General features: G+C 38.1%; 3 protein-coding genes and 1 non-coding gene across 5 annotated transcripts in view; 3 read left to right on the top strand and 1 right to left on the bottom strand.

Annotated features, from left to right (window-relative positions):
• The window catches only part of LOC141344178 (uncharacterized), a 5,059-nt gene extending 724 nt beyond the window's left edge, over positions 1–4,335 (bottom strand). Inside the window, exons 1-2 of the mRNA XM_073848967.1 lie at positions 3,992–4,335; positions 1–3,778 (exon numbers count right to left, since the gene is read on the bottom strand). The exon at positions 1–3,778 is cut by the window's left edge and continues 724 nt beyond it. Coding sequence (XP_073705068.1) covers positions 1–3,758 — 3,758 coding nt within the window. The 5' untranslated portion in view covers positions 3,759–3,778; positions 3,992–4,335. The remainder of the gene's footprint in view (positions 3,779–3,991) is intronic.
• Positions 4,336–7,514: 3,179 nt separating this feature from the next.
• Positions 7,515–54,498, top strand: eif4g1a (eukaryotic translation initiation factor 4 gamma, 1a). 2 transcript variants are annotated; one of them, XM_073849815.1, is made up of 34 exons: positions 7,515–7,934; positions 16,766–16,845; positions 18,533–18,651; positions 23,183–23,266; positions 23,442–23,474; positions 25,243–25,263; positions 25,742–25,921; positions 26,003–26,087; positions 29,593–29,703; positions 30,054–30,205; positions 30,281–30,373; positions 31,313–31,391; positions 33,575–34,324; positions 34,404–34,492; positions 34,593–34,779; positions 36,153–36,286; positions 36,366–36,485; positions 36,587–36,991; positions 37,952–38,098; positions 38,194–38,430; positions 38,594–38,698; positions 38,855–39,124; positions 39,253–39,361; positions 40,261–40,372; positions 40,499–40,776; positions 40,862–40,986; positions 41,082–41,254; positions 48,898–49,023; positions 49,274–49,355; positions 49,445–49,543; positions 49,795–49,929; positions 50,060–50,141; positions 50,255–50,395; positions 53,059–54,498. In XM_073849815.1, exons 3-34 carry the CDS (start codon positions 18,577–18,579, stop codon positions 53,238–53,240), a joined length of 5,001 nt encoding a protein of 1,666 aa, XP_073705916.1. In that variant the 5' UTR covers positions 7,515–7,934; positions 16,766–16,845; positions 18,533–18,576; the 3' UTR covers positions 53,241–54,498. The 2 variants fall into 2 exon arrangements, with proteins under 2 accessions (XP_073705916.1, XP_073705918.1); XM_073849817.1 differs by lacking the exon at positions 29,593–29,703.
• Positions 37,032–37,106, top strand: LOC141345047 (small nucleolar RNA SNORD66). Its single transcript, XR_012356913.1, has one exon. It is a non-coding gene; the product is annotated as a small nucleolar RNA SNORD66 (small nucleolar RNA).
• A 4,395-nt stretch (positions 54,499–58,893) lies between the features above and the next one.
• Positions 58,894–71,955, top strand: fam131aa (family with sequence similarity 131 member Aa). The gene is made up of 5 exons (XM_073849556.1): positions 58,894–59,127; positions 64,086–64,173; positions 64,274–64,459; positions 66,508–66,645; positions 69,058–71,955. The coding sequence occupies exons 1-5, from the start codon at positions 59,074–59,076 to the stop codon at positions 69,504–69,506; spliced, it is 915 nt and encodes a 304-aa protein (XP_073705657.1). The 5' UTR covers positions 58,894–59,073; the 3' UTR covers positions 69,507–71,955.
• The last annotated feature ends 134 nt before the right edge of the window (positions 71,956–72,089 follow it).

The raw sequence follows: 72,089 nt of genomic DNA on the forward strand, positions 1-72,089 counted from the left end.
ATGGCGAGGGCTTCCTTTTCCACGGCCGCGTATTTCTTCTCGGCCTGGGACAGCTTACGGCTGATGTACATGACAGGATGCTCTTCTCCCTCCTGGACCTGGGAGAGCACGGCTCCCAACCCCGTGTCAGAGGCATCCGTCTGGAGCAAGAAGGGACAGCCGAAGTCTGGAGCTCTCAGGACGGGTTCCGTGGTCAAGGCTTCCTTAATGCGTGTAAAGGCCCGCTCCGCGTAATCATTCCAGTGGACCCGTTCTGGCTGTCCCTTCCTGGTCAGGTCCGTCAGGGGGGCAGCTATAGAGGAGAAACTGGGGATAAAACACCGGTAATAGCCCGCCAACCCCAAGAAGGCACGTACCTGGGTCTTGTTGGTGGGCCGGGGGGTGTCCAGGACGGCCTTTACTTTGTTTTCCTGTGGTCGTATGAGTCCTCTCCCGACCGTGAACCCCAGGTAGCGTGCTTCGTTGTAGGCTAGGTGACACTTGCGGGGGTTGGCGGTCAGTCCAGCCCGACGGAGCTCAGACAGCACCCTGCGGAGCCGCTCCAGGTGGTCCTCCCATGCCTCCGAGTGGATGACTACGTCGTCAAGGTACGCCGCCGCGTATGTCTGATGGGGGCGAAGGACGACATCCATGAGGCGTTGAAATGTTGCGGGTGCCCCGTGCAAGCCGAAGGGAAGGGTCCGGTATTGCCAGTGGCCAGACGGAGTGGAGAAGGCTGTTTTTGGTCGGGCTTCGGAAGAAAGGGGGACTTGCCAATAGCCCTTTGTCAGGTCGAGTGTTGTGATATACCGGGCCCTTCCCAGGCGCTCTAGGAGTTCGTCCACTCGGGGCATGGGGTAGCTGTCGAAGGCAGAGACTTCATTGAGGCGCCGGTAGTCATTACAGAAGCGCAGGGTGCCGTCTGGCTTCGGGACGAGGACGATCGGGCTGGACCAAGGGCTCCGGGATGGCTCAATTACCCCCAGTTTGAGCATTTTTTGGACCTCCTGCTCTATAGCCTGCCGGCGGGCCTCTGGGACTCGATAGGGCCGTTGCCGGACGACGACGCCTGGAGGAGTGTGGATGTCATGGGAGAGGACGTTAGTCTGGCCGGGGGTGTCGGAGAAGACGTCTTGGAACTGACCGACCAGGTGCCGCAGCTCCGTCTTCTGGGCGGCCGAGAGGTTAGGGTTGGCGTCCACAACCGCGGGCTCTTGGACGGCTAGGGCGGCCACTTGGTCTCGGTCCCCGACCCATTTCTTCAGCAAATTGACATGATATAGTTGTACAGCCTGCCTTCGGCCGGGCTGTCTTACCCTGTAGTTCACCGGGCCGACTCGTTCCTCCACTGTATAGGGTCCTTGCCACTGTGCCAGGAACTTGCAGGCTACGTTGGGGACCAAGACCATCACCTTGTCACCTGGGTGGAACTCCCGCGGTTGGGCCGCCCGGTTGTACAGACGTTGCTGGGCTTGCTGGGACTTCACCAGATGTTCCCGGACTAATGGCATGACGCGGTCGATTTTACTCCTCATATCTTGCACATGCTCAACGACGGTCCGGTAGACTGCCGGCTGCTGCTCCCAGGCCTCTCGGGCCACGTCGAGGAGGCCGCGGGGTTGTCGTCCAAAGAGGAGCTCAAATGGGGTGAACCCCGTGGACGCCTGGGGAACTTCTCGGACTCCGAACAGCACATAGGGGAGGAGGAGGTCCCAATCTTTCTTGTCCTCAGCAGCTACCTTCCGCAACATCTGCTTCAGGGTCTGATTGAACCTCTCGACGAGCCCGTCGGTCTGAGGGTGGTAGACTGATGTGCGGATTTGTCGTACCTTCAGCAGCCGGCAGAGGTCAGCCATTAGCCGGGACATGAAGGGCGTTCCCTGGTCGGTCAGTATCTCCGACGGTAGCCCCACCCGGCTACACAGCAGGAACAGTTCCCGGGCGATGGATTTCGCGTTGGCTTGGCGTAGCGGAACGGCCTCTGGATACCGGGTGGCGTAGTCTACAATGACGAGGATGTGCTCGTGGCCCCGGCCAGACCTCGGCAACGGCCCTACGATGTCCATCCCGATCCGCTCAAAGGGCACCCCAATGATGGGTAAAGGGATGAGTGGGCTGGGGGGAGGTTTCCGTGGGGATGTCCGTTGGCATGCTGGGCAGGCCTGGCAGAACCTCTTGACCTCTGCTTCGAGTCCCGGCCAGTGGAATCTATCACGGATACGTTGCACGGTATTCTGGGCGCCCAGGTGTCCAGCCATGGGGTGAGCATGCGCCAGCTCCAGGACTGTCTCCGTTTTCTCCTTGGGGACAACGAGAAGACGTTTTACCTCCCCCCGCCGCTCCGCGACACAGTACAGCAGACCGTTTTGCACGACGAAGTGTGGGAGAGGGTGAGGGGCCGGAAGGACGTCCTGGCCTTCAAGGACGCGTACTTGCCGCCAGCAGTGTTTCAGCCTGTCGTCTTCCTTCTGGGCTCTTCCAAAGTCTCCCCCACCCGTAACCTGCTGGAAAACATTATGGAAAAGGTTAGTATCACGGGCGGGGGACTCACCCTCTCTCCCACTGTCGGTTGTCAGCAGGCTGTGTGGGCTCTCAGACCCCCGCGACGGCTGGCGACGTAGGCGTCGGCGTGGACGGGCGGGCTGTGTGGTTTCGGCTAGGGCGGCCTCCAACCCCGGCCAGTCCCGTCCCAGTAGCAGCGGCACAGGTAGGTCCTTGAGGACGCCAACTTCCAGAGTCCAGGCTTTACGACCTTTGTGGAAGGTGAGAAGATTAGTAAATACCTGGCGGGTATCTCCGTGGACACAAGTAATGGGCATTACAGCTTTGGGACTAGGCCGGGGTTCCAGCGTGCCGGGCCTTGCTAGGGACACGGCACTTCCTGAGTCCAGTAAAGCTTGACAGGAGCGGCCTTGAATTTTCACCGTGGTCATCGGGGCTCCACGGGGGGTCCTGCGGTGAACCACACAGCCCGCCATCCAAGGCTTCACAGGCGGAGACGGTGGGTCCGTGGGCATCGGTTCGTCGCGGGGGCTGGACGGTCTGCGCACTGGTCGTGGGATGCCCTCTGGCGGCCGTCGCTCCTGGGGCACCCTCCGGGGAAAAGGCGGCGCTCGCTCCCCGGCCTCCCGATGATAGGCTGCGTCCGCCAGTTCGACCGCCTCGACGAGCTCTGCGATGGACTTTGGGCCCCGCATGCCGGCAGCCTGCCTCATCGAGCGCGGGAGCGCTCTCAGCATCCGGTCAACCACTACCCGCTCGGCGACTTGGGAGGGGGATGGCGAGTCCTCTAGCAGCCAGTGTTCGGCTAACCGCATCAGATCGGCGGCTTGGGTGCGTACTGGCAACCGCGCTTTGAATTCCCACTCATGGAAGCGCTGGGCGGCAGTGGTCGCTGATAGCCCTAAGCGGCCTAAAATTTCTCTTTTCAGTTCATTATAATTACTTTGAGAAGACGCAGGTAATGAAAAGTAAGCACGCTGAGCTTCCCCCGAAAGCAACGGTGCCAGTAACGCAGCCCAAGTACCTCTAGCCCAGCCCTCTGTACGAGCGACTGACTCAAACATTTTGAGGTAAGCCTCAATATCATCATCTGCGGTTAGCTTGGGTAAAAGCCGAGCAGCAGTGACGCGGGGATCAGGTAGGGGAATATGTTGAGCGGCTGGTAGTCGTAGTTCTGCTAAATAACCTTGAATTTGGCCGTGTTGTTCGGTCAAAAGCTCAAAACACTGTTGCTGGCGGACGCTAACCTCTGCCAGCTGTTTCACAATGTCCTCCATTCTGCCGGGGAGGAGCGCGCCTGAAAAACAGAAAAAACCGGAAGTGAGAGACGAGGCAAGATGGCGGTGTAAACAAAGAGTGTCTTGTTCGTCGGCTTCCCAGGCCCGTCACGTTGCCCGCATTCTCCACCACCTTGTGGCCGGGCGGGGAATAGCACGACAGAACAAGAGGTTTAGGTGAGCCCCGGAGGGTGCGTTTATTGACAATAGTGCAGAAGTGAAGGAGATAATACGGGGAAAGGGCGATGTGGCGTCTTCGGTGCTCGGTGTCTCGTGAATCCTCTGTCCCTTCGTGCTCTTTGGTGACTGTGGCCAGTGAGGGGTGAGTGCAGGAACGTGCGGTCACCCCGAGTGAAAGCGGTCCAGGCTGGGTGCGGCCCAATCGTCACGGCGAGTCTGTGAAAGGAACGATAGAGAGAGACGGTAAGCGTTTTAGCTCTTTGGAGAAGCTTCTCACCCTTCTGTCCTTTGGGGCTCGTTTATAAAGGAGATCTCGCCGTGATCGATTGGTCCGTGTTGAGCAGTTGCAGGTGTTCCTGATGAGTTGCCAGGGCGACGCTGATTGTTCCTCGGGACTCCCGCCACAATATATATATATATATATATATATATATATATATATAATTCGTTTTTGTCTGTATATGTTTTCTTGACTCAGAGCCATGGGTCCCATTGACTGCCATTATATGACTGACAGAATGCAACGGTTTGAGTTAAATATCTTTGTTTGTGTTCTACTGAAGAAACAAAGTCACCTACATCTTGGATGCCCTGGGGGTAAACAGACAAACATCAAATTTTCATTTTTGGGTAAACTATCCCTTTAACATAAATGGCAGACAGGTATTAAGGCCGAATGCATTACCGAATGCATGTATGTATACTGACACATACCTGGTTTTTTTTACCCACATGTTTACGTCCACTGAAGGCATAACTGACTGTATTTACGTGAGATACTCCACACAATGGACATTTTGACAATTGTGTGGACATTTTGACAACTGTGTGCATGCGCCAGGAGAACTGATCACGCGCTGTCTGAAAGAGAACTGGGATTGTGCGAGCACAGCTGAGAGAGCGCTTCTGGTGTGTCATTCAGCGTGATTGTCTCTATCCCACCTGCACTGCACGTTAATCGATAACAAATTGTGATTAAATTTTGGGTTGGTTACCTTTGATACTACTCACTTTGATCACCCAGTCATAAAGAAATTTTGAAATACGGGACAAAACATGATTTTTTCAAAATAAGTCGGGGGAATAAAAATAGAGCTGAAATACGGGACTGTCCTGGGAAAAACGGGACGTCTGGTCACCCTACTTAAATTCTAAGTGATTTAATCAAAGAGATAATTGTTTAAGTCAATGATTCTCAAAGTGTGCTACTCAGGCTCCCTCTATTGGTATGCAGAGAAATCACTAAATTAAATATAACTTAATATTGAAACATTTAATATTTATTTTAAGTTTTTTTTTACATTCAAGTACAGTACAGTTTTTATTTAACTTAGGTACAACAATTTTTTTTTAATCATTATTTAAGTGTCTTATTTACCTGTATGTAAGCACAGCTCAGTGTTAATGTTCAAACTGTGTATTTTGTGTATGTTGAAGAGGCTGACAACAATAAAAATTCTCCCACATAAAAGGGTGGTCTACAGGGGACAGATTTTGCATACTGCAGGCATTTTGCTAAACCCTAAGTTTTGCTCATTAATATGTACTTCTTATTTTATATTGTAATGATAATCAATATTATTCTATTAATGATCAGGCAAGTTTAAAATAAGATGATGGTCCAAAGGTGAGCCTGAAGTGGTGGTATTTGGAAATCTGATCTTACTATCTGGGCTTTTGCTTACAGTTTGGTCCCCCCACTTTGAAAATATCTCCTGCATACTAGTGAAACTCTTGGTGTTATTACTAAATGACGAAACTTGATGCTCTCTGAATAAACAGAAAAAATAATTTTTGGCATGCTGGTTTACATCTGCGAAAACAAAATGCTATTCCATTACACATGTTGAATATTTAGAAGTGGCTGATACAGCTTTGAGATATTATAATGCTGAAGTTATCAACTTCTACATTGAAACAGGGCTGAGAAGATTTCAAAATATATTACACAAATCAGAGACCTGAACACAGTTGACTACCCCATTATATATACACAACCAGTCAAAAGATTTTTTTTGTGTGTTTTTAAAGAATTCTCTTCTGCTCACCAAGCCTGCATTGGTTTGGTCAAGAATATAGCAAAATCACTAAGATTGTGAAATATTTTAACTATTTAAAATAACTGCACTCTATTTGAATATATTTTAAAATGTAATTTACTCCTGTGGAAAAATGCTAATTTTTCAGCATCATTACTCCAGTCTTTAGTGTCACATGATCCTTCAGAAATCATTCTAATACGCTGATTTGCTGTTCAAGAAACATTTATTATGACTGTTATTATTAATAATATTATTATCAATATTTAAAACAGTTGAGTAAATTTTTTCAGGATTTTTTGATGAATGGAAAGATCCAAAAATAAGCATTTATCTTAAATAAAAAGCTTTTGTAACATTATACACCATACCATTCAAAAGCTTTGAGTCAGTATATGTTTTTTAATTAACAAGGACGCTTTAAATTGATCAAAAGTCTTTTCATTAATCAAAAACCTAAAAAATCTACTATCTGTTTTTAACATAATAATAATAATAATAATAATAATAAATGTTTTTTTAAGCAGCAAGTCAGAATATCAGAATGACTTCTGAAGGATTGTGTGACTAGATTAATGCTGCAAAAAAATAGTAAGAAAAATTACATTTTAAACATTCAAATAGTAAACAGTTGTATTAAATAATACAAATATTTCAAACTTTAACTGTTTTTGCTGTAATCTGGATCAAATAAATGCAGGTTTGATGAGCAGAAGAGACTATACATATTATTTAATATATAGTGAGAGAGCCTATAAGCCTATAATAATAATGTTTTGTTCACTTAATAACATTAATGCTGTATTTCTTCTCATTTTTATATTTTACTTAAATTAATAATATTTCGTATATGTAGTATTTCGTCCAATTGATAGATAGATAGATAGATAGATAGATAGATAGATAGATAGATAGATAGATAGATAGATTAGATAGATAGATAGATAGATAAATAGATAGATAGATAGATAGATAGATAGATAGATAGATAGATAGATAGATAGATAGATAGATAGATTTTTGTATTGTTATTATTCATTTTAAGAGTCTAACAGATTTACAGAACAACCAAAATTCCTTCTGAAAAACAATTGTTTTGTTTTAAGGCACTTACATTTATGAATATAACATTTGCCCAAAATAAAAATATTATTCAGTAAATATTGAGTTTGTACATCCTCCATTATCAAACCAAAAATGATATCATTTTTAGAAAATTCAGCAGACAAGTTAATTGAAACTTTAAGCCACACAAAAGGCTCTGCTAACTAAACAGTCAAAAAAAAATTGTGCAGTCGTTTCAATTTCAACCTCACAAAAGGTACAATTATTGTGATCAATATTAAATCTAAATCTAAGATAGATAGATAGATAGATAGATAGATAGATAGATAGATAGATAGATTAACGTTCATAATCTGAAGTCTGTGTAAGTGGAGGAGACTTTTATTATTGCACCGTATTTCTACCCTTGGCAAGTGACCCCGCAGCGCGCAGGTTGATTAACCCGGAAGTACCCACGCGGCTCACTGAGCACTCCGTCCGGTTCTGCGGGCTCAAGGGGAGAAACGCTGAAGCACCATGGCTCTTTTCTAATCGCGTTTATTAAGAGAAGTGTGATCAATTTACCGGCAATCCGTCACCATCCGCGCCTTAAGCATGGACCTCCAGTCAAGAGGCTTGTCCTGGGGGCATCAACTTTGTCAGTAGTAACATCTGAAAACTGTATTTATTATTTTTTTCCCCATACTGTCACTTTTTCTAGCCTTTGCACGCTACATGGGATTTAAACCTAAAGTGTCAGCCGCTAGCCAACACTTCTCACTTGATTACCCCAAATATCCCTGTGGAACCAAGACGCCCTCTGATAGTAACGAAAAATAACAAAAAGCAAACTTTCAAGAAACACGTTGACGAAGTCTTGCCCTCAAGTTTTCCCATTTGTCTGCGGTGCCGGGTGAGTAATCCTATCGCCTATGCTAACTTCGATAGCCGCGTTTAAACCGATAATCGTAGGGGCCAAGCGGGCCTAGATTGATTCTCACGACGGGTTTAATGTTGATGTGTGGTCACGTATCAAACATTTTCTTTGTTAAACGCTTTTCTTTTAACTTGTCACTGATTATTTTCCTAATATCTCTCCCTGATAACCCGGTTATGTGTTTCTGAGGCTTTATTTCCCAGGACTTGGCTTTTTTCAGGTTCACACACTCATTGCTGATTTTTCTGGAAGTCACTTCTGTGAATTTTGGGGAACATATAAACTCTGCACAGTTTTGTCCCGTCCCGTTGAGGTTTGCATGGCATATTCTCTGTGGATGGCTTGTTCTGTGGTATTTTAGGAGCATTTGTGACCGTTAAATGTCTCATGTGACGTATAACGTTAGAAGGAATGTCGGCACGCGGACGTTAGAATAAGTTTGACTGAGTTTTTTCCTCAACAAACTCAACTTTACCGATGTGTTACATACGATACTGTAAACGAGCCGAAGCGTCGATCTCACTGACCGTCGGCTTTCACCATGTCATTGATTTAGAGGGGGGTAGCTAATAAGCTAGTGCGGTGAAATCGACACTTCCCTTCACATTTACTCAGGGCCCGGCTTGAATTTTTAGCTTTCACATATGGTTGTCGGGGTGGCTTTTCGTCAGATGGCGTGTCGAGGTCGTTAAAAAGTGGTTTGGGAATAAAACGATGTTGTTATGCTATAGAAAGTTGAGTGCATGTGAACGTGTCAGTGCCATATGGAGGCTAGCGCTATTTAGCCACACCGGCAGTGCATCATGGCTGCGGTGTGACACGTCTGTAGGAGCAGCTCGCTGCTTTCCTCACATTTCTGGGGCCCCAGCGTGCAGAAAACTCACCATTTGGAAAATGTTACCCTTGTGGGTTTTCTTTTTTTCCCCAGCTCTACCTGTCTGTTCTGTAAAAAGTATGTTTAAAAAAAAAAAAAAAAGAGTTCAATGCTATTTGGATGTTGGAGTTTCAGTTGAGGATTTCATAATTAAATCAGCCTGTTTGGTTCATTTATTTTCTCGTGGCTTTGTCATATGAAACACCATAATGGTTTTAGTTGCTTAAAGGATTGCTCCACTTCCAAAAAAAAAAAAAAAATCCTGATAATTTACTCACCCCATGTCATTCAAGATGTTCATGTCTTTATTCAGTCGCTAAGAAATTACGTTTGTTGAGGAAAACATTACAGGATTTTTTTTACATATAGTGGACTTCAGTGGTGCTCAACAGATTGATGATTAAAAAATGCAGTTTCAGTGCAGCTTCAAAGGGCTCTACATGACAGAGAAAGAAGAGTGTTATCTAATGAAATGTTATTTTCTTTAAAAAAAAACCCTTAAATGTTCATCCTGTCTAGCTCTGCGATGTGTACTCTGTGCACTCTGGTTCAATATAGGTAGGTTATGCCGAAAAACTTCTATCTCATTTTCTACTCCAACTTCAACATTGTCCTACATCGCTGCAGAAGTATCGACCCAGTGTTTATAAAGTGAACGTGCAAAGAAGGTCAAACACCCCAAAAAAAAGGTAAAACAGCGACGTAGGATTTTTACGTTGGGGAAGAATATGAAATGGGAGTTTTTCAACATACCCTAACTGTGTTGAATCAGAGTATGCATGCACATAAGAACTAGACAAAATTAGCATTTGTGGTTAAAAAGTACAAATATATATATTCATTCCTGGGCTGGGATTGTTTAGAGCCCTTTAAAGCCGTGTTGAGACTGCATTTTTAACCTTCAATCCTTAGAGCATCGTTGAAGTCCACTATATGGAGAAAAATCCATGAATAGTAACTGAAACAGTGATTGCGACTGAAAAAAGAAAGAGACATGAATATCTTGAATGACAGTTACTGTTACTATGCATAGTGATACTGATTTGAAATCTAACAGTCCAATAATTTCTTGATTTATTTTCGTAATTTTCACAACTCGCACAGTCACACAAAGTCACCAGTTTATCAGGCAAGCTTGGAATATGGTAAAGCTTACATTCAGCAGATGGAAATATTGCCATTACATTGATTTTGTCAGGAGAAAAGATGATCTTATCACTGATGTGGAAGTTGTGGCATTACTTTACTCTGGCATTACATGGATTGCCCACCCACATCCATCTAATGCTATAAATTATATTACTGTAACTAAATTGTTTTAGAAAAACAAAACATTTTCTTAGAAACGTATGTGATTTCTTTTGAAAATGTGATTTTTCTTTATAAAATACATTATGAGAATCATATATGGGGATATTATAGCTACAATTAGCTTCAAGCTACACATGCCAAGTAAGATTAATCAAACACTTTTACTTAAGTCATAATCAGTCACCATTTAATGTGGTGCGGTCTAATGTGGATTTTGGTCATATGATGAGGCAGAAATATATTGTTAGTAACATTTGAGAGTTTTATGGGAAAGATACAAGTACAATGTCATATAACTAAAGCTGTGAAATTAGTTGCGATTAATCGGTTCAAAATAAATTTGTTTACATATGTGTGTACTGTCCATTGTACTTTATAAATTTTGTGTATGTAAACACTTGTATATAATTTATATTATATAAATTTATATATTTAAAAAATATGTATAAATATACACAGTACGCACACATAGTATGCAAACATACTTTTATTTTAAATCGATTAATCGCGACCAATCGTTTTGCAGCTGTAAATATAACTAGTAGTGTAACTAATTCATAAAGTAATGACTTTCTTGTCGTCAAAGGTTTATTGCTCAATTGTACTTGACACTCACAGCCTGTTTTTTCGAACAACGCGTACATTGTATGTGCAGTTCACATGTGCATTAAATTTTATTTGTTTACTTTTTTGTACTAATCAGATGGCAACTCTTCCCTGGGTCACAATCAGAAAAATAGAGGAGGCAAGACCATGACAACAAACTACTGGAAACAACCTTAGACACTCATGTTGATGAGCACTTGTGTGAGGGGGTTGTAAGATTCCTGCAAATCTAGTTTCAATAATTAATACTAGGGATGCACCGAATATTCGGCCACCATAAATTTTTGGCCGAAAATGGTCCAAAAGGGCATTTTCGGTTTTCGGCCGAAAGACTTTTATCACCGAAACAACTAGAGATGCACCGATCGATCGGCATCCGATCGCAATCGACCGATAGGGGCGCTATCGGTTTTGATCGGAGTTCTCAAAATAGATCAGAGCAGGCCGATCAGATGACGTTTACATCAACAAACAGCCGCCAGAGCACGCATTCCCACTTCTCAGACTAGGGTCTCCTAATGGGCGCGGCTGTCTCTACAACGCATTAACACTGAAGATGACGTCGCCGGTGAGGGGATTTCCTCCCCTCTGGTCTATGCATCCCTGCCTCTGCTGAATTATTTTTATCCACGGTGGGGATAAAACGTCCCGCGAAGCCGCTCCTACGTCCCGATCTAAATCAAATTATTTGCAATACGCGCTTTAAAGTCGTCTAAATCAAATGATTCGCCATACGCGCTTTGAAGTTGAACGTACTGAATCAAATGATTCGCGATCCGATTGGAGCGCTTCAAAACAGTGAATCTTTTTGCGACGCAGTGGTTTACTGATTCTGAGTTTCCAAAAAGCTCCGTTGATACTTTGCTCACCTTCTCTATAAAATGTATTCGTTGTTTGAAATTAAACCATTACTATTAATACAATGTTTTTATTAAATTGTGATCACATAATACAGCTTCTGTCATATTAAAAAAAATTCATGACCTGACACTCATTATCTGGTTCTTGCCTAAAAAGACGGGTATAATGCGCGTTGTTAACAGATTACAGTAACAGTTTACTAAAAAAAAAGTTTCTAAAAGCATCCCCCCTTCTGTTTTTTTTTTTTTTCACAAATTGCACCCTGTATATGTATGTGTATTTGCATATGTATGGCATATTTATTTTATTTTTCCACAAAAAGCTTGTTGCTAAACTCTAAATTGTGATTTTAAGAAAGAGCCTCCTGAGAGTTAAATGTTTATTATGGTGCACATGTGTGTTTTGCACATAATCATTTTTTTATTTTAAGATTTAACTCTTTTATTAGATTTAACTTTTTCCACAGAAAAACTAAGGTTCATAGTTTACAAATTGTGTCAGCTCTAAAAGAGTGAAATGTTGTGTTGTACATAATTACTGCCAAAAGACAGTTTAAGATAGTAAGCAACACTTACTCTATGTAAGCTGAGTCCAAGTTGTCTATGAGAGTCTTGAGAGTGTTCAATATTGAAATTTGCCTCAGCCTGCAATAAAACTGGTCAATTCATGATACTTTCTCATTTCCTACTTTTTATACTAATAATACAATGTCAATGTTTGTACATGAGACAACAATATTGAAGAATTTATGGATTTGACGCTGTGATCGGTAATATCGGGATCGGCAGATACTGCTTTTGGTGATCGGTGATCGGTGATCGGCCCCCAAAATCCAGATCGGTGCATCTCTAGAAACAACACGGCCGAAACAGCATGTTGACGCAAACAGAAACCGCAGCCTGCATGTGCTTGTCTGAAGCAACACGTCTGCGGTGTGGATGTATTTCAGTATATCTGAGAAAGACCCACGAAAAGCGATCTGCATAACTTGAATGCCGAAATTTCAAGAGGGGGTGTGTCTGCAGTTGTTGCTGCAGCCAGTGATCAGAGCAGAGATCGAGACAGATGTAGCTTTCAGTGAGTGAAAAACAATGGCTTTACGTTGGTGTTACGTCGCAATATTTTAAAGATATGTCTTTTCTATATACTGTATTTTTATAAATATTTATGTTTTAAACCATGGAGGTGAGCCAATGGATATCACACAAGCAACGTGAAAACTGCGCAATATGTTAAAGCGAAAGTAAAAACTGACAGTTCTTTCAGCATCTGATGTGCTTTCTCTCAGATACAATAAGAGACGATTATACTTCATATGCTGATATTAATTTAGTTCTCTAATATTTTTCTTGTGCCCTGAACATGGTGGGGAAAAAAATAAGAAGAAACGTATTTTGTGTAAGGTTTGTTTTTAAAAGTCAGTTCTTGTAATAAAGCTCTTAATTTTTCATTGATGAATGCAATGGTACTAATAATTGGCATAATTCTTTCGGTGTTTCGGTTTTCGGCCTTGGTGTCCTCTTTTTCGGTTTCGGCCAAGAATTTTAATTTCGGTGCCTCACTAATTACGACTTTTTTTCTTTTCTTTTTTTTTTTTAGGGTACGTAACTTTTGGAGAGAAATAGCGCAGACGCTGGACAAGGATGTTCACGCATATGTTGAGCACCTGTGTTCAAGCAAATAGAGTATACTTTGAAATGGTGTACATTCAACTGTGTGCGTACCTGTAAAAAACGTAAACTTTGTTGTAGGGCTGGGCGATATGGCTGAAAACTATATCACGATATCAGTGTTTCATATCGGTCGATATCGATAATTATTGATATTTTTATGACCCATTTAAAATAAGGACCAGGAGAAAAATATATTACACTCAAGCATTTTTATTTTAAACTTAACCTGCCTCTGATCATAATCCCCTCAGTTATTAAGACAGAAATGTCAACAACCATGGAAAACTCAAATAATTAAAATGTAAACATAAGTCTAAAGTCACAATATGCACTTAATTATCTCTTAATCCTCAGTTCAAACCCCATTCATTGTCGATGAAGTGAATGGTCAAGCTAATGTATGGCCCAGAAGTACGGCTTGACCACAGGTCAGAGGTTGTTGCAAAGTACTTGGCTGATAATATTTATTTCTGCACAGATTGCTGGTTGCCAGTAGCCAACATTACTTCTTTCCCGGTACTTTAGCCTATACTTTGTGTAATAACAAAAATATTTATTTAAGTGAAAAAAATAAGTCCAAAACTTTCAACATTTTGAACAATAGGGCCTTACGATCTTTTTTTTTTTTTCAGAAATTCTTGTTTTAATTTTTCTGATAATCAAATGAAAGCAAAATCACTGATTTATTTTTAAAAATAAAAATAAACGGAGCTTTACTGTTAAAATTAATACATAGAAGAAAAATTATATTCAGTTAAAAAAAGGTTTAATAATAATAGTATTTTTTCAACAATTAAGTGGTGACTCTTTATTTTAATTTATCATATATATTGTTTTATGTAAATTATTTAAATGTGAACATATAAACACCTACATTATACTGTATAAAGTAATACAAGACTAATATTGTTCTGTTACATGTTAAACCGTACTTTTATTTTGACAGGTTGCCGTGAAGTTTCAGTGTGTAATACAGTATGAATGATGCTAGTTTCACTAATGAAACGGTAAAATTGACAAAAAGTGACACTCACAGCAGCTTTGGAGATGTATTTATTGGAGTTTGTCTGTTCATGTGAGATGCAAAGGCCAAAAATTAGCGGGAGCGTCACGTGTGCAGTATGCGTGTAGTGAAAATAAAACGCGTCTCCTCCATTCATACACATAGAGGCAAACGGAACATGCAGGATTCTTATTGAAACGGTCTTTTTGCATTTCAGTTTTCACAGACACTAGTCCATATCGCGATCTGAATTAATTAACAGACCAACTGTTGATTTATTGGTCCAAAAATCGACGAATTCCGCGGCATTCCCCCTATAGTAAAGTCCGTTTTTATGAATGGAGTCCGCGATCCCGTCTGTGAGGAGACATTGTAAACGCGCGATCATGTAGAGACAGAAATCACATGCCGTCGTGTAAATAAGATTAATAACATAAGGCTATTTAGTTTGTTTAATACAACAACAAGGACCCGTTCTGTAGGAAAGATAACCTTAACTTCTATTGTGATCTGGCGCTATGAACTGAACGTTAAAGGGGGGCTGGGCGGGCCGACGAAGAATACAAAATATCGAACGTTTTATCGAACACATTTTTTATTGATATCGATCTCTTGTCTATCGCGATATATATCGTTATCGTTTTATCGCCCAGCCCTACTTTGTTGCATAAGTGCCCACAAATTTAGGACTTTATAAGCTAATAGCTTGTCATTTCTCCGAAATGCATTGATCATAACTCTACAACTCGAGCCTGGTGTTCCCTCCCCCCACCACCCCACAAACACTTCATCTGGATGTCACGGATGGTTGGGCATCGGGCTATATTGAACTGCGCGTGGCCTACCCTTCCCCCTCGTACCATAAACATCCCATGTTTAGCTCGTTCATTTCTAGGTTGTCTCCGTCCTACTTTGGTTACGCCCATGGCACCATTGCCTTTCTGACCTGTTGTCCCGCTTTTTTCTTTTGAGTAAGAAATTCCTAAATGCAGCTTTGCCTCGTTGGTCTGTCAGAGGCTCTAGTGTTTCCTCTGAAGGAAGCACATTCCCCACGTGCTTCAGTTTCCCAGCGTCGCTCATCCTCCCCCTCTACCCTCTCCCAGAAATTCAGGTCTTTTTGAGAGGTTCTGAGGGTGTTTATTGGTTGCCATCTGTCGGGATCAAAAACACAGAGCTGGATGGTAAGTCCTGCCCTATTGTGTGAGGGTCACATGGGGCAGACAGACACTCCCACAATGAAGAGTCTACATCTCTATAACCCCTGGTCTGAGCTCTCCAGCTGCTCTCCTGTGTGTTCCCCATCCTTTCTCAGCTGAGCTGAGAGGTTGTGTTAAATGCTCAGTCTGGCTGTGTGTTTGAGGTCTTAAGGGTGTGGTCTTATCTCAATTGACACTAGTAGACCCCCACCCGTTCTTTGCTTGCCCGTACAGAGCGTGCATTTAGGCCTTTTTGGGATTGCAATCGGGTACATAGTGTACATTTGCTGTAGTGTAACTGGTGTGTTTTATAGTTCCCGTCTGTGCTGCAGCTATGTTTGACATTCAGATGTTTGTCACTGATGGAACTTGGTTTCTTGTTGACGCAGCTAAAACTTTAACTCATGTTTTTATTTTTTTGTGAGTGTTTTAAGATGAATAATTGTAGTTGTGGAATGTTTCCTACCCATGTGCGTAGTCAGCCTCTACTGTTACTTCACTACTGTATGTGGTTGGATTTTTTTTTTCCTTTATACTTCTGCTCCACGTGGATGCATTCTTCAGAATATTTCATCTAAGAATCCTGAGAAAAAATGTCATGGTTTCTACAAAAATATTATGCAACAACTGTTTTTAGGATTTATAAGCGATGTTTCTTCAGCACCAAATCATAGTAGGATTGCTGAAGGATCACATGACACTGAAGATTCAGCTTTGTTGTCACAGGAATAAATAAAATATTTAAATTTTAAATTATAACAGTGATTCACAGTATTATTGTCTTTTGGTTAAAGCCTTTTGACCATAACATGACATTCAAAAATGTTAAACATCTCACTGACCCTAAACATTTGAATCATAGTTTACGTGACACAAATATTTGATGGATTACACATTGTACAACACAATAAGGCTCTTTGTAGCTTGATCATTGTGTCTGTCAAAACTAAACTATGATTAGATTTCTTGGTTTGTTAGTCCCACTTTGCGAAAACCAGACCAGTGTAGTTTCGGTGTGACTACAGTGTTTCACATTTTAAAAGAATGAGTTATTTTAGTCTGACTAATCAAGCTTTTAAATTGCGTTTACACACAGTGCACTTAATCACAGGATGGATCGTAGTCTTGTTGTAACTACATGACAATACAGAACTCCACTTGATTAAGAGAGATGTTTTTGGTCATGACATGAGCATTCCTACCCTGTCTGCTGATGATTTAATTGATGCTAGTGATTTTTTTTTTATGCAATAGCAAACTAATTGGCTCTTATTTCTTTCTAGGGTGAATTGCTGACACACTACACACGGACTCTCCCTGAGGGCTTGTTGATACCCCTGAGATTCATAATACTAATTTAGAGGTATGATTTTCACAATTTTTAATAACACATTTTGTTAGAGATGCACCGATTGCAATTTTGAATTGAATTGAATATACTTTATTAATCCCTTGGGAAGATCCCTCAGGGAAATTCAGGACGATTTTCTTGGACGATTTTCTTGGACGATTCAGATTTTTCAGTAAGTGTGACCTGCCGGTTCCGATTTTGTTTTAAGAACTGTAATATACAGTAGTATTTTCTTTTAATTAAATTTATTTTATAATAAAATAAATATTAAACATTACAGGATCTTCTTACAACAAAATAACTTTAACAAAATAAAGTGCTTTGTGCCTTCGAAAAAGATATAAAATTAGTTCCTGTAACTAACATAGTATAATTATACTAACAAAAATCTTTTCCTCAATGTAATTTTTTTTTATTTTATAATAAAAGAAATGAATAACCATTACAGGATCTTCTCATAATAAAATAACTTTAACAAAATAAAGTGCTGTCAGCCTTGAAAACATTAGAAATAAAATAAGTAACAAAGCAGGCTTACTTACAAAAATCTACTTCAATACATTTTATATGGGATTTTTTTAAAACATAAATTACAGGATCGTCTCACAACAACTTTAATAACAAAAAGTGCCCTGTTTCTTCAAACAGGTAGAAATAACAATGCTAGTACTAAATGCTACTACTTGAGCATTAATGGAAATTTTTCTTGATAAAGAGAAGCATTTCTGCCTTGTCACCAGTTAATCCAGCTGTACTACACTTCATAACATTCCTTCACATATTTGCGTTACGCCACCACATACAGCGTCTTCACACACAGATTAAACTTACTAGAGAAGTGTGACATAAATGCATCTGTAACTAAATGCAATTTAAATTCACGTCGCGTACACTTTAATGAGGTTTAAATGGAACATATATGCTCGCTTTGAACTATAAGTGTGTGAAGAGGCTGTATGTGGTGGCGCAGCGCAAATGTGTATGAAAAGTGTAGTAAACGTCAATGGATTTCCCCTGCTCAGGGAGTAGGGAGCAATGAACACTGTGCAGGGACCATGTCAATCGAAACACAGTTCATTCACAGAGCTTACTCCTAACGAGTGGGTTATCTGAATCAGGTTTAACTAAGAGAGAAATGCAAAATATGCAGAGCGGGGGGCTTGATCTACCACATGTCCAACCAAGCTAAACAAACGTTCACTTTGACACTTTGGCGAGCTTTGGCTTAGACTCGGAGACTCTAGCTTTAGCCACTTTTCCCTTTTCAAACTGGGCATATTCAGCTGAGTGATGGTTTTGATGATGGAAGTGTTTTATTAGGTTTGTTGTTACGAATGTTTTCGTGGTTGTTCGTTCACGTTGTATTTTGGCCTTAAATGTTACAAACTGCGATCTATATGTCATCACTCACACCAACGACATGGTTACAAGCGACTGTGAGTGCACGCGTGGCTGTGACGTAATTGCATGCGCCGCTGGCAATGAAAGGATCGGCTAGGAATCGGCAAGACGAGAGATTGACCGGCCGGTCGCCGATCATGTGAAAAATCGTCCGATTCCGATCACTAGCCGGTCAATCAGTGCATCTCTAATTATTGTATGTTTTACTTACATGGCTGATAATGTTAATTTTGATAGGTTGGAAAGCGCAGCCATTTGTATTTGAGTAAAATAAAATCATGTTTTGTTGATTCACTAGTTTGGCAGGCAAGTGTGAGGCCCCCTCATGCAGAACCACAGGAAATGAATAAACCACCTCAGCCTATAACAGGACCCCCTACGGTTCCCCACCCCTCCCAGTCGCCAGGACTGACACAGGTAAAAGCGGAATCTGAGAAAACCTATAGTCGTGATCAGGATTAAATGAATCTCCTTTACAGGGCTCTAGACTTATTCTACTCATTGGTCGCTCTTTTGTGACTTTTACAGTTTGTCGCAGGAGCACATAATTTGGTAGCTTTTTTGCTACAACATAGTAAATAGTTTTATGGTAACAAAGTGGTTAACATTCAACCCTTTCTTTTTTATTAGTAGTAGTAGTAGTGTTTGTGATTTGAATTTTGTGAATGGGGGTTTCTCTTTTGCTATGTTTTAAGTAGGGATGCTCATATTGACCGTTTAACCGTTAACCGACAGTAAGAATTTTAACTGATTATCATTATCAGTTAAACGGTTTAAATGTTTTTTCCAATATTTACTTTATTTAATTTTTTTAATGTTTACTGCATGGTGAAAGAAAAAATAATGCTATATGCAAGTTATCTGTTTAATCAGGGGTACGTGTCGACACATGCAATGCGGCTGTTCAGACATATTTTGACGAGCAAGCACCTGCTTTACTTTCACTTAGTTGATGTAACTGATGTAGAATATGCAATATGCGATATTGGCTATCAGAGAGTGAATCCGTGAGTGAATGTATTCAAATTCTGAATTAATTATAGTCTAGAAAGTGCGCAATAGGCTCTCCCGTTACAGTCACTGGAAAGCTGTCACTCATACATTGTGAGATTGCGATGAACTACAGCAAAGTTAATAAAGTAATAAAATAACCTTTACACTGTACAATTAATCTCTTATTTACATGTCTACACTCTCTTTGTTTTATTGAGAGAGTTCACGAACGTGTAGAAGTCAGCAGAACTGAAACCGGCACTCTGAGTGGTGAGTGGATTGTAACATAGCCGCCTCCGATTGGCCACTGCGATCATCCAATCAACAAATATGTCTGTGATTGGCTATTGAACGATGTAAAAACACGTTTCTCCACATATGACCAGCGGATGAAAAGACCCGAACCGCAAATTGAAAGGATTTTTGTGATGGTGTTTTTGTCGCGGATCTAAGAGTTAACAGGCAGCGTTCCAGTCTATTTGTACAGCATGTCGACATGTTAAAAACTAGGTACACTGAGGTATAGGTTGGTTTTATATATTTTTATGTCCGACGGGAAGAAAAAGACCCGGTACCGTTCTTCAAAGCGCATAGAAGGATTCAGTGTGTTTTAGTTTTGTCATCTTAATTAGATTTTATTCTGATTTTCTCTGTTCTCAGAAGCGCTGCTGATGCGTGATAATTTGAGTATATGTAAATACAGTTTTTGTTGTTGCTCTGTATGCTGCTGTTTGCACGTTAACAACATTTGCTTGTGTTTTTTTGTATCATCACAGATACTTGTGCATTCTATTTTTATTTTAAACTAATTTATTATTCTAATTTTATCAGTTAACGGTTAATGTTCGGATAACGCGCAGCGGTTGTCGGTCAGGAAAATTAATCAAAATGAGCATCCCTAGTTTTAAGCCAGGATTTGAATACTTTTCGCTTTCGAATTTGCTAACTTGTCACGTTTAACAAGGAAAGAAAATTGTCTGTGCTTGCATCTATACACCTTTCACTTTAAGACTAAAACAATACATCGATTCATTGCTATTCTTAATTAAAAAGCACAACATTAACACTACACTCTTAAAAATAAAGGTTCACGATGCCATAGAAGAACCCTTTTTGTCTAAATGGTTTCTAAACCTTTGTTTCATAAACAGTTCATCTAGGAACACAACGTGCACCATTTCATCAGATTTGTAAGGTGAATCTTTTATAAATTTACACAATCACAGGAGAATACATCTTTCTCAGTATGTTAACTGTTTAGTGCCATTTCGTAATAAGTGTAAACCCTCACTCTGAGTTTACACATTTTGATGTTCACATATTCAAGAAATTACAGTGGCTGTAGCTTTTATAATATTAAAGTTTAAGTGGAAATTTGAATTAAATGTGGTAAAGTCAATAAACACATTTGATTGCGCAGTAAAGTGTAAAAACAATCGTCAGGCCGTTGGCGCCCTATGCAGTCATTTGTTATAATACATAATGTAAATAAACTATTGTTTAATTTTAACAGTTTTGTTCAATAAAACCATATGATTACTTCCTTTATTTGAACTAATTATTGCCTCATTGCTGTTATATATGTATTTTAAGTCATTTTAAAGGCTATTGTTCACGTAGGTCTATTTTTATTACTATGAAAAGATTAATTAGAATTATCTGATTACTCGATTAATCGTCAGAATAATCAACAGACATTACTTGATTACTGAAATAATCCTTAGTGACAGCCCTGAACATGAGCAGAGATGAGCATTTCCAAATGAAAACAAAATGAAAAATAGAACTAAACTGGCTAACAGTGCTTGCATGTTTTTTTTTTTTTTCCCCACAAGAATACCAACATGTTCTCTGGTTTAAATAGCGGTCTTTTACTTTATCTTAAAGGTCCCATATTGTACACATTTCTGGAGGTTTAGGGCCTGTCCACACGGAGACGCGTTTCGCTGTATACGTATAAATTTTTTATCGTATTGGCGTTTCGTCCACACGGATCCGGCGTTTTAGGAGACTGAAACCGCTATTTTTTGAAACCAAAGTGGATAAATCTGAAAACGACACCCTTGCGGTTTCGTGTGTACAGCCAATCCGTATATTTTGTGAAACGATGATGTCATCACATCACGTGTCGGCTGCATCACACGTAACAGCAACAACAATAATGGCGGACTACATGATTGTGTTCGTGTTGCTACTAAGCCTACTAGCTTTATTATAGCAAAATAAATTAAATTACTTCTTGGTTCGTATACAGCGCGCAAGGTTATGCGCATGCTCAAAGTCTTCTTCTCCGTGTATAGTGTGTCTCTATGGCAGAATTACAGCACCCCATACTGGTCTGGCATATATACTACACCGTTTTCAGTGGTTTCGTGTGTACGCAGATATTTCTTTAGAACGAGGAAAAAAAATGATCGGATAGGGAACGCACCGGCTTCGCGTGGACAGAGTCTTATTTTAGTTGTTGATGTCCTTAAGAATATATATTTGCGGTATAAGTGCCAAAATCCATCTCAATATATTTTTACGGCTCCTTTTTTAGGAGCTCTGTCAAAAACAGGTCGATTTTGGTCCATCTAATTAATATTCATGAGCCTCTCTTCTGATTGGCCTGTTGTTTTCTGAGTGACGCACAGCCAGGCCAATCACAGGTAACTACGGTCATGTATGCTTTAGCCGAGCCCAGAGCCATAGAGAGAGCCTAGCTTGCTGATACTCAACAGGATATTTCAGAATGATCATTAATGTTTTTTTCTTTTTCAAACACCGAATGCAGTAAGCTACATAACTGTTGCTTTAGCAAAGCCCCTTTCACAATGCGCTCTGATTCTGGAAAATTACGGGAACGAGCGCTGTGTCAACAAAAGCCAGAACCATAAAGGCAGTGTTGTAGTGATGATGCACGTTATCATGTGACTCTTCACGACGAAAAAATACGTGCAAAGTGGAATGAAGCAGTGATCGGGCAGAGCCAGCTCCTCACTATCAGCGCTGAAGCAGTTTGTTCAGGTTAGTTTCAGTTTAGTGAAACGTACGCGTCGCATTACATCTCACATCCAAATGTCAGATGTCTTTATGGGTTGTGTGTAAAGCACGCACAGATTCCAGAAAACAACTGTGAATGAACCAAATTAAACAACTCCGGAACAAATCAAGGGACACATTATCCGTGTATTTACCGGAATCGCTGTGTGAAAGAGGCTGAAGTTGACGTGCCAGTGGTCTCTTATATTCACGTTGTTCTGAAGCCTGTGCAATGATGTAGTTTCGACATCTATCGACTGAACAGGGTTTTCTCGACTTGTTTTCGTGTTGTTGTTGCTTAGCAATGTTATGGACACGATATTGTCTGGGTTTGACAAAAGGAGGGTGGGACGGTGGTTGGTGCTCGGGGTGGTGACTGAAGGCGGTGACTGAGTAGATCGGACGTCACATCTGTACGGAAATCACAGCGGCTCGTGAAAATGAACGGCTACTTTAAGCAGGCTGTGTGCAGTTTACTGTGGATTGACTGTTTTGAAACTCATATGGTAGTTACATAGCCCCTAGACCTCAGTTATCATGAAAAAAGCCAGGAAATTTCGATTTTGACAATAAGGGACCTTTAGTAAACCAAATCCTCTCTCCACCAACATTTTCTCAATATTTGCATCAATTTTGCCATGCTCCGTGCACACTTTTGCGCTCCTACTTACGTGGCAAGCATAAACCTCACTCTACACCCGAAACGCTCGCACTGAAAGCGCCTCTCTTTACGTTATCAGTGAAATCTGACTCCTGCTATGTGCTGCAGCTCTACAACATGCTCTGTATGGAGCAGATGCTTAGGAGCAGCGTAGACCATACACTCACACAAATTTGACCACGTCAAATTTTAACTTTCTCAAACTGTTGCAAATTTAACCATTGTAGTCACATTGCTTTAACATTTTCCGTCTTTCCGTTTGTTCTATAGGCTGCCTATCCCCCCGGTCAGCCTTCCTCGGTTGTGTTTCCCGGGCCAAATCCACAAATGAACACTGCACCGCAACCCAGACAGGTACACCATCTTCAAGCTATGAAAGTCTCCTCGACTCACAAAGCATTCAGTGTGTTTTGTGGCTTAGCTAGATGTCCTAATTCCTGCTTGTGTTTGAGAAAAACTGCACGTGTGGCAGATTCCGCTTCCTTTTTGCATCTCAACTTTGACCTTTTACTCTTCATTTTCCTCCCAGTTTGCACCAGGGCCTCGTGCTTTACACCAACAGGTACTACCAATTTTCATAAACTGGCTCCTGCTTGATTTCTGAAGTCTTCTGTCTGCACCCCCCCTCCCCTCACAAAACTAGTCTATAATGAACTACAGGTTTTCTTGCATTTAGGTGCTGCTCTTGCTGTCCTTTTCTGTATTCATTTCCACTGTTAGTGGGGTTGGGAATCCTTATGTTGAACAAACCATTAGATTGTTTTAGTTTTTTTTTTTTTTAAATGTATATTATTTAAACCAAATAATCTGTTAGATTTTTTTGTTGGATTGAAAAGGATGGTATAGACTTGAAATAATAAGATCAATGTAAAAAAATTTAAGAACGTAATCACTTCCTAATTTCTTAGGTGTATGTTTATTTATGTCTTACAAACTGGTCAGACTGAATATCAGACTGACATTCTGGCTCTTCTGAAGATTTGTATTTATTTTTTAAGGTATGTCATTAATGCAGATACAACAGTTTCAACAGTTTCATTGAGAATACATGTAAGTAGTGTTTAAGGTTTACAATATATAAGCAAATTTTGGAATCTGAAATCGGATTCGGTTTTGAATTTAGTACTATTACGGACTGCAGAGTATTTTATGCAATGGTTTCTGCATAGACAGAAGAATGCATGTTTGAGAGATGGTAACATAACTAAATCATTCTGAGTATAGGGCCCTATTATTTCCGTGATGCATAAAACATGGACAATCACAGAATTTTATGATCCAAAATTTACTGCATGATGCGGAATGTCAAAGAATATGGCAAGTTTTGGATGAATAAATCAACAATAGGTCAGTAGACTTGAATCAGAATTGTGTCTGTGAATATTAGGCTGCAGAAAGTACTATGTAAATATGAATTCTGCGTGTTTTGCGTATTGCATGAAGGGCGCAGACATGCTGTTTCATTTACCACATGCTGAATCGCACAATACGCTTGCTGTGTCTCTGCCGCCTCAATATATAGGTACATAAACGCATAAGTAAAATCTAGAACTAGAACTTCATGAACTTGACCATTTCTTTTGCCGAAAAACTGTTGTCATATCATATGCAAACAGAAACTTAAAGGTCTGCACAGCAACCCATCAAAATAAAAGTTTGGTTTATCTTGAATAAACTGTAATGATAGTACAACTAATAATAAACGTATTATTAAGGAATTTAAGGAATATTTACTAGAAGAAAATATTTACCAGAATTTATTTACCAAACAAATGCAAAAACAGTTTTCTAAAAAAAAGAAAGAAATAGAATAACAATAAATTATTTTTTTATTATTAATGTAATGAAATCATTCAAATGGAATCCAGAAAGATGTGGAATACACAGAATTTGGTAAAACTTTATTTCATAGGGCCTTTAAATGTAAAGTTTTAATAAATTGCTGTTAAATTGTGTATGTTTCACGATTATAATTAATTAGACATACTTTTTTTTTTTTTTTTTAACAATTAGAGCAGAGCCTAGAATTTATCCAGAAAAATACGGAATTTAAAATTTTTTTTGTTGTTGTTGATTCCCAACCCCCATTGTCAAAGACTGCATGCATATTTAAAAGAGCCATTTTGAATCTCATCCTTTCACCATTGCTAACTTGTTCTCTGCGTGCCACTGACCTGTGTTGTACTTGAACTGTATTTCTCAGGCTGTTCTTAACTGTGCATGCTTGCTTTCACTGCCGATGGCTAACGTTTACTGCTGCTTCTTGTTGTCTGTTTCTCTCTTATGCCTTCTCTCCACTCTATTTCTTCTGCTATTTTGTGTGGCTGAAGGGTGGATTCAGGTCACTGCAGGTAACTGGCCCTCTCATCTCCCTCTGTCCACAGCCAATGTAATCAGACAGTCCAGAGTTTTTGTCATATATGCATGTCAAGGTGTACATAAACATTTAAAGAAAAAGTTACAAGTTATACTGATCAGGTGTATACAATATGACTAGAAATGTAGGAAAATAGTATATTTGGTAGGAAAATAGTTTATTGATAATTCTTGGTGTAAACTAGTGGCATATTAAGAAAAAGTGCGGTCCCACTAAGCTTTAACAAGTTTAGCTCTTCGGTTTTGTGATTGTAACGGTAAGCATCAGTTGTGTTAGTGTTAAATAAAATATAGTGTAAATTACTTTTCCAAGAGGTAACTGAGATTGGAAAAATGGCTGCTGAAAAATTGATCCTGTTTGCATGCATATGATTTTGTAACGCTACAGAAGTAACACAAAATGTGAAGTTTGGTATTGTGCGGCTTGTTTTCTGAATCTCTTTTCTTCCACAGCCGTACTACCCTAACCGGCCCAACATGCAAGGCAGTGCCCCTCGGGTCCCACCCAGCAACACCCCCCGGTCTGTTGCGCCCACTCATGTCTACCAACCTACCTCACAGGTTATGATGATTCCCCAGCAACAGTTGCCATTCGCCAACACTCAGGGCCATACCATTTTCTTTCAAGGACAGGTAACACATATTGTACTTTTAACAGTTTGTGCAGTTTTTGTGAGACTGTTCGTGCATCTAACAACCTTTTTTCTATTGTAGTACCGCCCCCCCTACATGCCCCCAACGCAGCAGTACTCTGCAGGCTTTTACCCTGGAAGCAGTCCAGCTGAATACGGTACATATGGTAAGAGGCTCTGCTCTGGGCCTCCCCTGCTTGTTTGAATCTCCCAAATCATTTTTCTTACTCAGATATTTTTGCTTTTTTTCAAGTGGTCTTGCACCAGCCTGTGGTACACTTTGAATCTTTAAATGTTCAGGAAACATTTCTGCAGTTCAGGGGCCGGATTCACAAAACAGTCCTACATCTCAACTGTTTTTTTGTTTTTTTTAACTTAAAGAATTAGTTCACTTACAGAACAAAAAATTACAGATAATGTACTCGCCCCTTGTCATCCAAGATGTTAATGTCTTTCTTTCTTCAGTCATAAAGAAATTTTTTGAGGGAAAACATTTCAGGATTTCTCTCCATATAATGGATATGTATGGTGCCCCCAAGTTTGAACTTCCAAACTTCTGTTTAAATGCAGCTTCAAACTGCTCTAAACTATCCCAGCCGAGGAAGATGGGTCTTATCTTTTGAAACCTCAAATGCTCATCTTGTCTAGTCTCTGCGATGCGTATGTGTAGTCTGTGTGACCCAGGTCAATACAGTTAGGGTATGTTGGAAAACTGCCATCTCATTTTCTTTAACTTTAAAATCATCCTACATCGCTGCAGAAGTACCGACCCAGTGTTTACAAAGTGAACATCCAAAGATCAAAAGCCCTTTACAAAATAGGGTAAAACAGCATTGTAGGACATTTTGAAGTTGAAGACGAAAACGAGATGGGAGTTTTTGGACACACCCTAAATCTATTGACTCGGATTACACAAACTATGCATGCGTCTCGCAAAGACGAGCATTTGAGGTTAAAGTATATAAATTGTCAATTTGTTTTGAAAATAACAGATCGTTTTGCTAGATAAGGCCCTTCTTCCTCGGTTGGGATCGTTTGGAGCCGTTTGAAGCTGCATTTAAACTGCATTTTGGAAGTTCAAACTTGCGCACACCATAAGTATCTATTATATGACGTGAAATCCTGAAATGTTGTCCTCAAAAAAAATAGTTTCTTCACGACTGAAGGAAAAAAAAGACAGGAACGTCTTGGATGATAAGGGTGGTAAGTACATTATCTGTAAATTTTTGTTCTGAAAGTGAACTAATCATTTAAGAGGAAAGTTAAGAATATTGTGTTCCCAAAAATTCTTTTTTTTAGAATGTTCTTATCAAAGTTTAAGAAGAATTTAAATTCTTGTAAGAGTCTTAAAAATAATTGCATTACAACAACACTAGCTACATTTAATACTTAGCAGGGCTATTAATAGGGATTAGGGTTGGGTATCAAGAACCATGTCTTCAGCCATGAATTCAGTCTGAGAAAGACATATTCGAGAACTTAAGAATTTTTGAAGAATCAAAAAGATTTTCGTGAGTCCAGCCCCTGTTGCTAGTGGTGCCAAAATTGCACTTAATACAAATTACGTGACTCTTGTAATTGTTGGTATACCGATGTGTGATTTGACATTTTTGAGTATATTGCATAAAAACTAAACACACCTACAGAGTGCACTACGTGATGAAGGTTAGAAAATTGCGTGTGTATTTTGAGTTCTGTTTTCACTGCATGATTCAATCTTATAAAATGCATTTAGAGTGATCACAAAATTCAAGATATGAGGGCAAAAAATATATACATTTATTTCATATAGTTTGTCAGTATGACATGAAAAGTGCATTTTTTTTTTATCTCCAGTAAGCAGCATGATTACAAATGTGATATTGAATTTACAACAGTTCAGTAAACAAGAAATTAGTATTAAGAGACTTTCGTTTTAGATGCAGTATTGCCTGTTATTGCTCTATTTCGCCAACAAAAATTGTCATGTTGCTCAGAGACGCAAATTGGAATAGTGTTTCGTTCCTGAATGAATCACCCGTTTAAATGATTCTGTTCAGTCGCAAGGAGTTTTGATTTCATTATTTAAGAGGTATTCAACCCTGATCCTGGAGACCCATGCTGTATCCGAAATCACAATTCTCTACATTAGTCCACTCGTACAGTTCACTTGACGGAGTGAATAAAAACGAGTGAGTGAATTCAGAGTGAATAGTTTGCTTGCTGTTTAATAATCATTTAAAACGGGCAGTTACAGTAGTAAGATTAAAGGATTTCTCTTGAACTGTCACAGAAATAACGTATAAACCCTAATTAAACAATTTGATAATCAATTTACAACTAATTTGTACCCGTGTTGTCCGCTGTGTTACGCCGTGGATGAAAGCGTTGTAAAATAAAAGGATGGATGATTCAGCTACGGGCGCCATCTTCTGGTGAGACGCGGGAATTCAATCAGTGCTCAACTTTCACAGTGCATTATGGGTTTATCTCTAACTGTTGAGTGTACATTGGTTGTACACGTTTTTGCGGTGCATTGTGGGATTGAATGAACACACTTGAGAACGTCCACTATGGTTTCGAACACCACTTAAAATGGCTGTCCAGGATATAGGGGGCAATTTCAGATACAGCCCCACTCTCCTGGAAAGTTTATTTCCAACCTGCTTCAGCACACCTGCCTGCAATTTTCAAGCATTCTTGAGAAGCTGGATTGGCTGTGTCAGGTGTGTTTGATAAGGGTTGTAGCTAAACTCTTCAGGATAGTATGTCCCCAGGAACAGGGTTGACGTCCTTAGCATTAAATGATACAAATATCAGTATTTAATGTTTTGTTTAAAACATTATGCATTTGTTAAAACATTTCATGTTCACCTGAGCTGCATTAAATACATCTAATTGCCACTTCAGATGCAGCTTTTGTGTTTACTCTGCATTGCAAAGATGAATTTTTTTTATACTGATTTCAGTTTCCTGGTTACAGGCCAAATGTTGTCTTATTCTAATTGACTGATTAAAGAACTTTTAGAAATAATGGTAAAATGAAAGTTAAATGGTTTATGAGGGTAAAAAAAAAAATGCCTGTGTATTTTTTTTTTTAAGTTTTTTTTTTGTGTGTGTGTGCGTTTGCTCAATGCGCGGTTACATAAGCAAAATAAAATCGGTCCTTTGTCAGTAGTGTGATGTATGAAGCACTCATTACACAGAAGTTACTTTCAAACCAAGCAGCTTTCTGTTTGAACTTGAACATATTGTGAAATCTTTTGCCCTCACATGAAATTTCAGATCACGTTAATTACTACTGAAATGACTGGATAACACCCACAGAAATTTGCTGAGTAACAGTAACTTGTGTGAGACTGCACTTCAGCAGTGGGGACAAAACCTTAATGTCTGTAGAGTTTCATTCTATTTTTTTTTCCTCATCTTTTGGAATGATCTGTGTATGTTTGGATGGATTTTGTAACTTCACCCTAGATGACTGTTAAATCAGTCGCTTACATTAGATAATATCCATGTCGTAACTAACCACTAAACGCCTAGTTCTGCCCTTTATGTCTGCTTAGATTATTGGCTCGCTAACTGTGTTTAGCACTTATATCTGCTGCTTGTTGTTTTCTCTTACTCACTCTCAACCTTTCTCTCTGTCTCTTCTTGCTTTCCTCTCTTCCCTTCTCCTTTGGCTGAGTTCAGATCCCTCTCTGGCAGGGAGGGAGAGGCAGGGGGGTGGGGGGAGAGGTGCAGGTAGAGAGAACGGACGCCTCTCGCTGCACGGAGCTCCTCTCACCTCCCAGCGCTATCCTGGTGAGTCTGAAGCGCAGGGCTGTTTCTGTTACACCTTGTCTGTGTCTTAGCCTGGCTGGTTGTGTTTTAACACCGCAGGTAGCATGTAACCTTTGATGTAATTCTGCTTCAACCTTTGACTCCATGTCCTAGACAAAAAAAAAAACCCTCTGCAAACATTCCGGGATGTTGAAAGAACAGTTATCAATTTGTGATTTCCATTAAGAGATTTATGACAAGAATGGTATGAAGTAATGTTTTCTCCAGTGCTTTGGGAAGTGGGGAATACTTTGCATGTGTCCCCCTCTCATTAAAGCTGACCGTTTCTTATTTTGATGTCTAATCTTGTCTTTTTTTTTTTGGTTGTCTAGCGGCTGCCTATTATCCTGCTACACAGCAGTACCCAACGTCAGTGTCTGCCACGCCTGTCATGATGAACCCCGCTCAGCAGCAACCAGCTCCACCTCCACAGCAAGCGCCGCCTCAGCAGACAGGACCAGTCAAACCGAGAGAGCGCAAACAGGTGGGTGGGAACAGCATTTGGTGTGTTTCTGTTTGGAGCCATTTCTCTGTGACTTACCAGTTGGTTTCTTTACAGATTAGAATACGTGACCCCAACCAGGGTGGTCGTGACATCACAGAAGAGATCATGTCTGGTGGGAGAACGACCTCCACACCCACTCCTCCACAGGTTTGTCAATAGCCTTGTGCGTTAATAACATGGGCGATGGAAGCAAAATAAATGTGGGTGGGTCCTCCCCCAGTAGAGATGCGCGGATGGGCTCAATCGTCACCCGAATCCGCAGCTTCAAATAAATTATCCGCCCGCCACCCACCCGCACCTATTTTTTTCTCTGATTTAGATAACCGCACCCAATCGTCATATTACACTTATTGTAATTCTTAGTTTTGCATGATGATATGATAAATGGATGGTTTATTTTTAACAGCAGATTGATTCAGCTGATCTGCACATCGCTGCACACTTATATAGGCTACGTTTAATCACCCATGATTTTAAGCCATGGTGATAGTACGAGTAAGTGATAGTACGAGTAACATATGGTTTTTGACGCGGGAGACCCGAGTTCGCGTCCGCCTTTTGGTGAAATCATTTTCGAAATCGTCTCCCTTTTCACTTATCACATCGGAAAGGCATTTATTTTCAATAAAAATTAATGAAATAATCGAAAAGTTGAAATAAAGTATCAGCTAGGGTTAGGTGTATCTGAGCAGAAGTTACGCTGCTTTGTCTCGGGAGTGCCGCAGGCGCTAGTGACTAGTGACAACACGGAATGAATTTAATTTATATGGACTCTGAATAAGCCAAGTGGAATGAATTTGAGGAAACCACAGCATGTAATTTAAGGCTGTAGCTAAATGGAGTTTAATGTATTAAGGCATACCTCATACAATGGATTTCACTGAGTCTGAGGGCGCTCTGAAAAGTGCAAAGACATACTCGCTGAATTAGGGACGGTAAAAGTGGGTGGGTCGAATATCATTGGTCTTCAAAAGTGGGTGGGTCCTGTCCCACTCACGTACAATGGTTCCGACGCCCATGGTTAATAATGACATGAGCATGGCAAAAAGGAAATGCTGCTTTTAACGGATTGCTGTTCTTACTTAGACTGCTGGTCCAGAGGTGGGAGGTCCTGTCCAGACCAATGGTGAAAGTGTTCCGCCTGTTGCTGCCATGATCAGAGCTGGTGAGTGGGCTTGAAAATATATCCATACAGGTTTTTGATGTTAAAGACTGGGTTCTCACCATCCTGGAAAATGTGGAAACAAACAGGGACTTTCAAAAGGGATTTCCATGGCTCAAAATGTCAACGGAAAGTTGAGCAATGTTAGCAAGAAATGCTTTTTATTTGAAGCAGTGTTTAGTTTTTATGTACTGGATTTTTATTGCATAATGAAAAGTGAAAACTTGAATAAACCTTTAAACCAAGAGCTTTTTTTTATTTAGTGGTATTTTGATGGTTAATTTTAAAAACATTATACAAAAAGCATGTCTAAATAATTGAAATCATGAAACTTCCACAATTTAACAGCAATTTATTCCAAGTTTAACAAATTAAACTTTATATGAAATAAGTTTTTCTTAAATTCATTTTTTTTTTACGATTTTTTTTTAAATTTTATTTCTGGATTCCATTTTAATGGATTAATTCAACTTTATATTAAACATCTAATTGATTTTATAAAGTATTTTATTGGCTTTTATTAACTTTTTTTTTTTTTTGTTTACATTTTTCTGACCAAAAAAATTCTTGACTGTTTTGATGGTTAAATTAAACATTAATCAAAAGGCATGTCTAAATAACTTAGAACAGCAATTTATTCAAAGTTTAAAACCTTACGGTGTGTTCACACGGGGCGCAAGCGTCAACGCTTCCCATTGACTTTGAATGGGTGACGTCAAGCTTTGCCGAAAGGAATTGTGGATCCGTCGGCGGCGCTTCACTCGCGTTGCTCGCGGCAGAAGTTGAGAAATTTTCAACTTCTGCCGCGAGCAACGCCAGTGAAGCGCCGCGTCAGCCAATCAGATCGCTCTATGCAAATACAGTGGCCAGGCGGCAGCCAACCACGTTCATCCTGTTCAAGAGCAGTATTTCATTGGCTGACGCTGCTATGACCATAAACGTCAGCCACGCCTTCCGTTAAGCGTTGACGCTTGCGCCCCGTGTGAACACACCATTAATTTTTCTCATTCAGTTTTTTATTTTCTGGCTTCTATTTTAATGCTTTCATAAAATTAATTAGCAAAAACATCTAAATGATTTTTATAAAAATTATATAGTAGTAACTGTTTTCATATAACATATATCATTCAAGTAGCTAATGGTATATTGTAATCAGAGGTCGCGTTAACCGAAAATTGTCCGTCATTGACGGATTTTTTTAATCAGTGACGGAAAAATCTGAAGGCTGTCCGTCATTTTGACAGATTACACTGCAGGTGATCTGTTGTATATTGTAACTGTAATTCCCACCCCTTTCCAGTTGGTGGCGAGCGCGCTCCATTGTGGCAGCAGAGCACTGGATACAGAACAAAAACGAAACTGTCACAACGAATCTTTTGCTATGCATTTGATACGCACATGCGAGCACCCAGTGTAAACTACAGCGATCTATCACGACACATTAAAGAGCGCCAAAACGGTATTTATTGCTTGAATTTCCTGATGAAATAGACAGAATTTGAAATCTGAGACTTTTTCATATTGAAAGTAAGAAAGCACAGAGCTTAACCGCTTATTGTGATTTATTAGTTATGCGCACCTACTGTTAATTCATGAACTGAAAACAGCAAGATCCACTGAGATTCATCTGTTCTCTTCATAAATAAGTGCATAAACCTATACAGTATGCTCGCCCTGTAGGTTCATGATTAAAAATGAAAATGTGAACAAAAATAAAAGCAAGTAAATGTGGTGTTATAATTAAAATATGACATTTAAAATGACGGGTAATAATAGATTATGACGGAATTTTTACGACCCTGTCCGTCAAAATGACGGACAATGTTGAAGTCTTACGCAACCTCTGATTGTAATGCTTAACATTTAAAACAACTCAAACTTCATTTAATGTAATATCTTAAGTTGGAGGTTATCTTAACGCTTTAAGTGGTTATTTCTACTGATTTCTAAAGACGTCCTTATCAGGAATTCAAATTTGTAGGTTTTGTCTCTTAAAACAATCTTAAGAAAAAGATCTTAAAACGTTCTTGTTTTTTGGGATAAAGAGTTAGAAAATGAGAAGGAAAATGGCTAAGAGGAATTTCATTCTAAAGAATGTTTTGTGAATCTGGCCCCAGAAATTTTTTTATAGGACATTTTGAAAGTTACAGTTTTTGATTGTACCGTTTCCTGTCTTTGATCCTCAGATGATCAAGTGAAGTCCATGGCTCCTCCCGCAGCTGTGTCCACCCCTCCTCCAGCAAAGACGCCAGAGCAAGCCCCTGTTGCACCTTCAGTCACTGATTCTGAACCAGTATCAGAGGTCAGACCTGCTTCACCTGTGAGCAAGATTTCCATTCCTCCAGAAGAGGACCCTGCGATATCCCCTGAACTCCCACCTTCTCCTCCCACAAACCAGCCACAAACTGGCGACAGTGTGGATGCTCCAGTACTTCCTGATGCCCCAGTTCAAAAGGAGGAGCCTGAGGACACCCCTCCAGTGGAGCCAACTTCTACTGGGATTGCAAAAGAGGAGCCAGAGGTAGCCAAAGAGAAAGAGCCTGAACCTGTGGCCGAAACAGAGGCTTCATCCGACACATCTAGCCCGGCTGCTGTCATCTCCACCCCTGTGGAGCCTCCTCCTGCTGTAGCTAATGAGGGTGACGTTGTTTCTAAGGACACCGCCCCTGTAACCACAGTGACACCTGTTCCAGAACCAGTCGTTGATGAGCCAATGGAACAGCCTTTGCTTAACGGTTTGCCTGAGGACTCTGCAGAGGCTCCAGTTGTGAAGCCAGAGAGCTCCGCTAATCCAGTTGCTGAACAAGCAGTTCCTCAGGTCCAACAGAGCTGCCTTACAGCTGTGAAAGCACCTGTAGAGGAAGCAGAGGAGGAGAAACCAGAGGAGACGCCTGCCCCTGTAACAGTCAGCCCTGTTGAGGAAACGACTATGCAAGGTGGGGAAATAAGTTCTTGAGAAAAACTTTCTGGTTTCTCAATCAAGATGAAGTTTGACTTTGGTTTCTCTCTTCCTAGCTGCCATGACAGCAGTGCCAAAGAAGAAAAAGAAGATCAAGGATCTGAATAAGAAAGATGTTGGAGATGTCCTAGATGCCTTCAAAGAGGTTTGTAGTAATCTAACACGTTTTAGCTTTATTACAGCAGGACCTCTGTGACTGTTGCAAAAAAGTACACCTGTGCATTTATAAATCTTCTGTATTTCAGCCTGAGGAGGAAAAGCCTGCTCCTGAGCCAGAGGTTGCTCAGAAAGAGCCCTCCCCTGCTCCAACCCCTGCCCCACCAGCTGAAGAGTCAGATGAAACATGGGAGGAGAAAGAGGACAAGCTTGGCACAGAAAATATTGAACCTGAGGCGTCTAAACCTGTGGAACAGAAGTATCAATACAAAGAAGGTTAGAAGTCAGACTAATTGGGTCTCATTTGAGAAAGTTGTTTTATAAATTCTAGCGATATATGAGAGTTCATGGAAAGTACACAACAGAAGTTTGGAGTCAGTAAGATTTCTTATGTTTTTGAATAATCTCTTAGGCTGCGTTTACACTTCAAGTCTTAATGCACATATGCAATCTTTTAGCCATATCCTATTTATTTATTTTTGGCCCACCTGTTTATATTAGCTTTAAGCACAACTAGTATCTGATATGTGTTTGACATTCATTTTGGTTGGGAATTATTGTAGTTATCGCTTTACTATGCACACGGTAGACCCTCAGGTTTTGAATAGCTGTGCTATTAAAATTATTTGTTATTTACGACGAGTGGCCATTAGGCTGTTATTTAAGAAATCAGATTATGGGACATTAAAAAATCTTTATGGACAAACGTGTGGCCATAGCATTGGGAGTTCTGAGGGGAATCGAATATGTATGTTTAGACAGAGGTCGGATGTCCAGATATCTAATATGTATCCGATTAAAATCCACATTTGGAAAAAAACGGATCTTGTACAGATTCTTGTTTACACATCTTCAACAAATTCCGATCTGTAAGATTTTAGCAAAAAAAAAAATTATTCCTTTTTGTGCCAGTGTAAATGCAGCCTTATTCTCACCAAGGCCATCAAAGTTGTCCTAAAACCAAAACAGTACCCATTCTTGTCTTAGGACAACTGGAATTGGAAGAATTACAAATGTAATTTATACTTGTAATGGCAAAGCTGCCATTGTTGTCTTCAGTGTCACATGATCTTTCAAAACCTATTCTTATATGCTGATTTGATGCTCAAGAAACATTGTTTTTTCAGTGTTAAAAGACTCTTTGTATATATTTGCATTAATGCATTTGATAAGTTACGTGCATCATTCTAAAATTCATTGCATTTTGTGCATTCAGTAAATAAAATTAACATTTTTAAAGCAAGTTTGGTATTGTTTAATGGGAATGCACAAAAAATAAACCAAACCTGTAATACATAGGTTGTGTATTGAGAAACAGTTTGATTTTTAGAACCATTTTTAAATTTCCAAGAACCAGGTATTTAATAAGACTTGCATTCTTGCTTTTTAACCTATTTAAGTGCAAAAAGTGAAAACCTGCACACTGTTTTGCGTGCACACATCTGAATCAAGAGCACAGAAAACCACGGTCTACAAAAAAAGTGTTTTACCTTTTTGGAATCAAAATTAAGAATCTATAAGCAGCATCATAATCAATCAAATTTAAAAAATACCCAACCCTAGTAATCCATAAATTGGAAACCAAGTACATAATTTATCAAGGCTTCCTGGATTTTTATTGAAAATTCTTTTCACTCTCTCCTTTGCAGAGCAATGGAAGCCCATCGACCCAGAGGAGAAGAAACGATATGATAGAGAATTCCTGCTTGGTTTCCAGTTCATTGGTGCAAGCATGCACAAGCCAGAGGGTTTGCCACACATCAGTGATGTTGTCTTGGACAAGGTGAGACTTCAATCTGGACTCAAGTTTTACTTGCTAAAAATTATAATAACCCTTTTGCTCTTTGCTGTTTGGACAACAGGCAAATAAAACCCCCCTGCGTCCCGTGGATCCCAGGAGTCTGATGAACTGTGGGCCTGATTTCACACCTTCATATGCTAACTTGGGTAGACAGTCATCTGGAGGAGGAGGGCGAGGACCAGTAAGTTGTCTCTTTCTTTACTCTTCCGATTTAAAAAAAAAAAAAATCTGTTAGAAGTAGTGTGGATGTATGTTGAGATCGATCATTTATTTTTTTTAAAGTTGCACTCTCAGTCTGCACGGCGCCCTCAGCCAGGTCGAGGCAAAGACCAAATGAATCGCAACCCCAAGATCATCACCAGCTTGTCTCTCAAAGACAATGTGGAACTTAACCAGGCTGTGAACGCTTGGACGCCTTCAGTGAGGAAGCAAGTCCGAGGCCGTGGAGAAGAGGAGAATGATGAAGACGCAGAAGCTTTGAAAACGCAGGAGTTGTTCCGCCGTGTACGCAGCGTCCTAAACAAGCTGACGCCACAGATGTTCCAGCAACTGATGAAGCAGGTGACAGAGCTCACCATAGACACAGAAGAGAGGCTTAAGGGTGTCATTGACCTCATCTTCGAGAAAGCCATCTCCGAACCCAACTTCTCTGTAGCTTATGCCAACATGTGCCGCTGCCTTATGGGGGTGAGTAACGTATGTCTGTATGTTGGCTTGCATGTGAGGGCTCCAAAATGACCTCCATTTTGTGCCACATGTCTGGGCCACTAATATACTCTGATGGGATTGACTAACTAATGAGCTATTTATAGTTTTTGTCAGGTTTTGATTTACTTCTGCAGTGGCAAATGTAGATTAAATTTTCATTTTTAGTAAACTTTTGTGCTCATGTCATGACTTTAGTACACCTTCGAAACATGCAAATGACAGTAAACCTGGAATGTCACTTGACGAAGTTCTTTTTGCCAAACATTTCTTGCTTCACAAAGTTAATAGAAACACAAAGTCCATATGAACCAAGCGGTTTAATCAAAGTCTTCTGAAGAGACTTGAACTTAATTGAGCTTTTATTCACATTTACTTCCTTGGGTGACGTGTGAACCAAGCTTATTGTTTTTTGTGGACCAGGCATGTACATTTGTGACCCTGGACCACAAAACTACTCATAAAAGGTAAAAAATTGAGGTTTATACATTATCTGAGAGCTGAATACATAGGCTTTCCATTGATGTATGGTTTGTTAGGGCAATAAAACAATATTAGAAATTCTGGAATCTGCGGGTGCAAAAAAATCATCAAATAAAAAAATATTAAGAAAATCACCTTTAAAGCTGTCTAAATGAAGTTCTTAGCAATGCATATTACTAAAAGTTAAGTTTAAAAATATTTACATTAGGACATTTACAAAATAATTTAAACATGATCTTTACTTTTACAATGTATTTGTGGCTATTGCTACAAATATGCCTGTGCTACTTAAGATTGGTTCTGTGGTCCAGGGCCATATTTGATACTTTGTTTACGAGATTTGAGTAATTGATGACGGAATTACTTGACTGTTTACCTGATTTTTTTTTTTAAGTAATTTATTTATTTTTAATGTTAATTTGAAATAATTGAAAAATTGTTACTGATTTCCTTTTCCAGCTTAAAGTCCCCACTACAGACAAACCGGGAGTCACTGTGAATTTCCGTAAACTACTGCTCAATCGTTGTCAGAAGGAGTTTGAAAAGGACAAGGATGATGACGAGATCTTTGAGCAGAAACAGAAAGAGCTGGATGCTTCCACTGAGGTGACGTCTTGCCACATTTGTAAACTTAACTCCGTACAAGGTGTATGAAATGGTTCTAATAAAATAAAATGAAACAATTTTTATTTTTACCTCAGGAAGAGGAGCGTCAGCGCCTGACTGAGGAGCTGCAGGAAGCCAAGGACAAGGCACGTAGACGGTCGCTTGGAAACATCAAGTTCATCGGAGAGCTGTTCAAACTGAAAATGTTGACAGAACCCATTATGCATGACTGCATTGTCAAGCTCTTGAAGAACCATGATGAGGAGAGCTTAGAGTGCCTCTGCCGGCTGCTGTCCACCATTGGAAAAGATCTAGACTTTGAGAAGGCCAAGGTATAGCACCATAAGTACTTGTGCAATCATTTATTGTTTGGGTTTATGAGCTACTTTAGAAATACACTCCTTTTGTGTGTAGTATGTTTTAATTCTTTGGCAAGTTTTTTTTTTTTTTTTTTTTTTGTTACAGTCAGATTTAATGTTGGTCTATTGTGTGCAGCCTCGTATGGATCAGTACTTTCACCAGATGGAGAAGATCATTAAAGAGAAGAAGACATCTTCTAGAATCCGCTTCATGCTTCAGGATGTTTTAGACCTACGAAGGGTAACCACATGCTTGGTTAACAAATTTTCTTAGGAACTGTGGCATTTTTATCAAGTATTTGGCAGGAACCACATTTACAACTCATGTGAAAACACATGTATGATTTCAGTTCTTCTCACTATTTCTTTTTAACTGTGCATGTGGTCTGTCACACAGAACAACTGGGTGCCTAGAAGAGGAGATCTGGGTCCCAAAACAATTGATCAGATCCATAAAGAGGCTGAGCTGGAAGAACACAGAGAGCAAATCAAAGTACAGCAACAGCTGCTGTCTAAGAAAGACTCCAGTCAGGGTCGAGGTGGCCGTGGTGGGCCGCACTCCTCTGGGGGCCGTGGTAGCCAGACCCAGGATGAGGGTTGGAACATAGTGCCTATTACCACAAAGAACAGACCGATTGACACCAGCCGTCTCAGTAAAATTACTAAGGTAAAGCTTTGCGACATTTATTTTATAATGTCCAACTTTTCTATATTTTTATAGTAGAATGATTTCAGTTGTTTTACATACTTGGCTGTATTTTCCCAGTTTTTATTTATTTATTTATTTTTCTTCAGCCTGGTGATTTCAACAACCAGCTGCTGGCCCCAGGAGGAAAGGGCTCATGGGGTAGCTGGGGCAAAGGCAGCAGTGGAGGCACTGGAGCCAAGTCCACTGGAGATCAAGGTGAGCAATCTGCCAGTCGTATTTACCTTGGGCCGCAAATAGCACAGAGAAGACCAGTTCTTAATGTCATAGACTGTTCTTTTTAATTGGTGCTGTTTACCATGGCCGTGGGCATGATTGGTATCTTGAATCATGTGACTTCATGGTATTAAACCATTTGTGAATTAGTTTCCATTCAATAAGTCAAAGAACAAAATTGTCACTTCCTAAAAACTAGCAGTAAATATCTAGGGCCCCATGTTTGCCGCGATGTGGACAGAATCACTGAATTCATTTATTTGGAAAAAATAAAACTGAATTTGGAAAAATGTAAAACTGATTTCATAGGGCCCTAAATATCACCAAGAAAATTTAGAGAAGCCACTGACTACAATAATTTTCATATATACTAAATTGTTTGTGCCTCAGAGCGAGCAGATGAAACAAATGCAGTCATTGCTTTTGGAGGTGGATGCCTGCTGTTTGGCAATGCAGTCGTGTAAGACAGTTCTGGTAGACAATTATACAGAAATACTTTGACAACAGACTTTCCTCGGGCATTTAAAAATGACAACAACATTTCAAATGCTGTGCAGCAAGAACGGTCTGCTGGTTAGTCAGGTTATGCTGTCCCATAGTGCAAAGTCACATGACTTTTTTTTTTTTATGTAAATGGAAGAACAAACTTTTTTGCAAATTGAATAATTTTATTTCATTTTCATCACTTGTTTCTAATGTGATACTTCAATGCGTATAAAATAGGGTCATAGAGGCAGCTACTGACAGAGATGTAGTCTTATCTAGGAACCAGAATGTCTGTTTTGCAAGTGTCACTCATTTTCTTAAAATGTAAAGATCTGGTTGTCAGTGTTTTTTATAGTAAAAGCAAGTCTAATGTGCCGTCTTTTTATCTGATGCAGACCAAGGGAGACCTGCCACTAGCACACTCAACCGCTTCTCTGCATTGCAGCAGTCTGGACCCTCTTCATCATCATCTTCCTCACTTGACTCTGATCGTAGAGTGCCTCAAAGGTAAATTTGTAGTACTGTTTATTTGTAGGGCAAATGAGTACTAACATCAATGCTGCATGGTAATAATTCAAATGTAATCTAATAGCAAGTTACTGATGTGCTGTTTAACACCCATCTGCTGTGTAGGAACAGCTCCAGTAGGGACCGTAGTGATAGAGATCGCGGTGACCGAGATCGCGGTGACCGAGACAGGGATCGCTTTGACCGATTCGACAGTAGGCGGGAAGACCGGGACCGAGGCCTAGACAGACCCCGTCAGGCCATCACTAAACGCAGCTTCAGCCGTGAAAATGAAGAGCGCAGAGGCGACAGCCGTGGACCACCGGATTCCGTACGCCGTGTGTCCAGCATGACAGATAACCGCGATCGAGGCAGTCGGGAGCGTGATAGAAGTAAGGAGACAGGTAAGAGTCGACAGCACCAGCTGTACACATCTTTGAGTTGATGATTCATAAATTGATCTCCCCTTTACCTGCTTGGGTTTCTCAGTGAAGCCAATGCCGGCTCCTGCTCCTCCACCACCTGTTCAAGCCAAACCCGCCCTGAGCGAGGAAGAGCTAGACAAGAAGTCCAAATCCATTATTGAAGAGTATCTCCACATCAACGACATGAAGGTATGTACATCCAAACATATTATTGTTCCAGGAAACATTTTGAAAATAACCTGTAAATTCACCCCAACATCATTATTCTTGTTACTCTTTTGTAGGAGGCAGTGCAGTGTGTGCAGGAGCTGAACAGCGCCTCTCTGCTCTTCGTGTTTGTACGGAACGGAGTAGAGTCCACACTGGAGCGCAGCACCATCGCAAGAGAGCATGTGGGCCTGCTGTTTCAGAAGCTTGTTAGTGCTAAAATATTACCTCCTGAGCAGTACTACAAGGGGTGAGTTCATAGACCACTACAGTTTATCATTCTGAACAAAAATATGGCAGCGATTCACAATTTGAAATGTGCTATATTGAACACATCTCCATATTCGAATGTAGATCCAACTCGTCCTCATAGTTTAAAAGATTAGTTCACTCCTGAATTGAAATTTCTTGATAATTTCCTCGCCGTCATCCAAGATGTTCATATCTATTTTCAGTCAAAAAGAAATTAAGATTTGAGGAAAACATTCCATAATTTCTCCATATAGTGGATTTTAATGAGTTGAAGTTCCAGCGTAGCTTGTGTAGCTCTACTTGATCCCAGCCAAGGAATAAGGGTCTTATCCAGCGAAATTGTCTTTTCAAAAAAGACATTTATAGTAGGGCTGCATGATAAATTGCATGCTATATTGTCAGTAAAGGCAGTTCTGTATTTAGTAGTAAATCTCCCATCATATGCATGCTTTCAGATGGAGCAGTTTTTGCTACACAGTTCACAGATATGCAAAGCCACACAGATGATATTGCGTAGCGTAGCTTCTCAGTGAATCATTGCTCTGTGTAGTAAACGCTGCTCTATCTGGAAGCATGTGAAAATACCACATTTAATAACTTTTTACTCAACTCACTTTGTAATGTCAGTCGAGTGTTTGAAATGAATTCTACTGAGAGATGTGGCTTCTTACACAGAATAAGGCATGCTACATATTTCATAGTATTCTAAGCAGTAAAAAAGGCATTGGATTATTATATATTTTATTATAAATCCTATATTGTCGTAGTCTTGTTTATTGATCAAGCTGAAACAAATGAAAGCTAGTTAGATCTGCTAGTTAAAGTTAGATCTGTTTATTCAGCTGCAGCAATCGCTGTTCCCTGGATTTCTTCTGCGGGGTGTATTTGGAGTTTCCGCGTAAGAGTGCCCTCTGGTCTTTGGATGGACATTTAGTACTGATTACAGAACCATGCTGACTAGAGGTCGACCGATGTATCGGTTTTGCCGATTAATCGGCACCGATAGTTGATTGGCTGAACTATCGGTTATCGACAAAAATCCATGCCGATAGTTTTTCCGGATTGCGTTCTTTGCTGAAGTGGCTCACGCTCCTCTCCGCTGTCATAGAGTATGAGAGGTTAAGTCAGACACCAATGTTAAATGTCAGGATTGTTACCATGTGAGAAAGCAAACCGTGTTCATTCAGCCTACAGAATCCTGCTGCGCCACAGCGCGCCATTCACAGTTTTACATTACATATCTGTCCCAAATTGTTGTTAATGTTTATAAAGGCTTGACCCTGCTGGAAGATTGTGCATTTAAGTGATAAATTCGTATTTCTGTAGCTCTAATAAAGTCTGTATGCTTCATATAGAGCTATAATTTATGTTTTAGCCTTTTCTTCAGGCTGCGGAAGCATGGTAGGTTTGCATCTTGTTACGCACTTTATTTCACAATGCAATTTTCCTTGTTCTTACTTATTTTTGTTGATCAGTTATTAAAATTATGTATTCAAAATTAAGATAAAAATGATACAAAATGAAATTCGTTTAAAAAGGGATTTTCCACAAATAAAAAGGTGGAAGTGGTCAACAATTGTGTCTGACCCTCTCCAATTCTCCCGGCGTATTGCCGTCCAATTCATACCATGTCCTTTATGACATTACTACACAAATTACAAATTACACAAACTTCTTTCGTAATTAACAGATTAAACTGAAACAAAACACAAACAAATAATATTTAAACATAAATGTAAAACAGATAACACATTTTCTTAAATGGCTACAACAATATAGATCGTACTTTCTCTTTCCGTTTGATCTGTTGTTTAAACTAATCTTTGCCGCTTTTTTGATCATTCTTGAAGTAAACTTTTGCCCATTTGGTGATTAAATAAACTGTTTTAGATTTCTGCTTGAACTACACGACGCATCCTGTGTGTGTGTTAGATACCTGCTGCGAGTTGTCTGCACAACGCAGCGCTGCATCCAATTAGGGATGCTCATATTGACCGTTTAACCGTTAACCGACAGTAAGAATTTTAACCGATTATTACTATCAGTTAAACGGTTTAAAAGGGTTTTTTTCTATTCTTTTTTTTTTTTTTTTACGTTTGCTGCATGGTGAAAGAAATAATGCTATTTTTAAGTTATCTGTTTACTCGCGCGTGTCGACACGTGCAGTGTGGCTGTACAGACATATTTCGCTTCACCTTTACTTAGTAAACAGATATGCAACTCAGTGGCAAGAGGCGTTATTGGGTTATCAGAGAGTGAATACGTGAGTGAATGTATTCAAATTCTGAATGAATTATAGTCTAGAAAGTGCGCTCCCGTTACAATCACTGGAAAGCTATCACTCATCCTAGAGTAGTTCATCGCAATCTCATAAAGTTATTAAAAACTAATAAAATAACCTTTACACTGCACAGTTAATCTCTTATTTATATAATGCCAACACTTTCTTTGTTCTAATAAGAGAGTTCGCGAAAGTGTAGAAGTCAGCAAAACTGAAACCGGCACTTTGGTTGGTGAGTGGATTGTAGCATAGCCTCCTCTGATTGGCCACAGTGATAATCAAATCAACATACATGTCTGTGATTGGCTATTGCTGAACGCTGTAAAACACGCGCTTCTCCACACGCATATGACAGTGGATGGAAGTCCCGAACCGCAAATTGAAAGGGTTTTTGTGATGGTGTTTTTTTCGCGGATCTAAGAGTTAACAGGCAGCGGTCCTGCCTATCCGTACAGCATGTGAACATGTTAAAAACTAGGCACACTGAGGTATTGGCTGGCCTGCTATATATTTTTATGTCCGACGAGAAGAATAAGACCGGTACAGTTTTTCAAAGCGCATAAAAGGATTCAGTGTGTTTTAGTTTTGTCATCTTAATTAGGTAGTTATTTAATTTATACATATTTAGTGTAGGCCTATTTATATTATTCTTTTTTTTTTTCATTCAGATTTTCTCTGTTCTCAGAACCGCTGCTGATGCGTGATAATTTAAGTATATGTCAATACAGTTTTTGTTGTTGCTCTGTATGCTGCTGTTTGCACGTTAAAATAAAACATTTGCTTGTATTTTTAATGTATCATCACAGATACTTGTGCATTCTATTTTTATTTTAAACTAATTTATTATTCTAATTTTATCAGTTAACGGTTAATGTTCGGATAACGAGTAGCGGTTGTCGGTCAGGAAAATTAACCGAAATGAGCATCCCTACATCCAATGCATCGCAACCCTCTCTTCGAGGAGCTTGTGTTTTCCCCCGCATATGGCAGGCGTGAGCGCCTGAAACGCGGCTGGCTTAATTGCACAGAATTTGCACTGTGAGACTTGTGTGCATTGCTTGACAGTGCGTGCTTCCACCCGCAGTTTTTTACTTTACATGTGCCTTCATTTCTGCCTTTTGTAATGCAGTATATTAGATGCACAAAACTCGCGCACTGACAGACTTTCACTTGCAATTTGTGTTTGTTCGTCCTTAAAAGCTCGATTGCAGATGCGGTTAAATGCACTTGCCATTTCGAATACTTTTATACGAAACTGATGTACACACAGTCAGTTATGTTTTCAGAGCAGGGCATCTGATATATCGAAATAGATCTGTGCATTCGTTTGAATGCAGCCTGTTAAAGCAGCCACTGTCAATGATCTCATCAGTAATAATCAAACGAAAGGAAAAAATAACTATTGTCTGTTAACTTTTGGATACTTAAAGAACACTTATTTTAAATAAGTAATTGGTTTAAAAGTAGCCTGCTTATATAATAAAAAAATAAAGTAAATTTTGCTCAAAATAAATTATATAAAATGTATATGAAAATGTAGCCATGTGCAGTAATATTGAAAACTGAGAATGTGATGCATGGTTATATTTAGTTATTGAAAATCGTAATTAAATTGAATCTTAATTTTAATAAGGCAGTACTAACATACAAAGATTCCAAATATAAACAAAAAGCATAGAAACTGCAATTTTACATATTGTTAAAATGTAAAGATTCCCACCCCTACTGTTAATATGAAATAACACTTTACAATGAGCCCATTTGTCACATCAACTAAGATTGATGAAAGCTGTAGAATAGAAGTGTTGTTCCTTGTTAGGGTGTTATTTTGTTAACATTAATGAACTATGAAATAACTTTAATGATCAATATATAATTAAAATTAATATTTATTAATTTACAAAGTATGGTTTATTACTTTTTTAAAACTAGCAGAGCACTATTTTAGTTGCCGTTCAGTATCTATTTTCAAAAACTATCGGTTAATTAATCTGTATCGGCCAGTGTGGTCCAACCTAGCTATCGGTAAAAACCAATATCGGTCGACCTCTAATGCTGACAATATGCATGCATTAATATATTGCAGCTTTTCCTAATATCAATTGCAATTTCGCGATTTATTGTGCAGCCTTAATTTATACACATTTTAACCACAAATCCTTGTCTCACACTAGCTCTGCCATGCGCATTTACGATTTTATGTTGAACGTTATGAACATTGTAGCCACTTTTTCCACTCACAACCTTTGTTTTGTGCCATGCGTCTAGCCAACTAAACAGCTTTTAATGTGCCATGTTTTAAGTCTTTGTAAGGAAAGAAAGCTCTCAAAAGATTATTTAACATTTAAACATGATTTATCTTTTTCAAACCTTGGTATTTTTTTCTCTTCTCAGTTCTTGTTAATTTTCTTAAATGTAAGCAGCTACATTGTATAAAAAGTGATGATTCCAGGGCTATCAAAACAATCTCTTATGCTATTTTGGTGTTTTCACATGTTGAAGTGGCTTGTGTAAGTTTAAAGGCAGATTTTTGCTTCAGTGTGAAAGTTGTAAAAACCAGATGGTTAAGTGTGGCTTTAAACTTTTTTTATTATTTAAGGTCAGAGCATTACGAACACTTCACTTTTTTGGCCATTTTCCTTAAAATAAATTTGTTCTAAATGTTCTGATTCACATTGTTTCAAATAAAGAAACTGGTTTGTGTTGCCTAATATTAACAATATAACTTTTTTTTTTGTCTGTAAGAAATACACATTTGATAGTAGCTTGAGTTAGGATGCAGATGTAGGTTTATGTTCATTATCAAAATTGGTAACATCAAATAAAAATGAGTGAATTCATTTTAATTATTCTGACTGTTTGAGGGTTTTTAATTAACCGTTGGTCTTTTCTATAGTAGCATACATTTAGATCGTGTTAATCACAGTTGAAACCACAAATATAGTACCTCAATACCATGGTAAAAATGTAATATTTATATAGGTTCCTATGCATTTATGAAAAATGTTAGTCTAAATACATTTACATATGCATACATGTAGTGTTGCTTTCGTCAACGAAAATTGTGACTATATATCGTCGTCAACGAACCTTTATCACGTGACGAAAACGAGACGAAACGAAAATGCTGGTCATGTGACGATGACTATAATAAAATGTATAATGGAATATCGTTGACGAATAAAAACGAGACTAAATGTGGTTTACAAAATAAAAACTATGCTAAAATGTCTCTTCATTTTCGGCGACGAAAACGAGACCAAACGAAATGTTGTAACATCAGATTGATGTGCGCATGCCCAGTAGCCAGAGCTGTATCCCTTCTAGTCTAAACCGCAGGCGACGTCACTTTCTCAAGCCCCACTCGTAGCATTATCTAGAAGACGACTACAAACAAAGTTAAGTTTGACACAGAGAAAGGGACCGATGGCCGGTCAGCTGTGGTTCGTCTTTGGGAGAGAAAGAAGAAACGACATTTTTTTTTCCTACTTTTTAGTAGTGATGGGAAAATGAAGCTTTTTGAAGCACCGAAGCGTTCCTCTCAACTGTATCGTAAAAAGCTTCATTACTCGAAGCTTTTCAACACGTTGTACACTAATGACATCTTGTGATCAAAGGTGGAAAAAGTTTCTTTTGTGTCCCAGATGTCAAAGCGATTTTTGGACGGTTTCATGAAATGAATGAATTTGTGCTACGAAAACCATAAGAAATATTTTACTTACACTAATTAATTTGTAAATAAACTTATAAAAGTACAAGCATGATTTGTGTAGCCATAGATGATCAAAGTACATTAGGAATATTGTTAAATTGACTAATATTATTATTAATTAGAAGTGCTTTTGAAGCGGGAATTACTACGAAATGAACATGCACAAAACTACACGTACATATTTATTTGTATTATGATTTATTCTTAATGAAGTGAATGACACTTAACCTGCGCAAGGGGTTCGTGTTGTTTGAATCAGAATACGAATCAGTCACGTTTGTTAAACTTGAATGTATAATTTTATTTCTGGCATTGTCATGTGATGCAATTTTATTTATTTTATTTTTTGTTTTTATTTATTTTATTTCAATTTATGTGTGTGTACTTCTAACATGTTTGGTAGGTCAAATAAATGTTGTAATTTCAAATTAGAGCATCTTCCAAGTCTGGAATGGATGTATTAAGCCTATAAGGTAACAATACTGTAATAAGATAACCTTGTTTGAAACTTTGGTTTCGTCTATACTATTAGGTACTTATTCTATATTGACTGGGTTAAATAAAATTGCTAAAAATAGACTAAAATACAACTTTCGTTGACTAAAACTAGACTAAACTGCTCAGACTTTTAGGCCCGGTTTCACAGACAGGGCTTAGACTAAGCCAGGATTAGCAGATAGTTCTATTAGGATATTTAAGTAATTTTTATAAACATGCTTAGAAAAAAAACATTACTGGTGTGCATCTTGAGACAAAACAAAGACACCAATATATTTTAAGATCAGTCAGTGCAAGTTTCTTTCAGTTCAAACAGCTCAGACTTACATTTTAGTCTAGGACTAGGCTTAAGCCTTGTCTGTGAAACCGGGCCGTTGTCGACTAAAACTTGACTAGACTAAAAAGAGTATGAACCTGACTAAAACTAATAAAAACTAAAATGACAGCTTCACACAAAGACTAGACTAAAACTAAAATTTAAAATCTGCCGCCAAAAACAACACTGCATACATGCACACTCCAACACATTGAATATGTCTATATTAATAATATAGTAAAATTGGACACACACACCCCTATTTCTGACAAAATATTATGGTGCAGTTAGTGCTACTACAGTAAATCTATGGTAAATGATGGCGATTTTTAGATTTACAAAGCCTTCTGACTGTATCATTGTGCACAGTGTTGTCTCTCCTGTTTGTCAGCACTGAATCATCTGGCTATAAACAGTTGTTTGTGTTCTTCGCTGAATTCAAGCACTTCAAACTGGGTCTCACAGCACTGTTTAGTGGTTGCTTGACCGAGACGCATCTGCTCAGAGTAAGCTTGCGGCGCTGTTTGAACTTTGAGCCGAGCCGATAAATGGCTTGCCTTAAATGACTAGCACTCTTTCATCACGTCTTTGTGGCGTAAACATCATATTGAACATTTATCAAACTCTTGTTGACGCTTATCGAGGACATTTTCACCGCGCGATAACTATCTTTATTGGTTCATCACCCAGCTCTAATTTTATGTGCTTTGGTCCATTTTAATATTTCTTTGTTTTAGTTTTAATACTTAAACGGTTAGCTTGAGCTTCATGATTTCCACACAATAGAAATAGTTTCTCTTCACTTACTTTACTGTTTGATTTCACCCACTCTAGTCTGCAGGAGATTCTGGAGATAGCAGATGACATGGCTATTGACATTCCTCATATTTGGCTCTACTTGGCCGAGATCATCACACCCATGCTGCAAGAGGGAGGCATCCCCATGGGCCAGCTCTTCAGGTTAGACACCAAACCTTGGGTTTTAGATACCTGAATGCAAAGGTTATATTTGCACTGGAGAGTTTGGCTCCAACCTTGATCAAACTCCCCTACATGTTATTTTTCTAATAATTCTTAAGACATTGATTAGCATGCTCAGGTGTGTTTGATTAGGGTTAGAGATAAACTCTGCAGGATTTGAGGATCCTTGTTATAGACCATCAAATAAAATCATGTACACACCATCTGACCTTTTTTAAATCATCCACAGGGAAGTGTCCAAACCTCTTCTCCCTATGGGCAAAGCAGCAATCTTGCTTGTTGAAATACTTAACCTTCTCTGTAAAGGACTGGTGAGTATCATGCTGTGGCTAATGCTTATTTGCGTACATTGTCATTTCATAAGTTATTTACCTTTTTTACTTTGCTGTAATGTTCTCAGAGTCACAAAAAAGCTGGAGCAATGTGGTTGGAGGCAGGACTCAGCTGGAAAGACTTTTTGCCTGAAGATGAGGATGTCAATAAGTTTGTTACAGAGCAGGTACTGAAAGCCATTTCATACTGCATTATAACATGCGTCAAAATAAAAAGAACTCCCTTTTGATAGATCATTCTTATGATGATCCTTATCCTGTAAACAATTGATCCTTTTTTTTTTTCATATTTGCCTGAAATGTTGTCTTTTTTTTTTTTTTTTTTGCAACAGTGTTTTTTATGTTACACGCATATATACGTGCATACTGTGCATATGTCTTTATGAGCGTTAAGGTCATTAAGATGTTTTATTTTCAGAAAATGGAGTTCACTCTGGGTGAGGAGTCTGAGAAGCCCAGTAAGAAGGAACTGACTGCTGAGGAGCTGAGTAAACATTTGGACAGGTTGTTACAGGAAAAAGCCAACAACCAGAGGATCTATGACTGGGTAGAGGTAAGCATGTGTGCTTTGGCTGTGGTTCAAGGCTCTTCAATCAAACATTAGGCTATTGCAGTGATCTGCATTATGGGTATAACATTATGCGCATGGGATGTGTGCTGACTGGTGCTTCTCTCCTTTAAAGGCCAACCTAGATGAGCAGAAGATGAGCTCCAATCAGTTTGTGCGAGCCCTGATGATGTCTGTGTGTCAGTCTGCCATTATATGTGAGTGTATTCATTAGATGCAATCCCCTTTCCGCACTTTACTTTGACTTCAGACCTGAACTTGCACTGACCTGTTCTTGATGTTAATTGTGTGCATTAATGAACTGGTATAGGTGAGAACCCCTACAAGGTGGATGTCGAGCAGATTACCCAAAGGGCCAAGCTTCTGCAGAAGTACCTCTCTGATGAAACAAAGGAGCTCCAGGCACTATATGCTCTTCAGGCTCTCATGGTGCAGATGGAGCAGCCTGCCAGTGAGTGTATTTCTTTTTTTAAACACTTCCTCCTTTTCACTCTCACATGCACAGATGACATTGTGTTCATGTCCAAAAGGACTTTTTTTTTTTTTTTTTTTTTTTTTTTAGTAATTTCTCAGTGTTAATGCAAGTATTTAAAGCTTGTTAATCTTTATGCACACGTTTAGTTTTTTGGTGGGTTTATACTACCCTTCCAATGTTGCGTTTTATTTAAGTTCAGTAAAAACGGTAATACTAGGGACCTTTGCACTGGAGGAACCTTTTCATAGTTACTAGAACTATTGGCAGAAGTTCTTGTTTTTGGCACCAAAGGAACTAGGAGTGTATTTAGTTCTAGGAACTCTGGGGGAACTAAATGACATATGAAATGCTGTCTACCCGGCAATTTTAAAAATTCAAGTAATAGACTACTAGCAAAGAGTATAATAGTACCAAGAGGCGAAACTCAATAGAACGCTCCGTAGCAACAGTTCCGCCCATGACATAACTGTGCTCCTGCCATTTTGGACTGACACCTACACAAAACGCCGTAGAATAATACGAGCCACTAGCACTTGACCAACTTACAATGACCTATGTAAAGTTTGTATATATGTATTTATATCTAAATTAAATATTATAGACAGGTCCCCTTCACCAATTGACTAGACCTTTTCATACTGCTTACTGTTTACCAAGTAAACCGATACAATTACTGCAAACCCTTTACTAACCCATATCTATGTTCTATTGTATTTTTTTCCTTGTTAAGTTAACTTAATGTAGTGAAATAACCAGATTCGATGTTTGGTAGTGATAGAGTCAGACACACAAGTTTATTTATTCACAATGTAATTTTTTTTAATTAAATACATTTATAAAGAAATGGTACACATTCATAAACTGTTTAAATTTATCATAAAATATGAACACCTAGTAACCATTGTCTCAAGGACTCCAACTATTGTGAGGTCTCTGTAAGTTGTCATGTATTAAGTGAACACTGAACTGAAAATAGTAATAGATCAAAATCAAATAAGCAACAGAGATCAAAACCACCACCGGCAATTGTGTTAGAGATTAAGAGAGAGAATATTTTTGTACTGTATCAAGTGCACACATTTAACATTAACCGTAAATAGTAAGATAAATAAAGTGGAAGTGGTAGTAAAAGATCAAAACTATCCGCAGCAATTTTGTTTGTGAGAGAGAAAATTCTGTAAGAGATTGTAAGATATAAAAAAGGAGTAGAATGGAAGTGGAAGAGAATGATTGGGGTACACGTGTCACAAAAAAGATCAAGTTCAAAACCTGCATTTGGCGAGTTGGCGGATGTTAATGTTAAGCAGTCCTGCTAACAATTTAATATGTACTGTAAAATCAATTCATAGTTAAAATATTTCCCCTTGTTATTATTATTACCTTTGTGGATCACTTGGAAACCGGTGAAACGCAAAATCATGCCTGGTGGATTGATAATTGCTGCAATTTATTGCAGTACACTGCTTACACTCGCACTTGCTCGCTCGCATCTTCTACACACTTTTTGCAGGTGTCACTCCAAAATGGCGGCAACGCCTCGGCAGCGCCATCTATAGACTGTTGCCCATATCAGTACAGAGTTTCGCCTCTTGGTACTTCTATACTCTTTGCTACTAGTCTTTTTTTTTTTTTTTTTAATTTAAGAAATTATTTCGGCTTGCCAAGCCTGCATTTATTTGATCCAAAATACAGCAAAAGCAGTAATATTGTAAAATATTTTTTACTATTTAAAATAACTGCTTTCTATTTGAATACATTTAAAAATATTCCTAAATATTCAAAATTTTCAGCATCATTACTCCAGTCTTTAGTGTCACATGATCCTTCAGAATCAATTTTAATATGCTGATTTGCTGTTCAAGAAACATAGTTATCAATATTTAAAACAGTTGAGTACAATTTCTGATTCTTTTAATAGAAAGATCCAAATATCAGCATTTATCTGAAATATAGAAAGCTTTTGTAACACACTATAACATTCAAAAGCTTGGAGTCTGTCTTTTTTTTTTTTTTTGAGGGAAGAAATTATTAGAAATACTTTTGATTTGCAAGGCCTGAAAACCTTAATTGCCGTTTTCAACTGTTTTGAGCAGAATATTGCTCTGCTCAGCTCTAGTTTTATGTGTCTTGATCAGAATGATTTCTGAAGGATCATGTGGCTGGAGTTAGAACTAGAATAAATTACATTTTAAAACGCATTCATATAGAAAAGTTATATAAAATGGTAAAAATATAAAAAAATGTTTACAGTTTTTGCTGTACTTTGGATCAAATAAATGCAGGCTTGGTGAGCAGAAAGAAACTTCTTTAAAACTTTTGTATTTACTCCACAAACATGAAAAATGGCGATGATAAAGGCATTTACCTATACCTATTACCTATACAAATACCCAAGTATTCTTGTGACATAAAAGCTGCAGCCATTACTCCAGTCTTCAGCGTCACATGATCCTTCAGAAATAATTGTGATATGCCGATCGCTGCTCGCTATCGCTATTTTTGTGAAAACAAATCTTTACTGACATTTTTGATCAATTTAATGCTTTTTTGCTCAATATAAGTTACTGTTTTTCAAGCAAAAAAAAAAATACACTGTTGATTGAAGTGTAGCTAAATGGTCTTGTCTCCGTTTTACCCAGATTTACTGCGCATGTTTTTCGACGCGTTGTACGACGAGGACGTGATCAAAGAGGAAGCCTTCTACAAATGGGAGTCCAGCAAAGACCCGGCGGAGCAACTGGGGAAGGGTGTGGCCCTAAAGTCCGTCACTGCCTTCTTCACTTGGTTACGGGAGGCCGAGTCCGAATCAGACAACAGCTAATCCTGAACTTTGCTAGCCCAGGTAGCACTGGAAAGAGAAACCGCTGCCAGGGACTAATGAAAGGAGGATGTCTTACAACCAAGTTGAACTTGATCCTCAAAAAGCCAATCTTATCTGTTCAGGGTGGCTCTTGACAGATACAAACTACAATCATTTCTCAGTCATTTCTTTCGCTCTCTATATCTATTGTGGCTAATGTCCACCAAAAACAATAAAATAATAAAAAAAAAGAAATCTGCAGGACTGCTTAAACGTGTTAACAATTCATCATTTATTTTTAATGAGAAATTCTTGGGGGAAAAAAGTACAAACCAACGCTGCTCTTACATGTTAATATAGATTTATATGCAACGTGGTATATGATGAAACTGACGTGGCGTCATGTATCGTGCAGAGGACGTGATGGCGATCATGTCCTTTAGGGTTGTAATGTCAGATCAAACACGGAGCTCTTACAGACGTTTTCTTTCGTGTGCGTGCAAGAGGAAGTCATGTTTTTAATTCCACTAAGACTGATACATGAGCGTAGTATTTGCTGAGTCCTCGAAGTGACGAATGAAATTTGAGTAGCGTTTGTATTTCGCCCTTTTTTGCTTCCTGTATCCTTTAGTAAGAGGTGGACCTATTGAACTTCAGGATGATGGTCTTGGATGGACTTTGACCTTTTTGACCTTAGTGCTGCTGGATGAGGAGGGGGTCCAACATGCTTCCTACTAAGCCATCCTTGTCCCGCTTCCTGCCCACACACTTTTGCGTCTTACCTCTCTTGAAGAACTGATGGGGGTCTTTGCGGAAGCCCCACTTGAGCAAGCCTGCGGTGGAATTTTAAGAGAAATCATTAAAACTTGAAGCATATAGAAAAATCAACTTGATGAAATGACAGTAATGATCCTAAAGCCTTTTCCACTTGCAAAGTGGAAACACATTTCAGGAGCGTTCTGTACATACATATGGAAATGTTGTTGTTTTCTTTTTTTTTTTGGTTTTGTTTTATTTTCAGAAATTAAAAGTTTAAAAATCTGATGTAATGCCATTTATTTTTTTTCCAACAGAAATGGCAGTTTCCCTGTATTTAAGATTTGTTTTCTTCCAGATGGTAAGAGGTGCTTACAATGATCCATTGATTAGTTTTATTGGGAAAAAAATGTGTACATATTTTTTGCTCTCTTTATTATTTAAGGAATTAAATGCTTTCTCATCAAACTGGAAAACGTTGGAGATGAAACATTGCAAATAATAAAAGATTATCAAGTTGCTATGTAGAGTGTGTTTGAGGGATGGGAAGTCTGTGGTCAGATGTTTTATTTATTTTATTTTTATGTTTTCAGTATGAAAAAGGTGCAGTGTGTTTTTCCTTTGAAGAAATTCGACTTGGATGCTTTGATGCTGTAATAAGTCTGTCTGCCAGGAGAGGGCCTGCTGAACAGATTGTTCAAATCGATGTGACAGGGCTTTGCTCAAATGCGTAATTTGAACTTTTTTTTTCTTCCTGATGCCGGGGTTGCTTCAGTTTTCAAAGTTTAGTTTTAGTAAGTGAATAAGATGCACAGTTTTGATCTGGACTGAAAACATGGGAAGAGAACTGGTTATTTCAAATCTAAAATAGTCTACTTCAAAACAAAGAAGCTGATATTCTTGATATTCTATGTGCGCTACTAGTATGTATGGGTCATTTTATGAACTTAAAGCCTTTTTTAAAAAGTGCTTGTAAATGAAATACGAATTTAAGAATTCTGTCAGACAGTGAAAGTGTTAATTGTGTTGGGAACTTGGGACTGAATCTTAATATTTCGAGATGGATATGCTTAAGGCGGAGCTCACGGTTCATTATGAGCCTTTTGCTCAAGGTCATAACGCTAAGAGAATTTAATGTTGATATTTCAAATGCTGTACAAAAGTCATGATCATAAATTGGCTGAACTGTCCCCCACTGACAACTGTGTTTATAACATAAAATTAGCCAAAATACGAACTTCTGTTATTGCAGGATGTGAAATTCTGTTAATGGAGTAAGCAGAAGACGATGGAAAAAGGTTATTGGGTTTTTGTGATGGTAGTTTATTAAAGTCGTTGTTTACATAAGGAACTAACTAGTAATATATAGTCTTCTACCTGCAATATTTGAACTTGTGCTTAAGGACAAATTGTCAGTAGAGACAACCTAGTCACACAAGGTAGTCAGAGATCCTCTAACAAGTTATTTTAAACCACAGCCCACCCTTGAGACAGTACTAGCTTATTACACTTTTTCCATGTATCACATGCACAGCCGCAGTTATGGCTTCTGACTGCTGCTGAATTAAAGATGATTTATTCCAAATGTGCTGGATAAAAGAGCAAAAGTATAGCTTTTCGACCTTGAAAGGTTGAGGTTTTAATGTTCTTACGGCACAGGGTAAATTGATGCATCATTGAGCTGTCAGAGACCACAAAACCTATGATCCATCCATGCACAATAATAGGCTAGCTATAAAGGCAACCGTTTATTCATATTCACAATGTGCTTTCCTAAGCTTACAGGCTTTGGAAGCCTTATAAGCTTATTATTAAGCAGCAGTGTCCATGGGATGAATAACATGTTTTCCATTGTATTATCTCAGGTGCTACTGACTGCATTAGAAGGGAGCGGGTGACTCGTTCTTAACCCAGGGAATGAAAATGTATTGAAACATCGGCACGCTGTAAAGTATGGCAAGCCTGTTACACATTTATTCTTCAAAAATAATTTTTCTGATAGCAGTGTTTTTTTTTTTTTTTCTTGCTTGACGGTAGTGTTTTATTATGCCTAACTAATAACTGTTATGTCTATGAATATGCATAATTGTTTACTACAAGACTCCCAGGGACTATATCCTAACTTAAACATTCAATCAGTTTAATAACCATAATATCTAGAGTTGCCCTCGACTAAAGGTTTTTCTGGTTGACTAGTAGTCATTCATTTTAAACATTAGTCGACTATTAGTCGTACATTTATTATTATTTATAATTATGAATGTGTCAGGGAAAAGCAGCAAGAAGACTGCATTAACAACTTATTGATAAACTTATTGATGAAATCTGCGACACTGACTCGTCACCTCCGCAGTAGTGTATGTGCCTGTATGCATGTTTCATACAGATTATCTGATCTGAGAATATTTGTTTTCTATTTGAATTGGTTCATTTAAGCATAGATTTTGCTCATGTCCGTAAGGCAAGTGTACACAGTGTTTCACACTCAAGTTCACAGGGACTGAGACGGCAGAAAGTGCATCTTGTTTGTTCTTGTTAGAAAGAAAATCTCTTTGAGTATAAAGAGATTTAGGTGGCGACGTTTTTACTAGTGCATTTTCGTAGTAAAATGCATAACTTTTGTTATGGTTACGCCTGTCGTTTACACTACTCTGGCATTTTCGAAAAATGCTGCAGACCCCGTTTTAGTTTTCAGTGTAAATGGACCAAAACTGAGACTTTTGAAACTGATGGCGTGGCTGCTCACAGTTGCTTTGTTTATCCTTGACGACTGTGTAAACAATAACATCATGCTTATTTGTTGCTTCTCATTTTGGAGGCTCATATAAGAAAAGTAACCGTTAAATTGCAAAGTAACAAAAGAAATGACAGTTATTTTACACCCTAAGGAATTACAGTCAATTTTATTATGGTTACTTCTCTTAAAGGGGCCATCGGATGCCCATTTTCCACAAGTTCATATGATTCTTTAGGGTCTTAATGAAAAGTTTATAATATACTTTGGTTAAAAATTCTCAATAGTAGTGTAAAAAAAAACCTTTTACCTTGTCAAAATCAGCTCTGCAAAATATCAGCTCATTTTATTGCAGGGTCCTTTTAAATGCAAATGAACTCTGCTCCCCCCACCCCTATCTGCTGTGGGAATACCAGCTGTAATGTTTATTTTAGATTAGATTAGATTAGATTCAACTTTATTGTCATTACACATGTACAAGTACAAGGCAACGAAATGCAGTTAAGGTCTAACCAGGAGTGCAATAAGCAGAAAGTGGGATATAGGATATAGGTATAATTTATAAGTGCACTTATGGCAGATATGTACAGGGAGAAACTATGGCAATTATTTACAGATGAAAGTATCGTGGACATAATTTACAGGTGCTATTAACAAGTTGAATGTACAAATAGAGGAACTTAATATACAGGTTGCTATTAACTACAATCAGGAATTTCTGATTGATATGAACATAATATACAGGTAGCTGATTACTAAAGCAGGAATTTACAAATAATAATTTACAAATGTATAGATACATTTATCAAAAATTTACAAAGTGTATATGTGCAATGGAAATGTGCATTTACAAATGGATATGTACAGTGTAGTGCAACAGATTAAGTAGTGCAATGGTAATGGGGAGAGTGAGGGGTGGGGTGGGGGGGCAATGGTGTTAGTGGGGGGCAGAGTTCAAAAAGGAGACAGCTCTGGGAAAGAAGCTGTTCCTCAGTCTGCTGGTTCTTGTCTTTGGGCTTCTGAAGCGCCTGCCGGAAGGCAGGAGAGAAAACAGTTTGTGGGCGGAGTGAGAGGAATCCTTTAGAATACTGTGTGCTTGACGCAGACAGTGTTTCTTCTGGATGTCCTCAATGGTTGGAAGTGGAGTCCTTATGATGTGCTGGGCAGTTTTCACCACCCACTGCAGTGCCTTACGCTCTGCAACAGAGCAGCTTCTGTACCAGACTGTGACACAGTTTATTAGAAACTTTCTATTGTGCAGGATGGCTGAGGACATAGTTGCATTTAGCTGCCTTTATCTGCAAAACTTGCCAACAAGCACATTATTAAGAAAGGCCATTTGCAAAGACGCATAAAAAACCCTTATACTTCTGCTGTGGGTGAAGCTGCATCACAAATGATTCACACAAACATAGATACATGTGTAGATCTGGATTGGTGCTTTCCTTTTAAAAATTTACGTAACATTATCCTCTGCCTCCTCAGCGGCTCATATGTCGGGAGTAAATGACGACTGCTATGTTCATTACTACAGCCAACAACAGAACACCTCAACCACTGCACCTGAGTCACACAATGGCAATCGTATTCGGAGTGTTTCAGCTCGGTGAGGGCGGGTCTAAGGTAAGGCTCTCATGTCAATCAATTGTGTGTCACACCGACAAGAAGCTGAGAATGACCTGATTTTAAAAAGGAGATATTACTTTTAAAGATTAAAAAAAATACCACTGGTTTGATTTTTATCATTGTTGGGTGGTTGTGTACACAAACTGCCAACACACATTAATGTTCAAACAACATGTAAAAGTTAGTTTTGCATCCAATGACCCCTTTAAATAAGACATCCTTGATGACGTATGCAGCCTGAATGGTCATGTAACATGTTTCGGTTGTATAGTGTAGACAGAGATTGTTTCTGAAATGTAGTGAAAACGCAGTGTAGACTAGGATCGTTTTCATTTTAAAACGCAGTTCTATATATGCAGTCTATATATTACAGCTTGTAACAATCCAAACACAAAGTAAGAACTTAAAATCCCGTCATTTGACCCCTTTAATTAATGTAAGCACTGACATAACAATAGCTATTAGTTGAAGTTGTAAATGTTAAACCGGCTTGCCATATCAAGTTGCACTCAGAGCTCAGGCTCTGTACGTGTGAAAGAGACTCGTGTGTCTTTAAGAGAGCCGCATTACAGGTGGGATGACGCTGTCTGAGAGACTCAGTGTGGTGGGGACGATGCGTTTCGTGGGTTAACAGCACTCATTTCTGCCCCTGTCTCTGATGCTCAAGAAAAGGTGGTGTCTATTATTCACTCACTGCCGAAGACGGCTCCGCGATTCTTCTCTCCAGACTCAACGCTAATGCTGTATCCATGTGCAATGCTGTTGACAGCTTTACCCCAACTAAATCTAAAGGTACGTGTGTATTAAGTGTCACTCATCGATTTTCGCTTGCACCATCAATGTTTTTGGACTGTAATGCATGTGTTATTGCGCTGGCATTGTTGAGATGGCAATAGGCCGTCACGTACAATGCGTGAATAATATCAGCGCTCGCCTGTTGCCAGGAAACAAACGCGCTGAGTGCTGTTGCTGTTACACTGTTGTTTATGAAAATGATCTGCTCGTCAATCAATCAGTCAGGTTCGGGCAGCTGATGGACTTGTTGTGTCCTGTCGTGTCACCCTCACTTCTGTGATGGGATTCATTTATCAGGGCCTGATCCATCACCTAAAGCGCTCAGTTATCCGCAAAATATATCTGTAACTAACCGGTTGTTTGTGACATTACTGTCGTTCACGGACTGCGTTGAAACACATAGGGAGATCACTGCTTCTGTATGGAACGATGCTAGTTATTCATTTTATTTGGGGGGAAAAACAGAAGGAGCAAAAACATTCCAATCGAAGCAACCAAATCACAATAAATCCTAGTAGCTGTGATACAGCGGTACATTTCATGGAGCTGTGCCTGCGTGTTGTGCATGGTCAATGGGAATTAATGATGCTCAGGGACAGATGGTTCACGGGTTACCTGTTGCTATAACGACCGGCCCTTATATTGCGTTAACTGCATTGTGTTGCTTTCCATGAATTGAGCTCAGGTGGCCTATTTCAGATGCGTTTTCCTTCACTGCAACTACATTTTCTTTTGCAATTGCTGTAATATATTTGACCTTACACGGCTAAGTGTGTTTATATATTTATTTCACTCAGACACGCTGCAGCTCATTTCACTGAGATGAAACAAATCTTAATGCATGACCTCTTTCCCTCCCTCACAGTTTCTCTGTATTTAATTTTTCCTGTTTATAGCGAAATCTTTTGTATGTCCCATAGGCCATGCAGACTTGCTGTATAATTGTTTTTTTTTTTTTCACCATGTTATTTTTTAGGACATGTCTACCTTATATCAAAATACCATGTTTTTTGGACATCCACATGTTTGTAGGCACAGTGCTATGATAATACCATGTATATTTGTTTGTACTGGACAAAGCATGGTGGTAATACCATGGGGGGGGTTTTGGGACATTTTGTTCCTTTTTTGTAAGGCATGCTATTTTTAGGACATGTATGTTATTTTACTTCCATGTTTTTGAACATATATCATGTTGCTTTTTTTTTTTTTTTTTGAAAGTGACATTTTTTAAAGTTATTTTTTAGAACATGTGTGGTACAACGGGGCTAAAGGCACACCCTAAGAAAAATGGGCTTTTCACTACGCCCAAAGTGTATGATTGCAGAAAAATATATATGTTTGTACTGAACATTTATGGAGCAACATATTTTGTGTGAAAATAAATCATACAATTCGCTTATTTTGTTTAAAAATCTTATAAATGTATGAGGTGGCAAAGAGGGCCTTTTACCCCAAACACAGGACACAAGGCACACAGTATTGATACAAATACTTTAGCATAATGTTTTTTTTTTTTAATTATATTATTTAAAATGAAAAATGAACACTCAAAATAATCACTTAAGAAATGTTTGCACTATTTTCTGCTTATTTTGATTATTAAAAAATAATTATTGTTCAATAAATATACTGTCACTAAATATGTTAATATAAAACATATATTTTAAAATACAGAAACAAAATCATTTTAAAATGAGAAGATCCTATAGTAATCTAATATAGATTTACTGTAGTAACAACAAATTATATTGTATATGAAATTATTAATAGCACGTTTTTAAATATGATGGTTTCATTCTAAACATGGCGTGATTACCTCAAAGACGGACACCCAAACATAATATATGATATTTACCATCTGAATCTAACAATGTCATGTTAACAAATGGAAAAGTCAGCCTTCTGTGAATTATCATGTTTATTATTGTGCCTTTAGCCCCAACAGCAGAGGCATTTTTTTTACCCCAAATACCATACTTTTACATATTTTTTCGTTATTTAAAAACTGTTGCTTTAATTATCTTAAACAAAACTGAAAATCAATTTTATACATGTACCATGCTAATACTGTTTCTTAGTGCCATGGACATAATACCATGTTATTTTTTAGGCCATGTACTATCTTAGCGTTTTGGTAATGTCATGTTTTAGACATGTGCCATTGTTTTTTGTTGGTTGGTTTGAACATGTACCTTGGCTTGGTAAACCCACATTTTTTGGACATACCATGAAAACAGCATGTTCCGTAATAATATTACCATAATAATACTAAGTTTTATGTTTTGGACATAGAGAGCAACGTTCTGCAGGTGTGTCTGGAAATTTTATTTCTAATTGTTCTGCAGCTCTTCTTGGAAAGCATCAGCTGGTGTGATGAGCAGGGTGTGTGTTGTTCACTACCATGGTACTGAATCATTACATATCAAAGTACCTTGGTATTAGCTTATAATACTTGGGTAATGAAGTAAATTAAGCCCAGATCTTGTGGTTTAGTCTTAATTGACCTCATTACGATCACCGTAGTCCTGTCTCTCTCTGCTGTGACGGCTAACCCCAAATCACGTAGAAATATTTGACCCACATACGGCACTGAAACATGGCAGACAGCCTGGTGCCTCTGCAATCTTCTTCCGTTGCAGCTTTTTCTTATGGGCTTTAAAGGGCAATCTGATTTAAGCATATCTACCTGCGTCCAAGACTTCAACGTCAGGCATGTTTATGTCTGAACCACCTGTGTGATTTGGTTCTGGGAGGGATGTAGCTTGAATGCTAGGTGTTTTGTATGACACAGTGGCCTACTTTTGTTTTGGTGGTTTACGAATACATCATCTCACCTTATTTTTTGAAAATAGAAACTGGATGTGTGTTTCTGAAAGCAGTACAAGGACTACAAATAGTCACGTCGTCACTCATCGGACGCGTCAGTTCTCTTTTTAAACTGATGGATGTCACTTGTCAATTCAGATTTCCGTCATGTAACCCATTAATGTCAAATGCCAGAGGTCATTAGCCCCCAGCTGTGGCCAGACTTTTTATTATCATCTTGAGGGCTGCAGGCTAATATTATCTGACATGGCAGCGAATGCTGTTTGCAAATTAACAAGCCACAGGAAGAGGCTTGATTGGCCAAATATGTCTGAGCCATAAGCTGCTTTGATTATTAATGCCACAGTGTGGCTGATCTCTCACAGATCCATTTGAGCAGCCCGTGCGACTGACATATGCTTCGACTTGGATGAGTGCAAGTGAATTGTCAAAGGGTTAATTGTGGAATTGGCATCTGTTTCTGAGGTGGAGCTTGAGTCAGCACTGGCTTTAGATACTTTACTTTTATGTGGAGCTCTTGTAGTGTGGTACTTGAGGAAAAAACTGGAAAAATCAATGTTTGCGAGGCGTCCGTTTATACAGCGAGAGAAGAATGTCAGGGGATGTCATACGGTAAGAGAACTAATTGGTGATTGGCCATTAATTCCTTGATGGGTGTCTTTGTCACGTTGGCAGTGACTCCCAAAGAAGGGGCGCACATACCGCAGTGGGTATGTGATAAGGGGATACTTGGAAAGTATGTGTTTTTTGTAATTATCCAATATGATATATATATATATATTTTTTTTTTTTTTTTTTTTTTTTTAAGAATTCACCAAGCTTGCATTTATTTGATCCGAAGTACATGTACAGCAAAAACAGTAATATTATTAAATGTTTTTACTCTTTAAAATAACTGCTTTCTATTTGAGTATAGTTGAAAATGTAATTTATTTCTGTGATCAAAGCTAAATTTCAGCATCATTACTCCAGTCTTACACTATGCAATTTTTTTCTTTTTCTTTTTCGAAAGAAATTATGGAAAACTAATACTTTTATTTAGCAAGGATGCTTTTAATTGATCAAAATTGATGATAAAGACATTTATAATGCTACAAAAGGTTTCTATTTCAGATAAATGCTGTTCTTCTGAACTTTCTATTCATCAAAGAAACCTGAAAAAAATCTGCTCAGCTGTTTTCAACATAACAATAGTAATGTATTTTGAGCAGCAAATCAGAATATGAGAATGATTTCTGAAGGATCGTGTGACTGGAGTGATGCTAAAAATTCAGCTTTGAAATCACAGGCATAAATTACATTTTAAAATATATACAAATATTCATATATACGAATATTCATTTTCATTTTAATATTTCAAAAATACTTAAAATATTACAAAATTTGACTGTTTTTGCCATACATCGGATCAAATTAATGCTGGCTTGGTGAGCAGAAGTGACCTCTTTAAAAAAAAACTAAAAACTTTTGACTGGTATTGTATTACATATTGCATAATTACAAATAAATTCACTTTAAGTTTCATTTATATGTGTTTTTTTAATGAGTCTCTTATGCTCATCAAGACTGCATTAATTTGTTCAAAAATAATATTTAGAAATATTATTATACTTTAAACTTTGTTTTATTATTATTAAAAAGATATTAAAATACAATTTATTCTTGTAATAGCTAAGCTGAATTTTTTTAATGCTGACTTTTGTTGTTTAATAGTTGCATGGAAACCCTGATCAATTTTTTTTTTCAGGATTCTTTGTTGAATATAAAGTTCAACGGAGCAGCATTTATTTAAAATATATTTTATTTGTAACAATGTAATTGTCTTTACTGTCACTTTTAAATAATTTAATGCATCCATCAATGTGTCTGATCACATGACAAAAAAATGTAACTGCTTTTTCTTTTTAAGGTGTATTATATTGTGATTATATTGTAATGGCCTACTTTTTTATAGTATTTTATTGTATGTTGACGTTTCTATGGATTGTTTTTAGTTATTTATTGTGTCTGCGCAACAAATTTACCTTTGGGTACTAATAAAGATCCCTTGACCTTGACTTTCCCCTATTATAACATCTACAAGAGTGCAAAAGGAGACCATTTTGTCTTTGAACTTGCTTCCTCAGGTTGATGACCCTATTGATATGCTCCCCAAGTCAAGAAAAGCCCTTAGCATCCAGGAAATTGCAGCTCTGGCCAGATCATCATTTAATGGTAAGGATTTAAACACCTGTGGCTTCATCATAAGCATTTATGCATGTTAGCAAAATACTGAGTTAACCAGTCTTTAACAATCCCTGTGTTTCCTTACCAGGCATCTCACAGGTGGTAAAAGATCACGTGACCAAACCCACGGCCATGGCTCAGGGTCGGGTGGCTCATCTGATTGAGTGGAAGGGCTGGTCTAAGCCCTTAGACCCTCCATCTGCTACACTGCAGTCCCACTTTAACTCCTACTCCCACCTCAGCGAGGGAGAGCAGGAGGCCCGGTTTGCAGCAGGTGGGTGTCTCTTTTCACCCTGTTAGTACAGCTGTAAATCTCTGTGCTAATGAAGTGTTAAGGAGATAACCGTAGATATTGATGCTTAGTGTTTAGACATGCGCTATTGTCAAATAATGTGGAAGTTTACTTTATTACTGAACATCAAACTTGTATATTTTGTATGAAATGTATAAACAAATTTGTATATTTTTGATGCTGCAGCTGGATGCTTCGTTTCTTTTAAGGTTTTCAATTTTTCAGCTAATGTGAATCAAAAAACTGCAGTCATGGTAATACTAATATACTAATATACAGATATAATTTTATTATACATTTCTTGCATAGTTCTTAGAGATTTAGAAAATATTATTATTATTATCAAAGATTTAAATTATGGAAGTTTATAAATTAACTGAATTAATTTTTAAAAGTTTAAATATTGAATTCTTATAAATGTAATCTCTCTGTCTGTCTATCCATACAATCCATACATACAACACAGTACAAAATATATATAACTATATATATATATAAAACTTTTGACTTGTGTGTGTATATGTATATATATATATATATATATATATATATACCAGTCAAAAGTTTTTAGCAATTTTTTTTTTGTTTTTCTGCATACCAAACCTACTTTTTTTTATCCGAAGTACAGCAAAAACATCACAATTTTGAAATATTTTTGCGATTAAAGAATAATATGATATACATATTTTATATATATACATATATATATATGTCATTTATTCCTGTGATTTCAAAGCTGAATTTTTAGCATCATTACAGTCACATGATCCTTCTAAAATGTATTCTAATGTTCTGATTTTCTGCTCAGAAAACATTTATCATTATTATTATTATTAATTATTATGTTAAATACAGCTAAGTAGATTTTTGTCAGGTTTCTTTGATAAAGAGAAAGTTCAGAAAGACAGCATTCATCTGAAAATAGAAATCTGTTGTTACATTATAAATGTCTTTTTCATCACTTTTGATCAATTTAAAGCACCCTTGCCAAATAAAAGTATCAATTTCTATCATATTTTCCCCCAATTAAAAAAAAAGAATGGTGTAGTGCATAATGTTACAAACACTTTTTACTTCAGATAAATGCCGATCTTTGGATCTTTCTATTCATTAAAGAATCATGAAAAAAATGTACTCAACTGTTTTAAATATTGATAATAATAATAACAATAATAAATGTTCCTTGCACAGGAAATCAGCATATTAGAATGATTTCTGAAGGATCATGTGACACTGTAGACTGGAGTAAAGATGCTGAAAATGTAGCTTTGATCACAGGAATAACATCAATTATTACATTTTTAAATATATTCAAATATAAAGCAGTTATTTCAAATAATAAAAATATTTCGCTATTACTGGTCTTGCTGTATTTTGGATCAAATAAATGCAGGCTTGGTTAAAAACATTCAAAATCTTACTGTTCAAAAACTTTTGACTGATAATGTGTATGTGTGTGTGTGTGTGTACATATAATGTAAATTATTTTTTGAAATTATAAAAAATATATTTTTACTATAGTATTTATTATTAATAATATTATATCATTAATATATTATAATGAATATAATTAACATTAACATATAATTCAACAATTTTATCAAGTGTCAGTCAACTTTAGCCCGTCCGTGATGTGCCAGCTGAAGGCTTTTAGACTCAGCAGATGGTGTTAAATTAGATTACACAGTCACACAACTACACCTGCTGATCCTGCATGTCAGTTTACTTCATTCCTGTCTTCTGGCTCTCCTCCTTTGACTTTACTTTTCCCGGCAGCTTTTATACTCTGCTACATGTTTGGCTGTCATCAGTTTCCTGACTGCAGTAAATGCAGCTGCTGAGTTAGGCTGGCATTTAACAGCAAAAGCCGAGTCTCTCTGCAGCAGAGCTTGTTCAATCAGAACAAAAGCATCCCGAGTAAACTTCTACGTCATCACCGTGTCAAAAGAGATTTTGTTGCACTGCCGTCTGTTTAATTAGCGTCATTGTGTGAAGTCCAGGGTCATTCGATACGATTCTTCCTTTTTTAGGTGTGGCTGAGCAGTTTGCCATCGCAGAGGCGAAGCTCCGTGCCTGGACTTCTTTAGATGAAGAGGAGATGGAAGAAGAGTCTTATGAAGAGGATCCTCCTCTAAATGACGAGCCAATCACAACAACTCTGAGCTCAGGTGAGCGTGAGTACACACACGTCAATATACAGTTGCCCTTGAAAGTATTTAGACACTTATACCGTGTCCTAACTACACGTGACATGACAAAATTCCAGTGACAAGCAATTTGGCAAATTTCTTGAGCAACACATCAGCGTAATAGAAGGATTATGTGATAACTGTATAAGGAGTAGTTCACTTTCAGAACAAAAATTTACAGATAATGTACTCACCCCCTTGTCATCCAAGATGTTCATGTCTTTCTTTCTTCAGTTGTGAAGAAATAGTGTTTTTTGAGGAAAACATTTCAGGATTTCATCTCCATATAATGGACTTCTATGGTGCCCCCGAGTTTGAACTTCCAAAATGCAGTTTAAATGCAGCTTCAAATGGCTCTGAATGACCCCAGCCGAGGAAGAAGGGTCTTATCTAGCGAAATGATCAGGTATTTTCTAAAAAAAATTACAATTTATATACTTTTTAATCTCAAACGCTTGTCTTGCCGAGCTAGACAAGATGAGCATTTAAGGTTAAAAAGTATATAAATTGTGATTTTTAAAGAAAATAACCCATCGTTTTGCTGGATAAGACCATTCTTTCATTGGCTCTGATCGTTTAGAGCCCTTTGAAGCTGCATTTAAACGGCATTTTGGAAGTTCAAACTCAGGGGCACCATAGAAGTCCATTATATGGAGAGAAATTCTGAAATGTTTTACTCAAAAAAACACTATTTCTTCACAACTGAAGAAAGACATTAACATCTTGGATGACAAGGGGGTGAGTGCATTATCTGTAAATTTTTATTCTGAAAGTGAACTACTCCTTTAAGACTGGCTGCTGAAAAAAAGACCTATTTTTGTAGTTGAGGTGAAACGTTTACATACACCTTGCAGGATCTGCAAAATGTGAATTATTTTACCAAAACAAGAGGGATTATACAAAATGCATGTTATTTTATATTTAGTACTGACCTGAATAAGATATTTCGGTAACACTGTTTTACGGTTTCTTAACTAGTTGCTTATTAGCATGCATATTACTAGAATATTAACCATTTATTAGTACTAATTAAGCACATATTAATGCCTTATTCTACATGACCTTATTCTGCATCCCTAATCCTACCCAATACCTAAACTTAACAACTAGCTTACTAACTATTAATAAGCAGCAAATTAGGAATTTATTGAGGGAAAAAGTTAATAGTTAATAAGAGGGAGATAATAGTTAATAAGTGTTTCTTATTCTAAAGTGTCACTGATATTTCACATAAAAGATGTTTACATATAGTCCAAAGAGAAAATAATAGTTGAATTTATAAAAATTACCTTGTTCAAAAGTTTACATACACTTGATTCTTAGTACTGTGTTGTTATCTGAATGATCCACAGCTGTTTTTAATTCTGTTGAGTGATAGTTGTTCATGAGTCCCTTGTTTGTTCTGAACAGTTAAACCCCCTGCTTTTCTTCAGTAAAATCCATTAGGTACCACAAATTGTCTGGTTTTTTCAGCATTTCTGCATATTTGAACTCTTTACCATGACTATGATTTTAAGATCCATCTTCTCACACTGAGGACAACTGAGGGACTCATGTGCAACTATTACAGAAGGCTCAAACACTCACTGATGCTTCAGAAGGAAAAACAATGCATTAAGAACCAGGGGGTGAAAATTTTTGAACAGAATGAAGATGTGCACATCTTTCTAATTTTGCCGAAATATCGTATGTTTTAATTACGTACAACCCTTCTAGATGTTACATGTTTCCCAGAAGACAAAATAATTTCAATTTACCCTGATCTTCAAATTAAAAAAGTCCCTCAGTTATCCTCAGTGTGAAAAGATGGATCTCAAAATCATACAGTCATTGTTGGAATGGTCAGTACTAAATAACAAATAGCATGCATTTTGTATGATCCCTCTCATTTTTTTTTTCAAATAGTTAATATTTTGCAGATTCTAAAAGGTGTATGTAAACTTTTGACCTCAACTGTATATATTAAAATAGTACGGAAGCCTGTTTCCAGGACTGAATAGAAAATAAAAAATACAAATTTATTATAGTCACAATTCTAGTATTATGTGTTTTAAGTGCCACTTGATTTGATGTTTTGTATGCAATGCAGTGACATTCAGACATTTTCACTTCAGTGTCAAAAGTGTTCAGATACATTTTGTGGACCCTGTGTATTTGCATTGTCCTTGTCGCAGTGCATGTCTTTTTTTGTAGAACATCAGCAGCTTTGTTTTCTCATTCATCCTTTCTGCTCTTTACCATCTGCCTTTTCTTTTGTGTTTTCTGCTTATCTTGATTCTTTTTTTGGACCATTTGTCCTTCATGCTGTCTTTCTGTCTGTGTCCATCTTTTCCACTCCTGCCCTCTCTGACCCGTATCCATAGGTATACTTACACTTTGCTCCTCCCTCAGACGCTGTATTATCCAATCAAAGCTACCCAGTGCCAAGTCAGGCTGAGACAGACACCGCTGAAATCCCATGCACTGACGGCACGCTCAGCCAATCAGAACCCGACGACCAGCTCATCTCAGACGAAGTGCCACCACATGCCCAAGAACTCCAGCTTTCAGAAGGCGAGGGCGACAGGGCCACATGTGCGGTTCACAAACCAGACCGAAGGCCTTTGTGGAGCAAGGGAGACTCCTGCTACTACTCCACCTCCTACTCCGAGTCTGGCCTTTCCCCCGAGGACGAAGAAGAGGAGGATGGAAGAGATGTGGAGGAAGGGGAGGACAACGTCTTTCAGGAAGTCATCCGCTGGTACAGACACTGCCGAAGCATCTCCGATACCTCTGGAGCTGTGTCTTTTGATGAGGAAGAGGAGGAGGACGAAGAACAGGAAGAAGGTTTCAAACAGTGACGCTGTGCTCTCGCTCGCCCTTTTGTCTCGGTCCCTTTGTAGTAACCCTTCTGTGAAGTGTTTGTCCAGTCTGTTATGCATTCAGAGACAATGACTTGTTTTCCTTTCCATACTTTTGAAGGGATAGTTCATCTAGAAATGAAAATTCTGTCTTTGTTTTCGCTCCCTCTTGGCTATCGAAATCTGTTTGACTTTCTACTGTGGAACACAAATGATGTGAGGCAGAATCAGGGTTATAGTTAACAGTAACACTTTATTAGTTAACATTAACTAAGAATGGACAGTACTTCTACAGCGTTTATAATCTTAGTTAATGTTAATTTCAGCATTTACTAATGTATTATTTAACCATAATTTGTGAACTAACATGAACAAACAATGAACGACTGTATTTTTTATTAACCAACATTAACAAAGATTAATAAATAGTGTAATAAATGCATTGTTCGTGTTAGTTAAAACATTAACTAATGTTAACAAGTGACAACTAGTTAACCACAACTGGAGCTAAAGTTAAAACCATTTTTTTTTACTTGAAATAAAAATAAATATTAATTTGAATACTAATTTCTCATTTTAATTTAGTTGAAAAACGTAAAAACTATTAAAAATGTCAAAAACACAACAAAAGTATTAAAAATGAAAATAGAAAATATTAAATAAAAACTACAGTATAATAGTATCTCTTTGATGATACAATTCAAGCCAGTGTTATTTTAGTATCACTGACATACTATTATAATATTGTTAATATTTTAGATTTGATATTTTTTAGGTTTTATTTAGTTGTTTTTGTCATTTTTATGTTTTTGTTTAAATACATGTGCATTACTAAACTTCATGAAAATGAGATTTCTTGCCTTGGCAACTAGAAATAAAATACATATTTTTCAGACTTTATTTAATTTTTATCTATTTTATTATTTTAATGTAATCGTGGTTTTAGTTTTAGTTAATGATAATAACCCTGAAGCAAGCTGCTCTCTTCCTAACTGTGAAATTTTAGCCACAAAAAAGATCACTAGAACACTAAAAATATAGTGTATAAGTCACGTGGACCACTTATGATACTTACTGGTGCTTATTTAAAGTTTCACTTTCAATCATTCATTTTCATTTCAAGTATAAACTTCACTGTATAGAAAAGAGCAGCATGAACATTCATCAAAAAGATCAAGTAACTGTAGACAGGATTTCCATTTCTGAGAGAACTACCCCTCTCTATCCCTGCTCCCTCTTGATCTACATGTTCTTCGTTTAAAATGAGCGTTCAAGAAACTACAGTACTTTTTCCTCATCCAAGCGGCGAGTAGGATGATAGTGACATTATGACAGCAGTTTCCACGTGATGTTCATTACCTGCGCTCTCGGTGTATTCAGCAGCCTCACCGTTTGTCGCGTATCTGTGACGACACATCAAGAGACTGGAATATCCCTGTGAGGAACATGGTTTCAAACGTTTTCCTTTTGTGACTGTTCAAAAGTGACGTAATGCTCATAGTAAAATGTTGTTAAAACTTCAGGATCGTGGGTTTGCTGAGGGACAGAAAACCCCCCGTGGTTCATTTTGTTTGGGTTTAGATGTCACGCTGCAAGTGCTTGTGTGTCTCGGCTTGCTCCAGAAGGTGAAGGAGGTTTCTGCTTTGATGGAGCGTTGTAACTATGAATAGAATGTGCCTGTTATTATGATCACTGTGTGATGTATATTACCAAACTATGGAAGCCCATTTCTGACGCAAAAGATAAGCATGCTTTGGTAAATCATCATGACATCCAATGTTTTGAGTTATATTTATGGCAGTCATATTTATAAAATAAAACATCTAAATTATGACAGTCATACACAGAAATTATGACTTGCTACAGTGAAATGAATACATCATTTATGAGATGAAAAGTCAATTATGAGATTTGAGATGGCTGTCAAAATTGACATAAAAATAGAAAGTCATAATTATGACATCATTTATGAGATGAAAAGTAGAAATTAGACAAAAAGTAAATTTTTTGTCATATTTGATCTCATATTTTTGACTTTCTACATAATTATGTCTGTCAGAATTTTGACTTTTTATCTCATAATTCCGACTTTTTATCTCATAATTTCGACTTTTTATCTCATAATTTCGACTTTTTATATCACAATTATGTATGTCAGAATTTTGACTTTTTATCTCATAATTCCGACTTTTTATCTCATAGTTTCGACTTTTTATTTCATAGTTATGTCTGTTGGAATTTTGACTTTTTATCTCATAATTTCGATTTTTTATCTCATAGCTTCGACTTTTTATTTCATAGTTATGTCTGTTGGAATTTTGACTTTTTATCTCATAATTTCGATCTTTCATAATTATGTCTGTCAGAATTTTGACTTATAATTCTATCTCATAATTTCAACTTTTTATTTCACAATTATGTATGTCAGAATTTTGACTTTTTATCTCATAATTCTGACTTATCTCATAATTTCGACTTTTTCATAGTTATGTCTGTCGGAATTGTAACTTTTTATCTCAAATTACTTTTTATGTCATATTTTTCATTTCTTGATTATGTCTGTCTTATCTCATAATTCTAACT

The sequence above is a fragment of the Garra rufa genome, chromosome 10 (assembly GCF_049309525.1).
Source record: "Garra rufa chromosome 10, GarRuf1.0, whole genome shotgun sequence".
NCBI classification, from domain to species: Eukaryota; Metazoa; Chordata; class Actinopteri; order Cypriniformes; family Cyprinidae; genus Garra; species Garra rufa.

Coding starts and splice junctions, on each gene's coding strand:
- fam131aa (XM_073849556.1), top strand. CDS start 59,074: ATGCTGTATCCATGTGCAATGCTGTTGACAGCTTTACCCCAACTAAAT. Junction 64,174..64,273: donor GGCCAGATCATCATTTAATG/GTAAGGATTTAA, acceptor TTTCCTTACCAG/GCATCTCACAGGTGGTAAAA. Junction 64,460..66,507: donor GGAGGCCCGGTTTGCAGCAG/GTGGGTGTCTCT, acceptor TTCCTTTTTTAG/GTGTGGCTGAGCAGTTTGCC.
- eif4g1a (XM_073849815.1), top strand. CDS start 18,577: ATGAATAAACCACCTCAGCCTATAACAGGACCCCCTACGGTTCCCCAC. Junction 23,267..23,441: donor CTGCACCGCAACCCAGACAG/GTACACCATCTT, acceptor TTTTCCTCCCAG/TTTGCACCAGGGCCTCGTGC. Junction 50,396..53,058: donor GCAGATGGAGCAGCCTGCCA/GTGAGTGTATTT, acceptor CGTTTTACCCAG/ATTTACTGCGCATGTTTTTC.